Below are 72,089 nucleotides of genomic sequence, written 5' to 3'. Positions count from 1 at the left end.
CACGAGCCCCAGCTGTGGACAGAGGGGCAGTAGATGGGCTTACTGGCATCAGAGCAAATGGGTGTGGTGAGGCTGTGAGTGTGGAAGGGATCCACCTTATCACATCTATTGATGGAACCCTGGAGTTGGAGCAAGGTGCACCCACACCTTATGGTTCCTTCTTGATGATGGAGGAAGGATATTATTCCAAAGCCTTAATTTCTGCGTATCTGAGCTCTGTGTTTTAAGATAAGTTTCTAACTGTATTGGACCAGTTTCATGATCCATAATTATAATCCACAATTATAGCCTGGTGATGACGATGATTCTATAATTTTGGACAATGTCCAGAAAGTCTCTAGAAGAGACAGTCCAATCATTCAGTGCTTACCACGCTGAGGCCTGCTCATCACCCTGAGGCCTGCTCATCACCCTGAGCCTGCAGCACATGCCTCGGTTTATGTACATCTGAGTTCAGCTTTTGACTCTCTACCTGTTACTGTCCGACCTGGAGCTAATTAGATAACTTCTCTGTCAGTTTCCTTGTAAGTCAGACTTGGAAAGTACCACACATACATGGGACTCTTACAAGGGATGTGTGGAAAGGTGACCTAATTTAGTTGCTAAGTTTTTCTTTCTTCTCCTTGTGGGAAGAGACTCCACAGTATAAAAAGTTCGTTTTCTCTTCTCTTCCTCTAGCCATTTCCAAAACAAGCCAGCAAGCTCTGCTGCCTCCAGGAAAATGAGGAGCTGCTTTGTAGTCTTTTAGGGATGTTACTCAGGTCTGGGTTTGGGGAGGCTAGAGTTCATTGGGTGGTAAAGTGAGATCCAGCTGAACTGGAAGGCAACACATACTAGAATCTGGAGTTGATGTTGGGTGTTGTGTGCCAACCCTCGGGTAGGGGGAAGGGGGGTTTGGATTCTACAAGGAGATGGCAGAGACTTGAAAAGCATCCTTTGGCAGAGCAGAGGACAAGCAGGACCACTCCTGGTAGAGCACACTTGGTCTTCATTTCCCTTCCAGCCCCAACACGCTGATGGCTGTTTCCGCAGCCTGGCAGTCAAGGGCACCACGTCACATGCAGAGCAAGCACACTGCATTTTTTCCATATCTCGTTCTTGGCTCAGAGTGCGGCAGGCCACCTGCTCGAGACGCAGTCAGATAGCTACTGAGTCAAGGCTGCCCTCCACACAGGTACCCCTGGAGGTCACCTCACCCTTTCAGCATGGGGTGGTGGTGGCAGCTGTTCACTGTGCAACTGCCTTGCCAGACTCGGTGAATTGCTACGATGAAGTTATTTCACATACGTGCTGCCTTCTGCCTCAGCCCAGGCTCCGGATTTTCAAGTTCTTGCTCTCCACTCACTTCCTTGGTGACCAACAGCCAATCAGACAAAATTTGCCCAGGGTTTTTTTTTTTTTACTTGTTCAATGGCACAGGCTTAGTGTAACTCCTGTGGATAACATGAACTGTGGAAGCAGCCATACCCATCAGTGGGTGTTAAAGGAATGGCAGAGGTTATGGCAATGGAACTAGCAGTACCAGCAGTCAGAGTGATATGACCAATACAACAGATAAAGTGCCCAGTGTTGGCACTGCTCTAATCAATTCTGAAATAGGCAATAAGGACAGCAAAGAGAACGTTGGTCCAACAGCCTGGAAAGCAGCTCTGCTCATGGCTTTATGGCTGGCTGCCCTGATAACCCCGGCTCAATGCCTAACATCCAGCCTTGGTTTCCGTATCTGTCAAATGGCAATTGTTCCATTCATTCTGGAAAAGCACCATGCAGGAAAATGGCTTTTCAATCATACCTGGTCCAGCACCCTCATGTATAGAGGGGCACTATTAAACGCTGTGGTTACGTTGGTGGAAATGAAGTTAAGCTCTTCTACAAATTCCCAAGAATAATGTGTGGATGGCAGCACAAGGTTAACGAAAGCAGAGATGACTTCCACGGACTAGCTCTCTGCCTGCAAAGTGGGAGTAGCAAGCACAGGGAGGGCAGCACAGACCTTCTGTTCTGGCCACCACCTGGATGCCACCTTCCAACACAGAGGATGGCAGATGGCGGCTCTGAAGGACTGGAAGTCCTGTCTTTCTTAAGATCTGAGGAAGATGGAGTTGGCCAGTTGCAAGGCATGAGATGCATAAGCAATAGGAAGATTGAATGGGTAGGAAGTGAAAGCACAAAGATGCTTTCGATGGCTCTGCCTAGCACCTCAACATTGTTCTCAGGGTTCAGATCTAGGAAGAATGTGGCAAGCCATTACAATTCAGCAAACACATACGTGTTTCTTCTGCCTTGAAGGTAAGAACTAGAGATTGGATCCACAGAGGGTTGAAGTCTGTCCAGACCCTCTCCCAAACTTTGCTAAAATTCTTACTCCAAGGGTGTGTGGAAAGAGGGCTTTTTAGCAGCAGATCAAGTGAAGAGGAAATCCTCAGGGCGGGTCTTAATTCAGTATGACCATGTACAAAACAGACGACACGGACGCCTAGAAGATACACAATGGGAGAATGCCTTGTGAACCTGAGGGTGGAGATCAGCAAGGTATGTAATTGCCACCCTACAAGAACAAAGACTGCCACAAAACTACTGGAAGGTACAGAAGAGGCCTGGAACCCATCCGGCCTTCACTGTCCTCTCAGGGAACTAACCAGGTTCACCCACTGGCCTTGACACAGATCCAGTGCTCTGTCTAGCTTCTCCCATGCGTGAAACGAAGGTGGCAGGCAGACTCAGGTCTCACCTGCATCATAACCCACTCAAGCTGCTGGCCAAATCCAGTTCTTTGCAGCCGTAAGTGTAGGGCTCCTTGCCTTTCCTGGCACCCCTGTTTCTCAAGGCTGCATTCTGATCCTTCCAGAAGGCCTCTGCCATCTTGCAGTAGAGACTCACTCCAGTGTCAACCCCTTCTTGCATTCAATCTTCCTGATGTCTGCTGCTATCCTATGCTCTGAAAGAATTCATGGGATTCAGTTATGTCCACCTGGGCATATGTATGCCATGTAGTGAAGGTAAAGCTATCAAAATATTCATGAAGTACAATCAGGAGTGGAAATTACTATTAACAGGTAACATCTGTGGTGAGGAGTGATTGTGGCTAAACTGACCTAACAAGATTCTTGTTTTAGTCAGACCAAAGGAATTCGGCATGACCTGGGGAATGGTGGAAGATAAGGCATTTTGGTTAGACATCAAGGGTGAGAGATTGTGGCTAAACTGACTTAGCAGGATTCTTGCTAAAACTGACCTCTTAAGGTCCAAGGATGTGGCCTATGGAGGCTCAGGTGACCCTAAGGAGGGTTTGATCGAAAAGACAATCTTTTATCACAAGGAGCACAGCATCCCAGAAGGGGCAACAGGAGGTTGAGCATCAGAGCCCTCCTTGAAATTCCACCTTTTACACTGGGCTCTTTCTGACTCTACCATCAAGTGAACAAGGTTCTTTTATCTGGGCTACACATCTCCCTGTCATTCTTAATATTTCGCCAACACTTCTGCTCACATTCTCTGACCTACCATAGGATGTGTAAGCTTCTTGAGAATCACAAAGCCACTGGAGAGAAATCTTTGATCTCATAGAAATTTTGCAACCTAACTAAAACACTGTCCAGTCTCCGCTGCAAATTAGGTCACCTGGGAGCTGTCAAAGTGAGTGCCCTGTCCTCTAAGATTCTGGTAGTGGGAACTCTAGGAAAAGAGGTCCTGAGCAAAAAATAACTGCCACCTGTATACAAGAGGGATCAGAATGACCTGAGCTCATTTTGTCATCATCAATACTCACTAAAGAACACCATTCACGGACCAATCAAAGGAGACCTATGAACAATGCAGACTGACCAAGCCTTACAGCCCTAACTTGGAGGTAATGGAAACTTCACTCCTGCTCCCTCGGGGAGCCCAGGAATGAAGGCTGCTCTTTGTTTGGCACTACATGCATCCCAACACAATTCAAGTGTCCGAGATTGGGTTTCTGCAAAGGGTAAGCAGACTCAGTTTGCGGAGTTCTACAGCTTTTCCTCTCTCCAGGTCTGGGAGTTATGCTACATCATTCATACTCATCTTGGCTGCAGCCTCTGCCCTGGTAGCATCAGAGGAGATTGGGTTTAGGGTACCAGTTTAGTCCCCTTTGGCCTAAACCTGCCACCATCTCCATTCTCTGGCCAATGGCCCCACACTTAGAGTTCCTCGGAGACAATTGTAGACTATTCCCAAACATATCCCCAGGAGTTGGAGAGGCAAATTTCCTCTATTCAGAGCTCCTCAGTTTCCTGAAGGTTTGTGTTCCCTTTAATCCACCTGCTGGGAGGTTTCAAGCTAGAAAGATAGAAGACTAGCCTCCTCACAAAGGTAAGCTTTGCACACCCTCCCTTCCTTCTCAAACCATCCCTATTGCATCCCAGGAACAAGAGTTCTTTTAAAAGTTCATGGAGAGTGGAGTTAAACAATGTTTATTTTGGTGCCAAAAATAACCCATGAAAATAATACTCATCATATACATTTCCAGGAACATTCTGAGGATCCTTGTGTACAAGTGGCACATCAGAAGAACCAGCAGTTTTCAGAGAGGGAGTCAATTCTAGCTTATACCTTCAGCCCAAAAGTGTACATTTCCATTTTATTTCTTAAAAATGGATCGATTGTTTTGAAGGGCAGAATTAGAAACAGGAAGGTATCTTCCCTCACCCAGTGCTTTAGACTGCTCGACCACACGACCTGATACAGAATGATCTTCCATCCACCCATTCACCCCCAAAATGACCCTAAGGGGTAGAGGGACCTTAGCCAGAAACTCCATCTGGGGCTCCCACATGGGTACCAGGGACCCAAGCCCTGCTTTCCCAGGCACACTAGCAGGGAACTGGTTTGGAAGTGAGCCAATACTCAAATCAGAGCTCACATGGGATGCTTGAGTTGCAGGTAGCATCTTAGTCCACCACACCACAATGCTGGCAAAAACCCACTACATTTTTAGAGAAATGATAAAACACAGGGACACAGTTGAGCCTCTAGGAATTGGGGTGGAATGGGGGGGAATGTCAGACAAAAGCTAATCAGCACAGCTTCTTTATGCACATTTCTCCCCTTCCCTCCCCCTGGACACCCACCCAGGGACATGACAGAATTCTCCAGCGGCTCTGAGTCGTTTACCTTTGTTCTGCCTGGTAGGGAGCCAGAAAGATTTACCGTCATCTTCATAAATCTATGTCCTTGCTTTAGGCAAGCAGAGGACACCAGAGAGCTCTCCTGTACCTGCTTCTTCTAAATTGTCCGTAGCTCAACAATCCATCACATTTGGAGATAGAGTTTGCTTTGCGACATCATCATTTTCTGTCTGGCGGAAGACCGAGTCTAAATCATGATGCATTTCCTCCTGGCACAGTTATTTACCGAGTCCTCTAGCCCTGACTTCCATCCCTCTTATTTCTATAAGGAAAAGCGGAGACAAGAGTAGACACGAGGGTGAGCATTTAGCTCAGCAGTTAAGGCACCTGCAGCCCGTACTACAGCGCCTCAGTCTCCGCTCTCGGCCCTCCCCCCGATTCCAACTTTTGATAATGTGCGTCTGGAGGCAATGGTGACCAAGGAAGCAGCTGGACCCCTGCCACCCACATCAGACCTGGGATGTGGTTCCAGCTCCATTCCAGGGTTTGGGGGGAATGAACCGGCATGTGGAAGCTCTCTGACTCTGCCTCCCAGATAAAACACGAATGTATATTTAAGAGTAGGGATAGGCGCTTACAGTACACTAGGATAAGCTGCAGCCTGAGCTACCCCTCAAGACCCTCCTACTCTGCTCCCAGTGTAGCTCAGTGCTTTACATCCTGAGAGGTAGCAGGTGATGGTTCCACTTCATGGGTCCTTGCCACCAACACGAATGGAGTTCCGAGGGTCCGGTTTTGGCCTGTCCCAGCCCTGGTGGCTGCACATCTTTGGGGAGGGAAACAGTCAATGGAGAATCAACCTCTCTCTTTTCTCCCTCTTTTCTCTCTCTCACTATGTCTCTGTCTCTCTGCGGCTCTGCCTTTCGAAGCAAACAGGAATGATACATGAAACGACAAAGAGTAGAAAGAACAGGAAAATGAGGATCTGGGTCACCTCCACCAAGATCCAGTGCCCATGAACCACTTGCTCTGTTAGACACATGTACACAAGTTCTCTCTCCAGACACACACACTCATTTTCAAAAACAGACAAACCATTTTACCTTTACAGAAGAATCTAGAACATACAGAGGATACAAATAGACAAGTCAAGGGAAAGTATGTCCAAGCAGCCAAGAAAACACATGAGAAATGCTTAAAATGGAAAAAAAAAAGTAGCAATATCACTTTATAATTACTGGAATGACAAAATGAAAAAGAAGTTAACATCATTGCTGGCAGCAATGCCGGGGGAGAGCATTTTTTTTAAAAAACAAATATTTATTTAATGTTATTGGAAAGTCAGATAGACAGAGAAGTGGAGAGACAGAGAGGAAGATCCTCTAATTCACCAATTCACTCCCCAAGTGGCTCCAATAGGCCTTCCTTGACTGCTTTCCCAGGCCACAAGCAGGGAGCTGGATGGGAAGCGGGGCTTCTGGGGTCAGAACTGGCACCCATATGGGATCCCAGCGTGTGCAAGGCTAGGACTCCAGCTGCTAGGCTACCATGCTGGGCCTGGAAAGCACTCTTTTAACAGCAAAGATAACAACAATAGGCCTTGTTACTGCATACTTGGAAAGTAACAGAAGATCTTCCACTAACAATTAAACATGTATTTTTTGAAACCAACAATGGAGCAGTAGATAAAGAGCAAATGAAATGTTTATTGCAACATTCATTTACTCAATGGATTTTACTCAACAGCTACATGATGCCTTCTGTTGCTTTAGGAGCTGGAGAACACCAACAGGAACGCGCTTGCTTGTGAGGGACATAGATGATGAATCATCTTGGGCAAATCAATTCTGTGGCAGGTTAGGAACAAGTAGACGTTCTTAAAAACAACCCAGACCAGTGGAGGGTCGGAGGCATCAGCGGTGCTGAGATGGGAGGGCAGAACCTTCAGCTCCTGTTGCCACAGCAGATGCCCACAGACTGGACGGCTCGGATGAGAAACAGGAATATCTCAGGTTCTGGAGCCTGAGGAGTCCAAGGCCAAGGAGACACCAGAGGAGAAGACCCACTTCCTGCCTTGCAGAGGCTGTCTCAGGGTAACTGCACGTGGCAAAGTGAGAAGCAGCAGGCTCTTCCATTGCCTAGATGGACATTAATACAATCGAGGGGGCTCTCCCTTCATGACCTACTTACTTTGCAATGGGCCCCATTTCCAAATACTTGGGGCATGACACTGGAAATGACCAGTTTCAATAGGAGAGTTTTAAAAGGACCCAGACGTTGAGGGCATTGCAGTGGACTTGCTGCTACCTGAAGGACATGAAGGATAACTAGCTGAAGAGCTTTCCAGAAAGCAACAACTCATGCCAGTGTCCAAGACAAAATCCCTCCAAGGAGCATCCAGGACACTAGTCTATCGTGGATGGAAAGAGTAAACAGGTGGGCAGCAGGAGGAGGGCAGAGAGCGGGTGGGATTTTGGAATCCTGGAGGCAAAGCTGGGAGTCGCTGCCGAGGAAGGACATGATCTGATTTTTGTTGAAAGGAAAACTGTGCACTTCACAGGAGAGGGATATTTCTAAGAGAAAAAGAAAGAAGCAGAGAGGTATGAGGGAGAGAGATCATGAGGCAAAAAGCCACAGAGAGCAGCAGAACAAAGAGACAGCAAACGCCACTCTGAGGGAAATAACTAAATTACACCATTTGGCTGGGAAGGATTTTAGCAAGATGATGAATGAAAAATGCAAGATGGAAGAAAATGCATTAAAATCAAGTTTGATAAGGTAATCAGAGACAGAAGAGGAAAGAAAGTAGACAAGTCTAAAAAAAGATACAATCACAATTACATCTTAGATCAAATTCTGTGTTTAGGTTTTTGTATGTCACCACACACAGTGTTAGGTTTTAAAATGCACTTTAAGTTCTTATGTTGTTACGCACAGCTAATTCCTGCAGCCAAGTACTCTTTTCATGATTAGTGTACTATGAGCCAAAACATCAGCCGCGATGAGATATTAGGCAGTCCTTTATTTCAACGGGGTAGGGATGGGAAGGGGGGGGGTGGAAAGGAAAGAAAACACCTCCTGCCATAGTGGCAAGATGAGGGCTTCCACAGCAGAGGAAGGAGCAAGATGGAGAAGGACAGGGCAGAGCTAGAAGGGGTTGGGGGCACCTGTGTTATTTACATAACACTGGTGAGCCTGCAAGGTTTGGGAGGGGCATGGGAAATTGGCTGGGAGGAGCTGTAGGTGGGCCCCCTGGAACTGGTTACTGAGATTATGAGTCACAGGTAGGTGGGTGGGGACTAGGGAGAGGAGCAGTGAGAAATTGGGGAATGGGATTTTCAGGTAAGACATAGATTTCCCAAGCAGTGGGAAGAGTAGGCAGGAAGTAGGCAGGAAGCTGGCCTGGTCCAGGATGGATTGCTCGAATCATTCCTTGTACAAAGCTTCTTAGGGCTGGGTCCCCAAGCCCCCCACTGAATTATACGAAGAAACAGGAAAAGAGCTGATGATAACTCATGGTATACAAATACAAAGGCAGTCATATCCGTATGTATTAAAAAAATGCCTATATGTACCCTGGTTTTATAATCATTTGATTTCCTAATATGATTCACATAATATTCACACGTAATCAGTTACTTTTGTGGAAAAAGATACACTTCTTGAGAGGCAGAGAGAGAAAGAAAGACTTCTTCCATCAACCCGTTCACTCTCCAAAGGCCTACAATACCCCAGGTTGATCCACGGTAGAAGAATCAGGAACTCCATGCATGTCTCCCCCAAAGGGTGGAGGGAACTCAAGCAGTTGTTTTAGTCTGGAAGGGATAAGCATGGGATAACAGGGATTGGCATGGAGAAGCCAGAGTTAGAATGAGGCACTAGGAATAGGGCATATAGGTGACTCAATCAGTCTCTGTTCAACTACATAAAAAGTTTTAAATCCTTTGAAAAAAGCACCTATGATTACCAAAAGCGTTCGTTTCAAGCTGAGTAGCAATTCTAGGCCCAATTCTGGCTTCCTTCCCTTCCTTGAGACTTGATGAGTCACCAAAAGATTCTAAACAAATCCTCTAGACATCCACTGATAAGGGGTGGCAATTAATTTTATCAGCTGTAAATTACCAATATTAAATTAACCACCGGAGTAGAAGCCAATATTTTAAAACTCCTCACCTCCTTTTCCTCTCCTCCGCGGCAAGAAATGGAGACAAAGATTTGTTTGCAGCCACAGCAAAGTAATTAACTGCAATGCTTATCAGTGGATACTTTCATTTAGGCTTGTCTAAAAATAAGAAACAATTCCACTGGTCCGAGAACTCCTTTGCTAGCACAGGTGTCAATCAGTGATCACCTGCAGATCAGTGAGCACACTATTGATCAGTTCTTCCTTCTGTGGTGACGTTGAATCAGTACAGGAAAACATCTGATCATGAGAGGCCGACATGCCACAAGCCTGCTTCCGTTTTACACCCCACCTTTCTCACGGGCCTTTCCAGTGTTGTCCACAGCAGCTCACACTTGAGTGTCATGCTCCGTTCACAAGTGATGACACTCTCATGTGTGTTGGTCCATTTCACGCTGAACTTCACTCCAGCCATAAAGAGGGGAGGCATTACTGCTTTTTAGATATCAGACAGGAAGGCCAGAGGGTTAGAATGACCGCCCCAGGTTGCACAGTCAGCCAGCAGCCAGAGTGAGGCTAACATCCAAGAAGATGGACTCTCTCATGAATGCTGCAGCCTTACTGATCCCTGAGGCACCAACTCAGAGACTGGATCCAGTGGAATCGGCTATCTTTTTCCTTGAGGATGGCAACAAGGAGGAATTGCGGATTGCCCAATTCAAAGAAAATGTCCCCAGTGAGGCCAGTGCAATAGTTCCACTGGCTAATATAGCACCTTGAAGCATGGCATCCCACATGGGCACAGGTTCATGTCCCAGCTGCTCCATTTCATATCCAGCTCCCTCCTTATGGCCTGGGAACACAGCAAGGGATGGCCCAATTCCTTGGGACCCGGCACCCATGTGCAAGACCCAGAAGAGACTCCTGGCTCCTGGCTTTGGATCGGCTCAGCTCCAATCTGGCCACTGTGGCCTTTTTGAGGAGTGAACCAGCAGATGAAAGATGTTTATCTCATCTTCTCTCTGTAACAATCTGTCTTTCCAATAAAAATAAATATACTTGAAGAAAAGATTCTCAGTATAGAGCTAAGGCAAAGCCATCAGAACGCCAGATCCCAGGGACGTAGCTATAGTCTAAGACATAGGAAGGAACCTGAATCTTTCAAGGAAAACATCTGCCAGAAAGGAAGCAGTCACGTGAAATGCTAAGGAAGGCTTCCCCTAAAATGGAAATACACAGGTTTAAACAGCTTGTTAGAGAAGCGTATTTGAGTGGAGACAAAGAAGAAAGCAACAGAAATTCTACTCGCGCAAGTGTGAGTCACATGACGAAGCCTACAGTAAACATTATTTAAGAGAGGCATCAATCTGAGGACAGACTAGAAAACAACCCCAGTTTCCTTTGAATTGTCAGGTCTCTAGACCCATAAGAGACTGTCCGTCTGTTGCAGGGAAAACAGGGGTTCACAAAATAAAATAAAAGCAATAAACATGAAAGAAAAATAACAAGGGTGAGACAAAAATCCTAAAAACCAATTATTTCTGATTTCTCCCACCAAACAGTTGCAAAATAAACTGAAAAGAGCCAGAAAATTAGACACAGGCAATGTTCAAGTTTCCGGGGTTGGAAGAACAGATCCCACAAACAGCAGACCATGGCGATATGACTGAAATCCTGGGGTTTTCCATTTAGAATGAAATTCTAAGAGCAAGCTAGAACAAAGGAACTCATTTTCTCCTGACACAGTCACCGGGCTGGCGGAGCAGGTTGGAAAGGACTTGCTATTAGCAGAATGCATGACATCCTCTCCTGACACTGAGCAAAGTAGAAGTGCAGGTTGGATGCTAGTCTTGAGGAAATCTCAGTCAAAAATTTTACTAACAAGACCTGGCGTGATGACTCAATGGCTCAATTCTCACCTCCCAAGCACTGAGATCCCATATGGGTGCTAGTTCTTGTCCCGGCTGCTCCACTTTCCATCCTGCCTGTGTTCTGGGAAAGCAGTGGAGGACAGCCCAATGCCTTAGGATGCTGTAACTACCTGGGAGACACTGAAGCTGTTCCTGGGTCCCATTTCAGAACAGCTGGGGCCGTTTGTGGAGTCAATCAGCGGATGGAAGATCTTGCTCTCTGTCGCTCCCTTCTGTAAATCTGACCTGCCTTTCCAATAAAAATAAATAAATCTTCAAAACAATTTTTAAAAATTTTGTAAAACTAACAGTGTTTGTGACTTGCCATATTATTGTCCCTCTGTTTCTCCCAGCCTCATTGGAATCCTCAACCCTCGGGGACACCTGACGGTAGAGTGTAAACCTCCAAAACTATCCAATTCCACTGCACGCACCAAAAACTCAAATTGGGGGCCTCCGGGGAGTTCTGCTCACTTGCAGAAGGTATGGAAATTCTTCAGCAAGTGTGGAGTGGAGAGGACCTGCTGCACAGCACACAGGGCCACATGCTCCCACTCTGTCTCACAACGTGAAGAGCAGAGTCACTGAGCCTCTCTGGGTTGCAGAGCAGCAGACCTGGGCATGGGGAAAGCTCAGATGCATAAAACCACATGGTTGAGGCTAAAGGCTTTACAGAGGCCTTCAACAGGTGCTTCTTACTGCTATGAAGACACAAAATGAAAACTTCACATAAGAGGACTGATCTAGCCTTTAGGTCCTACCCAGAAAAGTGACATACCTCCACCACCAAAGCTAGAGAAAGTGAAATCGTTGGGCTCTCACAGGATTCTTTAAGGATCCTCTGTGGATGACAGTTCAGCTCCAGCTATAAGTAAAGGAATTCAACAAGAAATGCAAGGGGCCAGTGCTTTGGCATAAACGGCCAACCTTCCACTCCACGTCACTGGCCCCCAATATGGGCACTGATTCAGGTCATAGATGCTGCACATCTGATCCAGCTGCTTATAGCCTGCAAAAGCAAAGGATAATGGTCCAAGTCCTTGGAACCCTACATCCATGTGGGAGACACAGAAGAGGCTCCTAGCTCCAAGCTTTGGATCAGCTCATCTTTGCCCATTGCTCCTGGAGGCCACAAGAGTGTGGAAATTGCCAGAGGTCCTGGTTGGAGAGTAGCAACAGTGCCAGGATGCAAGGACCAACAGAAGGAGCAGGGAGTGGCCATGGAGAAGAGCACCCCCACTCCCAAGCGCTTTTCTGCTGCCCCATCCCAATGCAGACGCTTCTTCAAGAGCACCTGCTGATGACTTGGCCTGCATTAGACCACACCAATGCCCAGTACTCAGAAATGATGACCCTCAAGCTGGAGTGATGGAGTGCCCCAGTAACCAGCAGAGAGAGGGGTTTGCTTTGAGCCCGGTCCCAGGACACAACCCGGAAGGACTGAATTCTGGCAGGCACCTAAGGCAGTGGGATCACTGCTCCACCATGGAGAAGCTGAAGTCACCACCCCCCAGGAGTTTAAAAGCCCTTGCACGTCTCTTCCTGGCTCTTCCTCCTCTGTAGCCCTCTCCTTTCAGTCTGGCTTCCTGCTACACAGAGCGGAGAAACCTGTGACCGTGGTTCCCTGGAACAAAGCCATCTAAATTCTTTTTATAAATTCACCTGAGTTATTCTTTCCCTGGTGGTCAGCTAATCTAACATGGAGGAGCCAGAAACTTTGCCTGACACTGCTGAGAAGTTCATTGCCTCATCAGAGGCCATTTGGTACAAGTGACTTGCCTACAAGAGCAGGATATATAGAGAGGTCATGACAATTCTAAGCACCTCTGGAGGTCCTTGAGGAAGAGTCTAAGAAGTGTGACTTGGCACAGATGTGACCTCCCCCTCCTGCTCCCAAGAGCACCTCCACCTCGAGCTACGTTCACCACAGCAAGCATGGCGCAAGCTGTCAAGGCTTATGGCTGCTTTCCCATCCCTGTTTACAAAGGCTGGGCCTCTTCTGGAAAATGTTAACAAGCATATTCATGTTCTTTTTATGCATAGCTCTTTGCCCATGTCAGCCTCATAGTGAATTAGATTATCTCCCAAGTGAAGTGACTGCATTATGAAAAAACTTGCATTAATAACTTGAGCAAAGACACAGAAGGAGTGGCGTGTTAGAGATGCTTTGTAACAGCTGCTGGCTGCATTTTCAGAAAGTTCCCTAGCAGTCTGAAATCAGTTTGTTAGCTTATATTGGTCATGATGGGAGTATTTAGATTACAAAAACGAACACGCACTGCAATTCATTTCTTTGCTCTCTCAGCAAGGTGTGACTGACAACCATGTACTAGCACAGCACTGCACAGAGCACGTTTGTTAGGACCTGTTGGACTAAAGCTAAGATTGGCTTCAGCAAGTAAGCAAGCAAACAAACGTTGCCCACAACTTGTTTTAAGTTTTTAAAAATAAACTTCAGAAGTTATGGTTTGAATGCATCTCTAGAACATTCACAGCCACAAAACCCAAACCTAAAATAGTCCTGATATTCCTGAAATGCCAGATTGAACCACAAACAAAATTCAAGATTTCCCAGATCAACACTGCATTACAATTTCTATTCAACCAGGTACTAACAAAAAAGTTTCTGCAGTACAGCAGCTCCAAAAGGGACGTTTCAAATAGCCACTCACAGTAGGAAATGGAGTACTCCATCATCCAAGCTTTTCTTTCTTTTTTAGGTTGTCCTGGACATGCTTAAAAATGACTTTACAAATAGATGATCAGGATCCTGCTAAAAATGTGTTACATCCTATCAGATACACTTCTAAGAGTAGAATAAACAGAGCTAGACAGACAGTTTTTGAGATCATACCTGGAAGGTTTTTCCTTTAAGAAAAATTTGGCTATTATCTGGCCTCACAAAAAGTGGGTTGGGAGGGGGAGAAGGTGACTCTTCTATGGATTATCATTTCCATTTAGAAGCAGCACTCTGGTCTTAGTGGCTGAGGTGATGAAATGGCCTTGTCAGCCCATTTTGTTAATGGATTGCACACAAAGATAAGTGACTTACTGAAGAAACATAAAGTAGAATGGGAAGTGACTGTCCCTTGATGGTATTAGAACATTTAGCAGGCAGAACATTTCGAGAGAACAGGAAAAGAAGCCACTTGTCATGTAAATCGATGACCTCGGAATTACAAAACAAAAAAACAAAAAAACTATAGGATCCTTATCCCCACGTTAAAACATCTTTTCTCTGTAATTTGATAAGGACATTTGTTATTTAGCCAAACAAATGACATTGGAAAAAGAAACATAAAAGTGGATCCCCTTTCAAAACAACAGTCTGGGCCTTAACCTCATACCATCTGTGATGCTTACCAGTGTTGATGGAAATCAAAGCAAGCCCCTTGGTGAACCTTGTCCAATGATTCCTTTCCATTGACAAGGAGAAACTAACCTGAAACGCACCCAGGTTTGTATTGGGCTAGGAGATGCTGGAGACACTTGCTCAACTCTAAACCCATATGACACATCAACAATATCTTCCTGTCGGAGTGGGGACCTGGACCTGCAAGTCCAATTCAGAGTTCCTTTGTTGGAATCCCTAACTGACAAACCTGGTCTCAGCATGGGAAAGTGATGTTTGGTTTTGTTTATGTTCTGTGCTGCTCTTGTTAACGACCCAGGCAGAGACTTGCTTTCTAAACAGAGAGGGCACATAAAATGTTCCTTGGGAGGAATAACGAAAAATTCCAGATTCATCAGATACTGAACTGCCACGTCTTCTCCAGATTCAAACTGAGTGTCCCAAGATGATGGTGAGATTCCAAAAAAACAAAAAAGAGTGGCTATTATAAATCTCTGAAATTCCTAACGCTCTAGCAGCCTTTTCTTCTATAACTAGAGGAAAAAATGAGTGATGCCGCTAAAATTCACATCGATTTTTTTGAAAACCTCTTCCTAAGCTGACTCAGTACTTCTGTAACTCTCAAGAGCTGAACAAGTGCTCATTGCCACCACTGAAAGCCCAGTGAATGACGAGCACATTGTTCCTTGTTCTAATCTTGTAATACTCCTATTACACATCCTTGGAGATGTGGCCCAAGCTTTTCCAGGGTTCCTTACGCCAGCACTGTGGAGAATGCGCTAAATGGTCTGCAGTAAATGAACTCCTGTTCTTCTGTTTAGCATCATCCACATAGAGAAAAACAAAACAAAACAAAACCAGCCAATGTTTGTCGTGATTTACTCAGGAAAAAGAAAATCAGCAATATACTTGTACAGAAATGCCTCAGAGATTTACTGAGGCTGCTTCAAACTTTCACAAGTTTTACATCAGCACTTAAAACCCAACAGCTTCCCAGAAATTCTGCGCTGATTCAATATGTAGTTGTTTTGCGTCTTTGCTTCCCATCTGAAGACGACCGAGAAATTGATTCAATATATCACTGCAACAATTGGCTTGTGGGAGCCATAAAGCCCGTCGAGCTAAACTTCAAGTCTTGCAAGACTCAACGCACTACTGAGGTCATGCTTGATCTACCAAAGGGATCTTTCTAAGAAAGACTAAATCCTACCCCAAATTATCCTAAATCAGTGGAGAAAAGGCAGCTTGGAGGGTTGCTGGCAGTTCCAGGAAATTGCAGGTCATGGATGCCCAATCTGTCTTTGCTGGCTTTTTTTTTTTTTTAATTAATATTATTATTTACTGAAAACAGCACTTAGGAAACTCTTTCTTGGAAAATGGAGTCTTTACCAAAATGAGCTTTTGCAAAAGCCTCCAACGTAAGAACTTCCTGGCTACTACAAATCCCTCAAATGGTTTGTTCATGAAGGAAACAATCAAGCCCTAGGCATCCTCAATGAAGACGACGAAGGTGGAAAGAATAGGGTACTAGCTTTTTATGCCCTGTAGTAGTCAGGGCAAGTTTAAGTCGTCTAGAGACAGTCACTGCAGACATTAAAAAGGTAGACTCCATTTTTGGGAATTCATTCAAGAAAATAACTTGTGTCTATAGGTTTCGCATGTTGTAGGAAGCGGACTAAATCCTGAAAGTACCCAATAAATTTTTTAGCTAGCAGACAAAAAAAATCTTACATTAGTCTGCACCTCTCCCTCTCAACCCTGTATATTCTCCACCAACTTTCTGAACGCTGTTATTCTCTCATCTTTGTCTACCCAAAAGGAAACTGACAACTGCTTTGCCAAAATTTGACTCAGAGTTAACAAAACACCACGGGACTCATGAGAATTGAGACTGAATGCTGAGGGTTGCTCTCCTAGGAGTTCTAAAGGAAAATGGCACCCAGGGTATGCTTCTCCAACCCAGCATGAAGTGGTAGGAAGAGGAGTACTTCCTCAGTTTAATTTAACACTATCCATAGTCCTGTTTGTCCTCCCTTGGGCCTGTAAATTAGCCATAGATAAGATTAAAAATGTTTTACCTTTTGAAGTCATCCATGAATCTGTTATGTAGAGAGATATTTTAATAATACATTTGCACATCTACAAATAGGAAAGTTCAGCTGGCTAATTTTAATTTTTGCATTAATGCCGTCTTCACAAACAGCTATCATCAAAATTTGAGCTCATATCCATGAATCAGAACATCAAGGATATGCAACAGCTGATGTTCATCCTTCTGTGCAACTAAACAAACATCTAACAGACCCACATTCCGTAACTCCAATGAACTCGGTAAGGTCGAGCTAAACCAGTGACCTAATATGATTTGATGTAATAAACATGAGCATGCCCTGGGAACAAAATAACAAGATTTGCATAGTAAAAGATGCAAATTTAATACAGAAGAAATCATGGAGGACCCAGACAACTGCTTGGTGCTTCCTGTCTTTACATTTTTAAAGAACTTCATTCAGGAATTCCTCAGCTTGTTGACCAGATGAAAGGTTAATGCTATAACTGTGCTCCAAAAGTCTACCAGAAAGTATTTTCCCATTTTGGAGAACCACAAACAACACAGTAACAGAGGAACTCACCTGTAGTAATTAGCTGTACAACAACTAAGCAAGGTTATTCCAACATGATGGTACTACCACTGTCCTTCCCACCTACAACCTTCAGAAGAGATGATTGTACCTAAACATACTAAAATTAAAATTGGAAAATAACACCTGGCCTGAGTTGTTCCTTATCAGATTATTACTGGAGGACCCATGCTTTTTATGATAGAATGTTACATTCATCCAGTTCTTATAAACTCTCCAGCAGACCTTTCACAGACTTTCTGCTTGGTGAAAATGTCACACTTCACACCTTGGAGCCTGATGACTGTTATGGAAAAGACATCAATGAACACATTGCTCTTGAACCTGGCTGGAAAGGACTCTAGCAGGTCCCATCAATGTCTTTTCCATCACTCAGGTGACAGGACAGCAAAGCTTGAGTGCATACCTCTGAACGAACAGAAGTCCCTCGGACTCCTGCACTTGTCAACTGACAGTTAACTTAAAGTTGAAGTTTACTTAAAACTGAAGACACGCGAGACAATTTTTTTCCCCCACAAAAAGATGGAGTAGACAGCTTGTTTGCCCAAGCACACAGGAGAGGGCGTCATGGATTCTCAGATATCTGTCCAGAACTTTTTTTTTTCCCCTTACTTCCATAGCAAGCATTGTGACCCTACTATTATTCAAATTAACACAAAACCTCTGACTTTGTGTTCTATTAGGGATTTTCCCTATACACGCTGATTACTCAGTAAAGACTACTATCAAACACACAGCCAGCCTCTCTCACTGGCCAAAATAATTGCTTCCGAGCGCAACCATCTAAATACTCAGTTAATCACAGTTAATACTCAAAGCAGCTCCTGTACACATTTGTGTAATAAATTCAGGGAAATGGCTATATAAAAATGTCTGGTATAATCCCCTGGACAAAATAAGTCATTCAACTAATGCTCAAGGCCAGCTGGTTTGGCAGTGGGAAGAAGCCCTGGAAGTGAACAGGATGACTTCTAATTACTGTAAATTCTGTTATTGATGACAGAAAAGCTTAATGGTATTGGTCTAACCTAAATGACTTAAATAAGGTACCAGACTCTTTCCATAATCCAATCCTTTGGTTCAATTCAGACGCTGGAGACTGAACTCCTTTATGTAATAATATGAACAGAAAATGACCCACTGTTCAGAAACTCAATGGAAATGAAACAGTGGTCCCTAAGAACTTTGTAGGTAAATGGACTGCCTCTACAGTACAAGGACTCACCTTAATAGGTTAGTTGTGAAACGACTTAAATAAGGCAGATGAGTGTGCACCGCAGAGATCCACAATCAAGGTACATCTGGAAACAGAATCAATCATATTTAGTTGGCAATAGAAAGCATGCGTAACTATCGAATTCATAAAAATCATGTTTCCTCCCATTGGATAAATGGATAAATGCTAACGTGATAAAAAAAAAAATCATGATATTCCTCTCATTCCAGAGTAATGGGGAAGGGGGTCTGTCTTAACATTCTTTCTTAATAATACCGGTCTGTTCTGCCTGTCTTGTAATTATATCAAGGCTTTCTAGGCAGTCTAGACCGTCGGTGTTATCTCGCACTCCACAGCAACCAAGTAGGACTTTCTAGATGCTAGATAAATCATCAACTTGAGATCATCGCTTCAAAAACATCACACCCCAGAACTAATTCTACAAAGAAGTTCTAGGTATCATTCCTTTGCAAGAGAATTCTTCTTGCCCCTTAAAGCGAATTAGAAAGTTCACTTCTTAGTATCTACAGTTCTTGAAAGAGGGCCCAGAATCTCCAAGGCCTAGGAGATAAAATCTAAGTAGCTAATTAGCAAAGCCCAGTCAGTTGATGAAGTGGCTAAACCTTAGCTCTTGGGGACCAGGACTCTGGAGTATTTTTCACTCTCATTATCCGACTCTTTGAGTCATAACGCTAATGTCCCCATGTATTGTATCTCTCAAGAGGCTCCTGAGAAGTCACTAACTCATATGCTAATTTCAATGAGATTCAAATGAAAGAAACTATAAAAATCTCAGCCATCAGAAAAGAGCCTTTAAGGAAGCCTTCTAGTCAACCCTTATTAGAATGACCAAAAGGGGGCGGGGAAGTTAAACACTGTACATCCTATGGTTTGTACAAACACCCACAGCAATATAACCCAAGTTATCAAACTGTACTGATGTTCCCAAAATACCCGCTCCAATAGTAAACAAATTTCAAACTTTCCCAAGTCAACATGATCTTCAGATAACTGGCAAATCAGCTCCAAACCACTTAAGTTTCACTGCTGTCATAAGAGGAGGTAAGTTGCAAATCACCAATCACAACAGGGAACCAGGTACTCAGAGTTTCTTATCACTTAGTGAAGTGTCGCAGGTTGCAACCTGTGTACTCTTTAACTGTATGACAATCAACTTTAAAAGTCTGTAACTTGATCTTGGATTTGACCAACTGAAAAGCCTAGTTCAATCTGCCTTCCAACATAGTTGGTACCTGGATCCATGTTATAATGGCTTAGCACAGAATAATAAATGATGCTGTGACAACTTTATTGAGTTTTCACTAGAGCGTTAGCAGCATTCCAACACCAGAGGGAAACAAAAGTGCTTCTCTCCCAATCAGCTAACCTAAAGATTTTTCTTTTTTCTTAAGGTTTAATCCCTTTTATTGGAAGGGCAGATTTACAGAAAGAAGGAGATACAAAGAGAAAGATCTTCCATGTACTGGTTCACTCCCCAAACAGCCAAAATGGCTGGAACTGTGCCTATCTGAAGCCAGGAGCCCAGATCTTCTTCTGGATCTCCCACACGATGTAGGGTCCCAAGGTTTGGGGCTGTTCTTGACTGCTTTTCCCAGACCACAAGCAGGGAGCTGAATGGAAAGCGGTGCAGCTAGGACCCCAACCAGTGCCAGTATGGGATCCTGGTGCAAGCAAGGCCAGGATTTAGCTACTGTACCAGCCCCAGAATGCTTAGATTGTTCAGCCCTGGGTACTGTTTTCATCCCTGAATATACAGACTGAGTAGCCAAAGAAAAGTCATGATTTCATTACCAAGAGAAAGGGTTAAAGTTATTGTACATCCAAAGACAGGCATGTTGTCCACCAAATACACTTGACTAATCTATGAAAAAGACGGGGAGAATTAAAAAATTCAGGTCAAGATGCATAATTTGGGGATGACTGACTCAACAGAATATCACATTAACAATGATAGCTATGCTGTAATTGTTCAACGATCCCTGGAGTCTTGTATTCCATTCCCAGCACTGTGTTCTACAAGGCCCATTAACTGTTCAAGGCTGAAAAGGATGTCCTAAAATCATGTATTTAAGAATAATTTTAAGGACTGAAGAAAACTAGAATATTCATTTTGAAGAAAAGAAGAAATAAAGCAGACAGAATCTGGGCCTCCCAATGCTCCTTCGTGCAAAAAGAAAAGCATCTTCCATGTGTTTCTAGAGGCTTACATCACAGGCTGTGGGGAACAGATGAAGGCCCATGAGAAACTGCCCTTTAACCTTCAGGGCTGCTCAAACTTTGGAGCATGGTGCGTCTAATATCAGGGAGTCTCACATTGCCAGGGATGTTCAGTCAGGCTGGACGAACACCTTCTGGAAGGTTTACCTTGTGGGATATCAGTTTATACAGAAGTCAGGCTTCAGGACTAAAGACCACACACAGCCACGATCACCTGGGAAATTGCCTTTCTGGGCGAATACAAACATACGTTACAGCATGTTACCTGAAGTATGTTTTGGAGTCTGAGATCTGTACATAATAAACGATGCGATCTTTTCGAAGCAAGCAGCACCACGCTCTGCGAGCCCTTTCTGCAGGGGAACTAGAGAAAGTGACCACTCTGCTCTCACATTCACTTTGGAGCATGGCAGGTGCCACTCCCCAACCACCACATTTGGTGGAATCATTCCGATGTTCTTTTTTGTCTCGTAAAGAATTCGATTACCTTCTGTCCCTGAGAACACTCTCCCTCTTTGGAATTTTCCGAATGTGCCAGAGACTAATGCACACTGACTTTGAGAAAGACAGTGGTGCATTTGGGATCCTCCCAGGCCCTCACTTGTAGGTCACTTGATCTGACCGGATAGCACTTCGCTGAGTTTTGCGAGGCGTTCTAGCAGATTATATGCAACCTAAAGGTGTAAGGGTCAGCTCTGAATTTGCAGCCTGACATGCTACTGGCATCTGAAGTCAGAGCAGTCTTGACAATCATGTCTTAAACCTGGGGTCTGGTGATGAGTATCACAATTGCTTGGTGACACATTAACTGGGACCAGAGAAAACTCTACCTTATAGAAATCACAAGATGTGATTTACAGAACCTCCACAGAGCCTTGTTAATTCCAAAATTCTCTTCTGTTAGAGCAGAGAACCAAACATAATTTACCTTGGCCCATAGAATAGCCGTTTAAGCAACTGTGACTTCTCCTATCTTACTTTCTCAAAGTTCAGAAAATGCAAGAGAACTGGAACACAGGAGCCACCAGCTCACGTAGCTTCGTGTTACCACGGATCCATATTATCACAAAGCCATTAAGGTCTAGTGATACAACGGCTTATCCTCGGTGAGCTAGTCCAGTTAGGACAAGGCGGCAGAGAGCCTTTCTGAATCAGAAAACAACCTGGGAGACACGCATCTCAAAATAACATGACGGGCATGCCTACAGTCTAGTGCCATCACAGTGACCAAGATTTGACTTTTCCTTTGTTTTCTTTCAGAGAAACTGAAGTCAAATATATGCCCTGGCAATCTCACACCCGTGCAGAGGCAGGGGAAGAGTACTTGCCCATGGACAGTGTATTCTTTTCCAGCCCCTCCTTCCGCCAGAAGCACAACAGCAACGGTATTTTCCCCAAGCGCATCTATTCAGATCCTTGAGGCTCTCTCTGGAGGTGTCCCTTGGCAAACAAAGGCACAGAATTCAATCTCAGGAAGCAGAACTGTGGACAAGGGGAAGGTTGCAGGACCTCCTTGTGAAGGTGTAGCTGCTTCCTGAGTGGACAGGATTTTTCAGCAGATAACAGACTCAACATCCTTCTTAAGGGCAGGTCTGCAATGAGGGCCGCTGCCACATCCTGGGGGCAGCTGGACGCAGCCCGAGTAGGTGGGAGTGAGGACAGTCAAGAGTCTGCGGCTTTGTGGTTCCTGTCAGACTTCACTCAGAGAAAAGTCGGCCAGCAACGACTGCCACGGAGGGAGCCTTTTCAGCCGAGTTCCTGCCACTGGTATTTCTCAACGATAAATCCCACTGGAGCACCTCCTGCATGATGTTATTTAGGGCAGTTAAGGGAGATTTTGGAATTACTGCAATGTCGTTTAAATTCATTATCGGATGCTAATTAAAATGATCTGTTGCGCTGTCACCAAGGAAAATCTTGTTAGAGAAACTGATGAGCTGCAGCGAGCTCTCTGCTACTGATTCGGGAGCAATGTCATGCTCTACAGCCACTGACAAGGGTGTGACAGAACGAGCCTGGCAGGGTCCCCAGCCTCGGGCAGCTCCAGGGGCCGGCCAGGCATTAACTGCACCTGCTTCTTACTCTACCAGTCACCTGACACGTCTGGACTGTTCAGACCAGACGTTTCTGCTGTGGCTATGCATATGAATCCACAGCAGAATTTCTAACAATCCAGAGGCCCAGGCTGTCACCCAGATCCAAAAAACACAGGAGGATCTTCCAAAAAATCTCATGGGAAAGATGGGCATTTGGCACAGTGATTGAAGTCAACAAATTCTGGAGAGCGCAGTGCTTAGATTTAAGTACTGACCCTGATGTCCATACTAGCTGCCTGTTGATGTCACCGAAGGAGTAGCAGATGAAGGCTCAAGGACTTGGGTCCCCGATACCTACAAAGGATAACTGGATTGAATGAACAGCTCCCGGCTTCTGCCCGGCCCAGCCCTGGAGGTTACGGGTCTCTGGGAAGTGAATCAGTGCATAAACGGTCTCACTTGAACAAGACCGACATATGCATTGTAAAAATTAAGTAACAATTTAATAAGGTTTTGAAAATGAAAGCAACGAAATTGATATGCCAATAATTTATAAAACTGTGTATAATTTTATAATTCTTAAAGATACGGCACAGCACTGAGAATTTTTTAACATTTTTTTTTCAAATGGGAAAGGCAGATTTACAGAGAAGAGAAAAAGATCTTCCATCTGCTCTTTCATCCCCCAAGTGGCCACAATGGCCGGAGCTGAAAAGATCCGAAGCCAGGAACTTATTCCGGGTCTCCCACGTGGGTGCAGGGTCCCAACACCTTGGGCTGTCCTTGACTGCTTTCCCAGGCCACAAGCAGGGAGCTGGATGGGAAGTGGAGCTGCCAGGATTAGAACCAGCACCCATATAGGATCCCAGTGCATGCAAGGCAAGGACTTAAGCCATTAGGCTACTGCCCTGGGCCCAAGGCATGAGTGTTTTAGCTTTTTTGTTTTTGAAAGTTAGAGACAGATGAGCTGCCTCCCACTCACCAGGTTCACAAAGTCTGAAACTGAGCCAGGGCCAAAGCTGGGGGCCAAGAACTCAATCCACGTCTCACACTTGGGTTCAGAAAACCAACTATGACCTGTTGCTTCCAAGGGTCTTCACTGCCAGGAAGCTAACACAAGGACCGGGACACAGGAGTCAAACCTCAAACACATTCCCTACATGGCATGTGGGCATCTTAACCATCAGGCTAAACACCTGCCCTGGGCATAAGTAAATACCTTCAAGGGATCCCATGCCTAGCTGGGACTGATAACTACAGCATTCGGTGGTGCTACAGAACCCCACAATCCATGTACTTATTTACCTGGGAAGGCACAGAAGCCAAGTACTGGGGCCTCTGTCAACCACTTGGATGTGTCACAGGAGAGTGGTCTCTAGCCCTAACGCCTCCTTGCCCAGCACTGCTTGCCGCTAGGTCACTGCAATCAGGCACTGGCCGACTGTTCCACCCATCTAAGACTGCAGATGACACGTATCAGAGCTTTTCTAACTTGCATTTTAGAGCAGAACCCTGCAACAAAAGGAAATTCCACCTCCCCCCAAATCTGAATACATTACATGCACATAACGAGGGAGCTCTGATCGGAGCTTGGCTGGTCCAGAACCCCACCTGCTCTGCCCCACTGATGCTCCTGAAGTAGTTTCAGACATACAGGGCTTTGAGGAATCTATCCAAAACCATCCGCTTACGCCAAGCCCTTCGGCTCAGGGAACACAAAACAAATACCCACAAATATTAAAGACAGGTGGGTATCTGCTAGAGGAGGGTAAGAAGGTGCTTGGAAGTGTGCACCCCAAACTGCAGTACCTGATTCTAGAGCTAGCTGCCTTTCCCCTAATTCCAGCTTCCTGCTAATCAATTTCCTGGGAGGGAACAAGGTGAGATGGCTCAAGTGGATGGGTTCTTGCCGATCACACGTTTCAGACCTGAACTGTGTTGCGGGCTTCAGCTTGGCCCAGTCCCAGCTGACGCAGGCGCTGCGGGAGTGACCAAGCACACGGGAGTACTCCTTCTGCCTAACACATTTTGAAAGGAATTTTTTTTTTTTTTAAATGAAGTAGCTCAGCATGTCGCCAGTTACCACTTATCCATCTGCCATAACCATCCTTTAATTCCTAGGTTAGTCTTCAAAAATGTCTTCCTAACATCTCCCACTTTATCCCAAATGTAGTCTGTGACAGTGCAATCAAATCAAGCCACAAGGCATTGACCTGCTCCCACGGGCAGGTCAGAAAACCTCTCCGCCCCCGCTCTGGTACATGAGAGATGTTCTTCCTCCGCATTGTTTCACCCTGAACTACCAGCCAAGTCTCTAGCAAGCCCGGGGTAGGTGAGAAGCAGAGAATGAAGCAGCAGACAGCCTCCGCCGCGCTGGAGGGGACAAGCCTAGGAATCCCTGGGCTGCCAGGGAACGTGGAGTGATGTACAAGTGGAGTGTGAGACAGATGCGCCTTTATGCATTGAGAAAGCAGATTTAAAGAAATAGCACATTTGCATAGGTATTTTCTAGCTCTCATTCTAACTGCTGAACGAATTAAGCCTGGGCTGTGAATTTCTGGTCCCCCTCTTGTTGAAATTTCCTGCCTTTTTTCTGACGGTGCCGATGTTCTTGGCAGAATTCTGCCTTAGAAACTCGTCCAGAGATGTCACGTGCTGTTCATCTTCCCAGCAGTATCACCTCATGCCCACCTAAGTCTTGCAATAAACTTTCCCACAAGTGCCGTCTGCTTTTCCTTTCACGGATTCTCTCGGTTCCAACAACTCTCAAGTATGGTGCATCTGGGCAAAATTACCTGACTTTAGTTTTCTAGTTAGCAAAAGGGAAATTCTTCCTTCGGCTCCATGCTTTCCTCGGTTATAAAATTTCCCTTAAAAGTTTCAAGCTGGTGAGAAGTCATGAAGTTACTCAGTAACTAAAGTCATAAATTCTTGAAGCGCTCGTTTAAAATGTAATCAGAACGTAACAAAACAGACTAGCACAGAACAGTCGCATCTTGTTGGAGCTAGAAGCAGATTTCCACTGCTATTTGGGAAGCGGGCATCTGCTCCTGGCTGTTATCTATTCGTAGGGAATAGAATCTTAGGTTTCTGTTGTACTAATAGGTTGCACAGTGATAGGTAATTAAATTATATAGGAACAACAGCTACTTTATGGTATTAAAAATAACTTTCCTTGTGTTTCTCAACAACTTGAGAAAAGCCAGGCAAACGTCACAGTGTATTTAGTTAGGAGACCACCATCACATATACGCAATTGGTCACAGACCCTAACAGTCTGCACTCCACTCCCTGTTAGCTCTTAAATGAGAAAACAAGCAGGATAAAGCAAGTTTAGAGGAAGACAGAGTCTGATATAGATCAAAGAAAGAGACTAACTGGTATATGAAGTTCATTGAGTAGATTTTGTTTTTCAATGCTAAACCCTGATTTTTGCAACATATCTCCTCTATGGACCAAAAATCAACTTATTCTTATTCCGTATTTTCTGGTCCTTAATTAATAGAAAAGCTGGTCAAACAAAGCTACATCCGTGCAACACAAGCAGCTCTGTGCATTTTCAGACTGTGTTCTAGTAAGTCTCTTAAGGAGGCAAATCTTCATGTTGATGTCTAGGTTTTAGATAACTTTACCCATCAGATTTCTTTTTCCTTTCTTTTCTTCCTTCCTCTTCTTTCTTTCTGACTTTCCCTTCCTGCCTTCCTGTATTGGCCTTCCAAGTCCTGGTCTATGCCCCGAGTAGCTGCAACAGTAGCAGCTGGGCCAGGCTGCCCTGGGAACTGCACTGGGGTTTCACACACAAGTGGCAGGGACTCAGGCACGGGGGCCATCGTGAGCTGTTGCCTCCCAAGGAGTCCATCAACTGGAAGGAAGGACGACGAGAAGTGGAAGAGCCAGAACTTGAGCCCGGGACTCCGGCATGAGATCTGTGGACACCTCAAGCAGTGACTTCAACCACTGCACCATACATCTGCTTCTTATCTGTTTGTAAATGCCAACTGTGACCTGGTAGCCCAACAAGGCAAGGGACGTCTGACTTGCCCGAGGAAACAGTCACAAAGCCTTATGAGGCATCCAAGTGCATGATCTTACTGGAGCTGGACCCCAATGCCCTGAGATGTCCAGGTGCTTTCCCTACTTAAACAAGTAAGACAAAACAGGTTCCTAAACATTCTAAACATCCTAAAATTCTTTTGTGTACGCTTTCTATAGCCATTCTCCAAGACCAACCTTGGGGCTGGCTTTGGGCACAATGAGTTAAGCCACCACCACCTGCTGCACTGGCAGTTCATGTGGGAATGTCAAGGCCCAGTTGCCCAGCTGTTCTGCTTCCAATCTAGTCCTCTGCTGAGGTGACTGCCACCCCAGCCACCCACATGGGAGAGCAGGACGGAACTCCTGCTGTGGCTCGGCCTTGCCCTGGCTGTTGGATCTGTTTAGAGTGAATCAAAAGATGGAACATCTCTCAAGCTGATCGCTGTCACTGTCCCTTCTTTCTTCTGCTCTGCCTCTCATATACATATATAACGTGAATAAACCTTTAAGAATAGTAAAACTAACCGTATCTCCTCAGCTCATGGGCAATTTTAGAAAACAAAGCCAATTAAGATTTTTAAACAAGAACCCTTTGGAAACTGAGGTTACACAGGCTATTTTCTTTAATAGATGAGAAAACCTAGGCTCAGGATCATCTGCCTAGGCAGAACCCAAGAGTACCCAAAGTCCCCGCTCTCCAAAGAATCCCTACTTAGCCCACTTCACACTCTACCTCTGGACACCAAGACCACTCCTTAACTTGATGTCCCCCCCACCTTCTGTGTAACTTGAGCCTACCTGGCCAGGGAGGAGACTCGTCTCTCCTTTCTCGTCTCTAAGAGAAATCTACCTAGCTGTCCGTCATCTTCCACGCAGGTTTTAAGGCTTCCTAGCCGGGTGTTACAGAGAGGCAGCCGCTAGAGACAATATTCCTTCCAGGAATGTTTGCACTTTCAAAGGAGCCCACTGAACTCCAGCATTTCATCTTCTACTTCCCCTTACTAACTTTTTAGCTAAAGGGATTTGATTTCAAGAAGCTTGGACATTGCATTTTCTTAACACCAAGCAGGCACTGGCTGCCAACGGAATGATGGCTGAATAGTTTCCAAATGTACACAGTCACTGTGTGTATATATACATAGCAGGTCTTTGGTCTGATCCCAAGCTGGCTCCTGCCTCCAGCTTCCCAACAGTGCAGATGCTGGGCCTATGACCCAGTTCAGGCCAAGCATAAACTAAACTTGTGAACATCTCTTTAAAACTGGTAATGAATTCATGGGTGTTTCTGTGCGCTTGCTTAGCCAACGGATATTTAAAAAGCACATCTGTGACTGCAGCCAAGGGCAGGGCCTGATGTTTGTTTTTGAAATGTACACAGTTCATGCTTAAAACTTAACAAAAAAACAAAACAAACAAACAAACACCCTAACCTCAAAGTGATAATGAATGCGTGGACATTTCTATGGGTGTACAGATGTTTAAAAATGCAACAGTCCTTCTGCTTCTAAGGGCAGGGACCACTGAAAAGTAGGTGTGAAAAATGTCAAAGGTAAGAATGTGCATTAGAAGTTCAGAGCTACCCCAGGGAGCTTTGTGGGAATCTCCGAATCCCTAGCAATTCCCTTTTTGTTTTGTTTGTTTAAATTTTTTATTTACAGATTTGTAAGCATAGGGGTTTTCCCACCCAGCTATTATTTCCTGAATTACCTCAGTGGTATAGTCCCTTAGCAATAGTTACAAGATTAACTTATTGCTATGTATCAAGGTAGGTAGAGGCAGAAAATCCAGTATCATACTGTTCAGGTATATTGTCATGTTTCCCCATGGGAATCCAGCTTGAGCCCCATACCATAACATTACTTCCTGGTATGCTGGTCTCCATTATATCATTCATCTGGGACAGTATGTACTTGACTACCAAATCTATTGCAATTCTATCAGTCCCCATGGGAAAAACGTGCCTCAGAATGGGCAGCTCCTGTGCAGCCATGTCTATACTGAAGTAGTTTGCAGAAATGCACTGTATCCTACAAAGAGAAGTTATTGCAATTGCCCGACACCACTCAGCTACAAGAGCCAGCCTTTAAATCAACGTGTGGTTCTAAGCCACCGCTCCCAGGCACTAGCCTAGACTGTCTCTTACTTTCACGTTCCAAAGCGTATGACACCTCAGCCTAAACCTGCTTACTTCTAGGAAGGTCCAGAATTAAGAAAATGTGTGAAGGGGAGCAAAACGCTACTACAGAAAAAACCCCAACCTGAGGTGGGCATTCGGCCAAGTGATTAAGGACTTGGTACGATGAGTACACGCCACACTAAAGTACCAGGTGCATCCCGGCTCCGGTTCCCGACTCGCGTTCTTGCCAGTGACACTGAAGACCTGCATTGAGTGCCTCCTTCCCACTTCTGGCTGTGGCCTAGCACCCTGGCACTGGGGGAGTGATTCAGCACATTTGCTTCTCAAACAAATCATGACTAAAAAAAAAAAAAAAAAATGCAAACCAGGTTTATGTAGACCAGGAAATAAAAATGGAAAAGACCAAACACTGTTCAATCACCAGAAAACATGACTTGATTGTAAGACCTATTACTTTACACATCACTAAAAAAGCTCCCACTCCAACAATGGCCTTGCTACGATGCAACTGACTCTAACATACACCTTGAAGGGTGCGTTGAGGCACGGAACAACACTGCCAGCCAGAGGTCCTTGTGCAAGGAGCTTGTAGGCCCAGGGCAAGGCAGAAAATCTAACCAATTCTCACAGAAGCCCCAGAGCTTCAAATTGCTGTGTTTTCTATACCATGCCACATTCTGAATTTGCTGTTGCATACTGACCAGCAATACTCCGTTGATCAGCTAACCACTGTGGTCCATGGAAGAGTACTGTGATCCAGTAGAAAAGCACCATATGCCCCTAAAATAACAGGGCAGTGAAATATGGGTAGGGGTGGGGAACCTCTCAAGGGGAGGCAATCAGACTTCTGTCCACCAACGTACCATTGCCAGCACAGCGGATTCCAGCACATCTATACTTATAACTAGACTTCAATGTGGAGCCACACAGATGGGGGCAGATTAGTTGTTCTGGCAAGAAAAGCACTCTCCCGCTATTACACAGGTCTTTGGGATCCACATCTCTTAGGAACACCACCTACCTGCTAAAGGCAGGAACTTGAAGCCATTTATGTCCCTACAGAGAGATGTATCAAAAGAATGAGTTTTAAATGTAATCTATGGGCCCAGCAGGATGGCCAAATTGGTTATGCCTCTCTTTGTAAGCACTGGGGTTCCATGTACATGCTAGTTCATGTCCTGGCTGCTCTACTTCCCATCCAGCTCCCTGCTTGTGGTCTGGGAAAGGTGTGGAGGACGGCCCAAAGCCTTGGGACCCTGGATCCACGAGGGAGACCCAGAAGCTTCAGATTGGCTCAGCTCTGGCCACTGTGGGCATCTGGGGAGTGAACCAGTGGACAAATCCATCTCTTGTCTCTCTTCTCTGTAAATCTGCATTTCCAATAGAAATAAAGAAATCTAACTGTAATCCTAACACAGTGTCTGTTTTCCAGCATCTGGAAATCATTTAAATATGTAAATTATTCATTCTGCTTAATTATAATAATCAAGAGCACAAAGTCATATGAGCGCCATGACCTTTCTAGCCCTTCATTCACGTAGTCATCACAAATGAGGCGCAGCTAAGAGCTAATCATTTCTGCCCAAGAAATAATCAACTCCCCCAGAACAAGAAAGCAGGGACCAAACATTCCTTTTTTAAACTACTTCATCAAGAGATAAGTCCATGTCTGAAATCTGATTAGAACTTTAAAAAAAGCATATCCAATAGGGAAGGAGGGAGGGAGGGAGGGAGGGATGAGGAAAGCAGAGACAGAGAGAAGACTAATCCCGCTCTCCCAGTAACAGCCACTGCTGGACTGCTGGGCCTGGGACTGCAAGCTGAGGCTGAGAGTCAGCGACTTAACAGGGGTTCCCACGTGGGCAGCAGGCGGAATCAGGAGCTGAAATTAATGATGGAGACCAGGCAGTTCGACCCAGGGCACGTGGATGCTAACACATTTATTAACTACTAGGACAAAGGCCTACACCATGTAAAACATTTTGATGAAGATTTCAAACTGAATTCCTTCATGGAAATGGAAGGTTACCTTCTAAGGCACTGTGTCTTGGGTACACACGTTCCCAACATGGACACAACCAGAGTCTGACCGCATTCTCTGGAGTGCTAAGCAGCCTTTTAGTTGCTATTCACAGAGAGGCAACTCAGAATACATAGTCCTCCTGGTTAAAGGTATTCATCTGAAAATCTCAAGAATTCATCTGGAGGGCCCAGCGCATTAGCCTAGTGGCTAAAGTCCTCGCCTTGAATGCGCCAGGATCCCATATGGGCACAGGTTCTAATTCTAGCAGCCCCACTTTCCATCCAGCTCCCTGCTTGTGGCCTGGGAAAGCAGTCGAGGACGGCCCAAAGTCTTGGGACCCTGCATTCGCGTGGGAGACCCGGAAGAAGCTCCTAGTTCCCAGTTTCGAATCAGCTCAGCTCCGGCCAATGTGGCCGCTTGGGGAGTGAATCAACATATGGAAGATCTTCCTCTCTGTCTTTCCTCCTCTCTGCATATCTGAGTTTCCAATAAAAATAAACCTGAAAAAAAAAAAAACTCACTGGAAAAAAATTGGGAGGACACTTCAGTAATGGTTGTACATTTACGGAAGAAGTGGTGGACATGACTCGTTTCTGTGGGGTAACCAATATCAGAGGTGAGAAGAACTCACAGGGCAGAATTCTGTACTATCAACTTTAAAACACTTTATGACAAGTCCTACAGGAACCGCTGCTGTGTTGAAGCTCTGTGTTCCTACACACTGTTTCAAATACCCATGTCCTAAGCTTTGGAAGCCTTACTCTTGAGAGTAATTCATCCAAAATAACTAAGATGTAAACCTCTTCCGAATTTCAGTAGAAACTAAAGACTAAGTCCCTTCAGGCTAGTCATCCAGGGACCCATTCCCTCCATTGGCCACATGGTATAAATGCTTATCACACAGGAGTTACAGAACTGGGCTTCTCTCCTTGCATAAAAGAAAGGATGCCCAGCAATAGCATGGAGTTGATGCAAACTGGAAACCATAACGTGAATGTTCAAATTAAGGACATTCTCCAAGCCAGCAGACTCTTGCATGGGAAATAAGCCCTCCATTACTCCAGGGAAGTTTTCACTTTGTTCAAAAACCATTCAAAGATTTGTCTCGAAGCAGTCCATTGCTGAGTTGATCTCTGTTCCTTCCAGGAAGAGCAGACTAAGAAAATAAAAAATACTACAACCTCACAAGGAGAAAGTACACAGAAGAGTAGAGCAGTGTGAGCAACTGCAAATACTTGGACAGGAAGCAGTGGAGAAGGAACTGAGAAGGCTGGATACCCACGCTGCGTGCCAAGGAACAGATCAATACTCATGCGACAGGTCAGAAAACCCCAACCAGGGGAGCCAGCCCCTGGGGAAGGCTGGTGTGAGCCCAGGAGGGACAGCGGGAGCCTGGAGACTGGCCTAGCCTGCAAAAGGCTGACGTGTGTTCCGTAGTCTTACACTGGCTGTTTCTCAAGACTACAGTTCCCAGGCGTAAGAGAACATCAGGGGAAGCACTGTACCAGCAGCAGGTAAAGTCACTCCAAAGCAACCCTGGGTCACCTAGAGGTGGACTTCACTGAGAGGCCCAGATGAAAAGCCCACTATGCTGACACCTGGAGGACCAGGGCGAAACAGCAGGATCTACTCCTGATCATCCACACAGGGAAGAGCCTACTGCACAGAAAAACAAAAGCTTACCCTTCCTTAACACTTGGCAACATTTACAGACAGACCATTTGTCACCCAGAATGGCAGGGTCTGGCTTTTCTATCTTTTCATTTATGATTTATTAAATTTACAGAGACACATAAACAGAGAAAGATCTTCCATCTACTGGTTCGCTTCCCAGATGGACCCAACAGCCAAGCCAAAACTAGGAGCTTCAGCTGAGTTTCCATGTGGACGGCAGGGGCCCAAGCACTTTTGCCATCCTCCAGTGCTTTCTCCAGGCATCCTAGCAGGGAGTTAGGTAAGAAATGCAGCAGTCTAAACACTGACCAGTGGTTTTATCTGCTATTCCACAATGGCAGAAAAATGGAGCCAGGGTTGGCTTTTTCCAATTAAAATGATTAATGTGCCCAGCACAAAGAATAAACAAATATTTACAATATACAGCAATGCACATGATCCTGAAACATGAGAAAACTAGAGAACTGTTTTTAGTGCTTTAAATGTGCAGACAAGTGCCCTCTCCACACCCCCAAACACCACATGCAAAGGACATCAAGGATGGTACTGGATTCTCACCTCAACTTCTCAAGCTGAAGACTGACCAATGCCTTTCAATGTGAGGCAAAGTTAATTTTAAGCCCAATAAATCCCACTCTTTATCCTGCAAAAGAGTAGGATAAACACACTCAGATTTTTAAGGCGTTTACAATGGCAACTCACATGCAATCTTTCTCTGGAAGCTACTCACAAGCTGTGCCCACACTCACAAAAGGATGCTAATTCTCTAAAAGAAATGTGAAAGTCCTCAAAGTTCATGGAACTTATGCTTTGACAGTCCTTTTGACGATAAAAAAAAAAAAATAAATTCCCCCAATACACATTTCACACAATTTGAAGACCACTTGTATGTGTAGATATCAAAGTTTGAATTGCACTAAAATAAGCATACTTCTCAGCTCATTTCCCAAGAACTTTCTGTGCATGGCTCTGAGAAACGGGATTACCACAGGGGAGGATGTGTTGAAGGCGCCAAATGATGAAGACGTGGCTCTTTGGGGCAGGCAGAGAGCTAGCCAGGGCATATGCAGCAGCCAATGGAAACAGCAGCTGATGCGAGGCACTGGGCAGTGTGGGAACCACTGCTCACAAGCAGCTCAGCATGTTTTTAGCTACAACTTACTAAGATCCTCTTGAAAACGACATAAATGAAAAAAAAAAAAAGGGTCTATCCTCTCATAAAAACCAGATGTCCCGGGCAAGTGTAACTCTAGCAGTTGACTCATTTAGCAGGCCAGCACTATTAGAAGTTCCAGATTCATTCCAGCTTCCACTCGGCCACCTTCTGCATGCTTGTTGCCTTCTCTCCTGGCCATGAGACAGCCCAACAGCTCTGGGCATCCTATGCACATAGCAAAGCTGGCAGGCAATAAAGAACCTTTACTTGAAACAGTTTGTAAGAAAACTTAGGAATACTGCCTTGTCTCCAAGCTTCAATGGCCAGGCTCCTTCTAAATTCCATTAAATGACTTAATGAATGGGCTCCAAGGACGAGTGCTTCTCCACATTAGCCAGGCAAGTCAAATGTGTGTGACGTGTGTCTGTTACCACTCAACAACACCAGTTAGCAAACACTGAGTTGTATCCGTCAGGCTACGCTAGCCACGTGCAAAGGAGTGGACGCCACACAGCAGGGCAACCTTGCCAAGCTGCAGAAACATGCCAGGCTGCAGGGTCGTCACTAGTGGTGCCCAGGAGAGGAATTCAAGCAATTTTGAGAAAAGGTTCGGGAAACACTAAGAATGAGAATAAAGAGAACTATGTAAATGAAGCAATCATTAATTAAAAAATAATAACAAAGTGGTAGAGGAAATGAGTTCACTACTTGAGTCAATATTGAACAGTTTATGCAGCTCCAATAATGTAAACCCTGGACAATGATTCACCAAAAATGATGCCGTTCTACCAGAAAGGGAAAGAGTGAACAGCAGCGGCCCAGGTTCTCAGTCCACTTTCTTCATAATAGGAAATCAAAAGCAACGGATCAATAAACATCCGTCAGTCATTCTAGACTGGAGAGGATGAGGCAGGGGAGAAAGGGCAGAGAAAGGGCTGTTGCAGCTCTTACAAGCTTATCCAAGTACTTTTCATATGATGTACATGTTATTTTCATAGCTTCCAAGAAGTAGAAAGTGTGTTTCTTCTCCCTTTGCGTGGATCCCTTCTTGGAGAACACCACTCACAATACATGATGACACCGAAGCCTTCCGCCCATCCTTCTCCTTGGTCCACTCTGAGGCCCCGGTGCTCCGGCCCACCTCCTGGGGCCTGGCTCGGCGAGGGACAGCTCTGCGCACTTTCATTCTTCGGGAAGGGTTATGGAACACCCTTCCTGGTAGGAAGCAAGGTGGCCAGCGGGGCCATGGTCGCTGCAGCGTGGAAATAATCCTGAAAACACAGACTCCAGACAAGAGAGGCGCAGCACTCCTCCAATAGCAATATCAGCAGTCAAGGCCTGGAGTGGCTGTTCTGTCACAGCATGTTACGCAAACAAAGGCCAACACTCTACCGAAAACAGCTATGCAGAGGCATGGCCGCTGCGGCCCGAAGGATCGACCCATCATTCTAAGCTCTGCTCTAGAACCAACCAGTTTTCAACTTCAAATCTACATACTGGAGGCCCGAATCCAGAGACAGGCAGACTTCCTCAGTCAGCCTGCCCTTCGCACTGTTTCTCTTGGTGCATTTCCCCCTGTGAGCGTAAGTGACTAGAGTGGTTTTGAAGACAGATCTGACACAGCACCTAACCCATCAGATGGCTACGCATGCAGCTGCCTTGGCTACAGAGGATCAAGGTTTCCTGAAGTTCAGTTCAAAGCCGCTTATTTCTTCTGTTCTGCTCCCACAAAGTGGCTCTTCTTTTCCACATTTTGCCCATATTTGGCGCAACGGTTTCTCCAATGCAACCTCCTCCAGGGAAAGCTGTGAACCCCGATTCATTCAGGCCCCCTATACACACGTGGCCTGCTTCACTCTGTAACACCACTCAACCTGCCTTGTTATCGCTTCCACTTTATACAAGACAGTAGGGATTTTGTTAAAAAGACCATTTATGGAAATGATTTTATAAACAAGTTCTCACACAAACAACTCATATACACAGTGCCCAATTACCAACATGCTGGGTCCTGTCACTTCGGTGCTTGGAAAACAGAGAATAGGAAAAAAGGGTCCCATTTTGTTCTTGACCCTTCCCACTTAGGCAGTCAATCTCTCAAGCAGAATTTCTGCTCCTTTGCTGGCGCTTTTGTTCTTCTGCAGCGTGGGGATCAGGCTTTTCAATCCAGCTCGCACTCTGCCGGCAACTTCGTGGTCGGTGCTCTGGAGAAGACTGGAGGGGAGGGTGGGGCAGGGGACGAAACAGAAATGAAATTTAATAAAAACCTCTAGATTGTCTGCAAACACCATGCAGACCCAAGACAAAAAACCAATTTCCTAACTGTGTAAGACAAGCCTTGTCAATGTTTTCTTGTTTAACAGATATATGATAAGGGTCCGTATCCTCTTTTTTTTTTAAAGATTTGTTTACTTATTTATTTATTTTTTATTGGAAAGGCAGGTATATAGAGAGGAGGAGAGACAGAGAGGAAGATCTTCCATCCGATGTTTCACTCCCTAAGTGAGCACAACAGCCGGTGCTGCGCTGATCCGAAAGCCGGGAACCAGGAGCTTCTTCCGGGTCTCCCACGCGAATGCAGGGTCTCAAATCTTTGGGCCGTCCTCGACTGCCTTCCCAGGCCACAAGCAGGGAGCTGGATGGGAAGTGGAGCTGCCGGGATTAGAACTGGCGCCCATATGGGATCCTGGTGCATTCAAGGCGAGGACTTAAGCCGCTAGGCCACGGCGCCAGGCCCAAGGGTCCATATTCTAAAAATCACATTACAAAATGCTTTATCGGGGCTGGTGCTGATGGTAGATTTAGCCCATCATCCGAAATGCCAGCATCTTATGTGGGCCAAGGTTCAGTTTAGTGCTTCTCCAGTCCAGTTCCACTTCCTTGTTAATAAACATGCCTGGGAAAACAGCGCAAGATGGCCAAGCCTACTCAAGCCCCTGCCAAGCACACGGGAGACCCGGGTGGAGCTCCTGGCTTCAGCCGCTGTCCCTGCCAAGCACACGGGAGACCTGGGTGAAGCTCCCGGCTTCAGCCACTGCAGCCACTTGGGAAGTGAGCTAACAGTGTGTTTCTTTTCTAAGCGGGGAAACAGTACACACTTCCATTGTTTGTCTTTTGCAGACGGCTCATAAAAAAATAATCTAATGAAAGTGATTCTATTAGACTATATGCATAGCTTCCCTTCCCCATTTGGATTTTAAGCATCCAACCAGTGTCTAACATCCAATAAATGTTAGCCACTGAACAAAATAACTTTAGCCTCTGCTTTCTGAGCGCCTGCCAGAGGGCTGTATGCTGAGCAATCCCAGGCCCACTTATCTTTCAACCAAGTTAGGCCATGGGCATCTTGGCCACAGAACACCGGGTCTGAATTTCCTGCTCTTTACCCAGCACCCCCAAGCCCTGCTTCTTCAGGACCACGCACGAATGTTCACCCCGAAACAGATTTTAAGAAGAAATCACTTGGCCGTTTTAGAAGTCTCTGTTGTGAAAAATGTCTGTCATGCCAATAAAAAGGAGAGTAAGCTAGCAGCAGCAGGCAGCCATTTTACAGGAACAAGGAATATAAGGCATCTGCAAAGTTGAACACTAAAGGGTTCTTTGGATGGATATGGGACTCCCTGGGAGCTGGGCTAAATATTCCTCACATAATGACAAACAGTAATACAAGTTAGCATGGTGAGCGTGTGTCATGTGCTGGGCATGCTACCTGCACAAACTCACTTGGTTTCTCTCTTACATTTTTTAGGATTGTTGTTAACCTTGTATTTATAATAGGAAAGTTAAGGCTCGGAAGAGTAGAATGATTTCTTCCAGGGCTATCCAGCAGGCTGGCACTGAACGCTGGGCCACTGTCCAGGGTCAGTGTACTTCAGTACTAGAGAATCCAGCTCGCCCAAGTCACTTCAGCCAGCATACAAGGCGTGTTTTCACTTTCTATCCCAAATACATACCCTCCCATTTACTTTGAAAAAGTTCAACACAAAATCCAAACAAAGTTAAAAAAAAAAAAACCACAGAACCCACCAAACATGAGTTTTAAGTAAAATAGAAACAAGCAGGAAATTTTACCAAAGGAGTGTCTTCAATTATCCTCCAAATAAAGATATTACTAGAACAACTGTACAGCTCCAATTCCATCCAGAACCTCAGATGTAAGACATACTGCTCTCCCAATTCTACGTAATACTGACAGGGACCCTACAGCACCCTTGTTCTGCTGAGCACCCACCCAAATGGAGCTCTGACTGATCAGCAGTCTTGTTCAGTTTATTTTATGGCAAGGCTGATACTTCTAGCTAATTGAGCGTAATGAAGGGATGTTTTAGTAGGTGTCAACACTCTGGATGCTTGGTAAGGAAACTGGGAAAAGGCCATGCTTCAGCTAACGGACTCTGCTGTCCAATACTGACTAGAAAATGAACTGATATTAACAAGAAATGCACCATATTATCTACAACACTCGGTTACTCAAAGATGCTGATATGCCTGAAGAAACGACTGCTCATTTGTGAGCTTGCATGGAAGAACACTGAACGTAACACAGTACACAGTAGATTAAATTGCCTGGCATACTGCAAGTAAAACACTGGGAAAAAAAAAAAATCAAACTAGGACTGGCAACTGACTTTCCTAACCTTGGTGACAAAACGGGTAAAATCAATCATGATTACTTCAAATTAACACAATTTTTTTTTTCTCCTTAAATGAATGTTCTTAACAAAAAAGGCTTCGGCCAGGCACAGATAGCATGGAATTTCAATGAACTGAAATTATAAATTCAATGCTGTTAAGTCCAGAGAACATCAGGGAAGGTGGGCCTTAATTCACACCACCAGTTTTCTCTCATTTTAACGGAAGAATAATCAAGTGGCACATAAAACTTCAGCAGCAAATGCTTTTCCTACCACCTTAGACTTGCTGAAAGCCACGAATGAAAACTACATGTAAAGTCAGGTATGATCTGAATAGCATGGTTACTATAGTGCTCATGTAGACAGAGCTTACTAATTATCAAGGATACAGCAGTGCGTTGGGCAAAACCATGTATGCAGTAAAAGCAGCATTTCAATGTCTCCTTAATCTTGTGATCCTTGGTAACTAAATCACAACCTGAACAAATGTAATTGGAAGGACTGACTGGGTTACATTGATTTTGTGGTCGGCCTGTTCAGAACACAAGTGGCTGAGATAATACCGCACTGTTGGCGACAGACAGGGGAGGTGAGGAAGGAGCCCAAACAAAGCGTGTCTTCTGAATGAATGACGAAGCCCCCTATAGAGAAAGCCACACGTCCCACATACCTAGAAAGAATTATGGCTCCTCGGTTCACACTGGCCCAGCACTTGAGGTTCTTAACACCAACACGTTCTACAAGTGTTTTTGCAAAGCAACCTACAAAATACACAGAAAAGTAATGAACATCACATCCCAAAATTAAGACTCAGTACCCATCCTGACTGCCTAAAATCTGTAAAAATGCTTTGATTAAAACTAGTGCAAGAATTTCCACCCAAACTCCCTTAAAGGTAAAAATGCCAGAGCAGGTTTATACAATGTGTTTTTTGAATATGGCCACTTGTTTGACCTTTGATCTAAATCCAAACCTATGTTTACCAGTAATCACTGGGGGAAAACAATGAATTCTTATAAAACGCTCATCTGGTCATGTTTGCATTTCCCTCGAACACCTCAGGCTTTAACATGAAAGCTGTTCCGGAAGTCAGCATTGGACGGCAGCACCTCCCGTTTGCTGGAATCAAAGCTAGTGTTGGAGAATGACGGCTTCACCTCACACAGGGTCATTTCCCTTCCTATTGCCTAAGCCTCAAAATCACCACTGAGCTTCTCACTCTGGTATTTCCTGTTCCCAAGGTCACGGCATGATCCGACTCATGACGCCAACACAATGCAGTCACCGTTGGACAGAGGAGAGATTCTGATGACTGGGATTTAGTGTCGATGGAAGCATGGATGATCTTCCATCCCTTGAAATGTCAAAAAGCCCATGGCAATTCAGGCACTCCAAAGGGAAAGAGAGAAATCAGCAACTGAGACAGACTACGCCTTCCACAGTGGCTGTGTTCTCTTTCACTTATCTGATCTTCTGGTATGTCACCACATCCAATCCAGAAGCGGAACCAAGTCTCTGTATGAATCGGAGTGGGCTGTTGACTGACCTGACCCGCAGAATTTGGTGAAAGTGACATTCAACAATTTCCGAAGCCAAATCGTGAACATATTATGGATTCGCTTTGTTTCCTTGAGGTGTTCACTCTTTGTCCTACATGGGTAATAGGGCCACATGGGTACTTGGGGCATCCTCTCCTGCTTTCCCAGACTCATTAGCAGGGAGCTGGATGGGAAGGGAAGCAGCAGGGACTCCAATCAACACTCAGATGGGATCTCACTCCTGCACAACAGCAGCCCTGCCATGCTTATTCTCAAAAACACTACACTCTGAGGATGCTCAAGCAGTTCAAAGAAGAACTGAGGATACTGGCTAGACCAATACCAACTCATCCACCACACACGTGCAGGGCTGTAAGAGCAATGCTCCAAAGCCAAAGTGGGTGACCCAATTGGGTCCCACAGGAGCAGACTCAAGTCCTTCCCTGATCACATGACTATTCTTTCGAAAACTACAAAGTTTTGAAATGGCTTGTTACATTGGAAGAGATAATCAAAACAAAAGCTGATCAGACAAAAGCTGATCTGGTGCCACACAAAAATGACAAACATACCAGGCTCCAACATGCATTTTGGCACTGTCAGAATATTCAATTAGTTAAAAGAAACCCACTAGAACATTTCTTACACTTTAAAAGTGAGTCTGGCAATCTTCAGGCCCCAACTCTAACAAATGTGACCACTTTCCCCCCAGACAACGAAAAAGGCAGTTGATACCCTTTCTGTAACACTTACAGCTCCTCTTACTGACGTGAAAAAGCAGCCCAAGTACCCTCTCCCAAGGGTGGCTTGAGGGCAAAGGCTCCGCTGCCATCCTGCTGGCCTCGACAGCCAGGAGAACCGCAGCGTGCCTCAAGCTGCACTCAACAGCTGGTGCTTTCAGTGGTAAAAGAGAAAAGTCCCAAAGTGTCTGAATTCGGGGGAGGAAGATCTCTTCAGGCTTGAAATACAGGGTTAGAACTTCGTGAGAGAATGTCTGGTTAAAGCTGAGATGGAGACAACATGGAATGCAGCTTGTCACCGAGATAAAAGATGCTGTCCTCCTCGTGAGAAAGAGCTTCTACAGAGCAGCTGTGGGGCTGACAAAACCCAGACAAGCCCAAGCACCGGCTGGCTGGCTGGCTGACATGCATTCTGATGCCAAATAACCAAGCTCCCGCTGCCCTCAAAGTCAGAAATACCATGCCATCCAAGTTGGGTAATGCTATTCGCCACCTCACCCTTCATGGCATTTTAGGGCAATGACCAAGCCCATCAGAAGTCTGGCATAGCAGAGAAAGGAAGAGAAAGTGGAGAGGACAAGTGGGAAAGAGAAAAGTAAAGATTCTTGGACATAAACTCCTAGGGGTGAATCGCTGCATTGTTCCTTACACAGTTTGCAGTTCTAAACACTCGACAAACTTTCCCGTTAACTTTAATGGCCAGTGTAAAGTTCAGGAATGCTAGAAGTTACTGGAGTTGTATTAAAAACAAAAGGGTAGGTTCACAGCGTACCTTGTCTTCCGCTTTCTTTCATCTTTTTATCTTGTTCTATTAACCACTTCAGAACCAGATGTCCTGCAGGATGTTCTGCAACGTGAAGCTATGAGTAATCAAGAACATATTCATTTCAAAAGTGTTTTCACCCATGCCTTGACCCCATAATTCTTTCTATATCACTACAAACAGGTGAGGGCTCAGCTAAGCTTCAAGCTTCACAAAGCGTAAGAGGTCTTTACCTAGAAAGCCCATCATACCTGCAGGGACCTGAGGATGGTTACAGGGGGCAAGGCACCGACTGCACGGCAGGTCAGGCCACACTACACAAGGCCTAGTTCGAACTGTACCCCCAGAATGATCGCATGACAACATGGCAGCTACTTCTCCGATTACAACTGCAGTTCTAAGACGCAACTCAACAAAGGAGATAGAATTCCACAGCAGATGTGTGAAAACTGAAGGCTGAATTGTGTTCAAATGTATGTGACTACATAAGGGGCACTGTCCAAGCAGCAGGCCTGGCCTCTCCTCAACTCCAGCTTCCTCCTTTAGAAAGGCCATGCCAGCTGTCCCCACAGGGCAGAGTCCCTCCATGCTGAACACAGGAGAGAGTGTGCAATAGAAATTCCTCTTTCAGGAGTGGATGAACTATGGGACATCTGCTCCGCAACACTACTCATCCATTAAAAACAATGAAATTCTACCACTTGCAACCAAATGGTCTCAACTAGAGACCACTGTGCTCAGTGAAATAAGCCAATCCCAAAAAGATAAATATCATATGTTCTCTATGATATAAGGCAACCTCCAAGCAAAATGCAACATTAGTAGATATAGAGGCAAACATACACACACATACAGTCACCTAGAGAAACTATTTAACAGAGACTGTCACATCGAGATAAGAACGATGCAGAAGGCAACTCTACTTCCAAATCAAAGAAACTTACATATATCTTGACAATAGGATGCTGGACTCTCTGTCATTATCCATATCTATTGTGTCAGGATACACTTAAACAGCAGAATGATGGTCTTACAACTGTTTATGAAGGACTACACTAGTATAATAATAGAGGGGAAATCAGTGGGGAAGGGGACTTGGTGGGGAGGGGGAATCCCAGAGTCTATGGAACTGTATTATCAGACAAATAATTATTTTGTTAAAAAAGATTCTTCCTCCCCCTGAGTCTCTACAGGTAGGGGCCAGGGCTGGAACCAGAAAACACCGTTCTTTCCTAATTCCATGAATCAGAGGCACTCCAGGCTCTCAACACTCGGCATCCATTTCCCCAGAACTGCCAAGGGCTGGACTTGGACCCAGACGCTCAGTGAGCATCACAGAGGAACACTGCAGGATAATCTCCGCTGTGGGAAAGACTCCGAGCCTGTCCGCTTCACAAACTTCTCCTTCCCGAGCTCTCTGCCCACCAAGAGCCCACCCCTCTGTGGTCTCGGGGACCACTGTGACAGGTCTCAGCCAGGCTTGGCCATGGCAGAGGCTGGTGTGTGACTCAGCTCCGACAGGCCTAAGGGATGCCTGTCTGCAGATTCTCTTCCCAGGCCAAGCAAGGATAGGCAGCTGCTCCTGTTTCTCCCTGTTGCTGACAGGCCTGCGGCAGTGGGGCAGGCTGCTGCGGAGATGGACAGCTCATGATAGGGATGCAGCCACAGCGCCAAAAGCAGCAGACCAGGAATAACAGAGCCAAGGAGGCAGCCTCGGAGGGCGACTGCCGCACATGCAGAGCCGAGAGCCGCTGCTTTTCTCACTGTGCTAACGGACATCTGATGAGGCCATGAGGCACACTATCGTTTGTAGCCACTGCACGCCTCTGTGAAACATCCAGTCACAGATGTCCTTAGATTGGGATAAAAATTCAGATTCCCCTCACATCCTAACCAGGCTCCCATCAGTTCCCATCGCAGCCTGAACAAAACCACTGCAACAATCCCCTTGTTGTATAGCTAACGTCTCGCCTGTATGCCACTCCTCGACACATCCCAAGCTCTTCCAGGGCAGGGACCTCATTATTTCCTCTCTGAACACTGAGTATAGTTATTTTACTTCTTAAAGGCTTTATTTATGAATCTGAAAGGCAGAGAGAAGGTGAAACACAGATCTTTCATCGCTGGCTATCCTCTCCAAAAGGTCACAAGAGATAGACCAGGACCGGGCCAAAGCCAGGAGCCAGGACCTCAATCTGGCTCTCTTACTTGGGAGGGTAGCAGGAAGTACCATCCACTGCATGCTGGGGAGGGGGACAGCAACAGCAAGCAGGAAGTGAACGTCATAAGACCTGATCCATGCAGTGTGATGTGAGAAAGGACATTAGAAACAATGGGGAACGCCTGTCCCAGTGCCCACCCCTACATCTAGGATGAATACACAAAAGGAACACAACTGGAACACACCATTTCCTATTCTCACACTGCAATGTGAGGGGTAATAATCCAATGGTAATTCAAGAATCAAGTGACATAAAGGCTCTTGTGAGTCACGGAAAACAGAGGCCACGGCCTTGGCAAATGGGTTTCCCACAAGCTCATCTGCCAGCAATTATAACCTTGCTCAAGACAAAGACCCTATGGGGTCTTGCCTCTGCCTCTCTCTCCCCGAGCCTTCTGTTTTCAAACATGCCTAGCGTGCTGCTTTCCGAGAGCTATACAGCACGTGCTATCCTGAGTCCAGAATCTTCTAGTGATCTTCACTGAGCTACTGACAGCGCAGGTTCAGCTTAGCTTCCGCTGCCTTACAGGGAACTTCCTGGGGATTAGGCTGGCTTTTACATGTTCTCACATAACCCCACGGAACCTGTGCTTTTCCTTCACAGCTATTACCTCAAGACTAACTGAGACAACTGTTTGGATAAAAAAAAATGGGGGGAGGCGAGAAAGTATTGGCCCTACCTAGCATTTACAGGGGGCACATCAGTTGAATTTACGAAGACAATGTCAACCACAGCCCAAAGCTGGCACTGTGGCACAGCATGTAAAACTGCCACCGGTAACACCAGCATCCCATGAGAGCCCAGGTGCTCTTTCTGATCCAACTCTACTAAGACAGCTCAGAAAGCAACAACAGACCATACTGGGCCCCTGCACTCAATGGTAGACAGGAAAAGAAACCCCTGGCTCCCGGCTGTGATCACAGCCCTGGTCACCTGAGGCCCTCTGAGAGTGAACCAGCAAAGGAATGATCCCTCTCTGAAACCGTTACATTCAAATACAACAGGCAGACGCATTTGGAATGAGTCTTCAGAATTGTGGGAAATCAGGGAAGAAGACTTCAAGGAAGATTCCAGAGACTGTATAAATGAAACAGGAGAAGGTAAAAAAGGGGAAGAGGTAGCACAGAAAATTCACAATGAAATTAAGAGTACAGAATACACCAGAAAGGCAATCTAGAGCCAATCAGACATGTCCACCGTAACAGGATGCTGTCACTACTTCCTAAGCCACACACAGTTAATGCAAGTGTAAGTGTTTCGAGGGTTCTCTGTGACTTCCCCATTTTCCAGTGAACTGCTGCTCTGAGGAGCTGAACGCTCTCTTTGTGGCCAGGTTCCCCCTGATGAGGGCCTCTGCAGCCTGGCTGCCTGTCTCCGAACGGCATGTTACCTCTCCATCCTTGCCCCCAGGATGCAGCGGGTCTGCTGCCAAGGTGGCAATGGCCTCCATGGCAGGCTGGACGTCTCCAGTGGCGGCTCCAAGAATGCCGGGCACTAACACACAGGCCGACTTGTCCAGCACCAGCTCCTGAGCGTGTCCCTGCAGGTAGCTCAGCAAAGCTGGAGAAATGGACTCCAAGAGCTCGCGCCGGCGGATCTCTGCATCTTTCTTACTGTCGGAAGAAGTAAAAGAAGTGCTTGGGGTAAAATGAATGGCAAAGAAAATGGGGCAATCAATCTTCTTACTGCACAAACTTCTCTAACACCATGTCACTCTCCGCGGGGCTGGCCTGTCTGTGTTTAAAGCATGCAGATGCTCAGTGATATGAAGGCCTATTTGTCATCTCTGTGTCCCTAGCAGTTGAACACTGACTGGTACAGGACGCCCACCCCTCAGTGAAGCTTGGCTCAAGTAATAGCAATAACAGTAAAATGATCAACCTCAAATGAAACAACAAAATACCCCACGGGACAACATGTCCTGAACCCAACTATGTGCTCAAATCCTTGGCGTACTCAAGAGAAGCAGACCAAAATGCGCTGTACACCTGGGTGCCTGCGATGCCCACACACTCTTTCACTTCTATTTCCCTCACTTTTGGCGAGGTTTTGGAGAGTGTATCTGTGAATGGACTCAGAGGCCTGAGTTACTCAACACTCACTGATGGAGAACAGAGAGGGAGGCCGCTCTGGCCACTCCTACCTGTGCGCATTCCCATCTCCTTTCTGCAGAACTTCGATGATTTCTCGCACAGTGTGGGCAGGATCTCGGGGGCTCAGCAAGTACAACAGGACTTTCCTTCCATACTTGTCATTCACGATATTAGGCAGGGAGCTGATAATCTCCTATAAAGTTGTAAATTACAACAGGAAGAATGAATATTTAGTCTTGGGAATGGTAAAGAAGTAGGTAACGTTCTTCGCTTGTAATAATCCCATGCTTCCCCTGATGTATACGCAAAAGTGTACGTGCTTTTGTTGATAGTAAACAGTAACTAATACATGCCACTTTCTCCAGGCTACTTACTGGAGAGTCTGGAACTAGCTCTGCACGTCTTTGAAAAACACAGACGTACACCTGGCCTGCAGAATCCATCACGGTAACTGACCAAGCTCCGTGATGTAAGAAATGTTTAAAGGAGTTAAGAGTCCTTCACTATGACTGCTATTCCTTAGGTCACTAGATTCATCAGCATAAAGAATGTTCCTGTTAGAACCGCCCTGCCATGAAGCATGTAACAGGAGACAGTCAAAGAGAACTGGCCGGGGGTGGGGATGTTAGGTTTACAATGTTAGCTGCATTATTCATGAGAGAAGGAGGCTGTTGGAACCACAGCACTGAGAAACAAACACTTGGGGTGCGGGGGCAGGGGAGGAAGAGAAGCAGAGGGCCTCCATTAGGCAGATACAAGAGGCGCTCATGGCACTCTCAGCCAACATGCCCCAGAACAGCAACCTCTTTACTTGCGATCAGATTTGTTGTGACAAAACACAACGCTGCACCACCTCACTATGGTCCTGCGGAAGCTTCCTGATGGTTTTAGACACAAAAGTCACCTTGGAAAATTCCTTTATTCCTAATAGAGAAGATACAGCAAAAACAACCACCACCACAAAACATCAGCTGGCCTCTCTGCCTCCAACATCCCTATTTAGCCGAAGAAAACTTACAAATACTTCCAAGGACCTGTAGTTCCAGCAGCTGGGGCCTTAACCTCCCAGGTTTGTGGACCCTGCCCCTTGTGGGAGGGAGGTGACATGCAGGAGGCTGGTGGGGCTCTGCCTTCTCCTAACCCCTAACGACTAACCTACATCTTTCCGAGAAATCACAAGACATCCTCTTACAAAAAGGATTCTAAGCAGGATGATATATTCAGTTCTGCCCTTCCCAAAAGCTTAAGGGAAAAGAAGCAGCGCTAGTAGGAGGAATCAAGTCAATATTTAAGTCAGTAAAACCCCTGATTCTAGAGTCGATGGCCTAAGTCTACATTCTATACACTCTGTTTAACTCGCTGCACTTGCAACTTGCTTCAGTTACGTACCCAGAAGCTTTTGGGGATTGAGTGGCTAGCACATGCTAGGTGTTTCATGGGAGCCCAGCGTGGCTGTGTGCTGCTCATTGAGCCTGCTGAGCCATCCTCATCCACGCTGAATTCTCCTAACTGCTTCTGAGAAGTTTAAAGTGTCACACACAAAACACTCACGTTTTCAGAAAATAGATGTAACCACATCTGAAAATGGGAATATAATTTCAACCACTTGGAGAAAATGAGCTTAAAATACAACAAAAAAGTACTGAATTATTTACAGGGCAGGGAGGTTGTTGTTGTTGTTGTTTATTCGCTAATTTCAAAGTAAAAGATCCTGAAGTGGACTAAAAAGATGCAAGTTTTTGATCACGAAGCACTTAGTGCCCCAAAGAGGGTAGCACTTAGTGTCTTCAGGGTCCCTTCCTTTAGCTGCCTGCTGTTCACTTCAAAATTCACAAGTCAGGACAAACGCTTTATTCTGTTTCCTATCCTGTTAATGAGACACAGGGTGTGATTTTAACAACCAACACAAACACCTATGGTCTTTAAAAACACAGCTTTGAGGACGATGCCAAGAACAACTAAAATGACTGCCCTGAATTGTGAAACTAAACTTTTCTTGGTTAAAGAGAGAGAGAGAAGGAGGAAAGGGAGCCAGCAATGTATTCTTGTACTCTTCAAAGCCCTGAACTGTCTGTGAAGCCTACAATGAAGGACTAATTCATCGCACAGTACTTGGCAGAAACAGCTCCGTAACACACTAAGCTGCTATGTTCAAGACAGAACCTACTGGTAAATACTCAGGTGCTGGTTCCTTCAAACCTTGAACTTTACTGCCTTTTGGTGTATAATCTAAGGATTAGAATCTACACTTATATTGAATCAAAGGTCTTGTAGGAGACCAATATTTGTAAGCAATTTCATAAAACTCAAAAATGCTTACTTCAAAACTTGAAATGTATTTCCCACTCCTCCCACCCTTCTTTCCGGTATGCCCTCCCTATCACAGAAAACACATGTCTTCCAATGAACCAAAGCAAAAGTTCATTAAATGTGGTTAGATTCTGGACTACAAAGCCATTTAAATTACCACCTAGACAGCACTATGGATTTCAGTAACAATTCTTTTTTTCTTTTCTTAAGATTAATGTATTTTTTATTACAAAGTCAGATATACAGAGAGGAAGAGAGACAGAGAGGAAGATTTTCTGTCCCATGATTCACTCCCCGAGTGACTGCAACGACTGGCACTGTGCAGATCCGATGCCGGGAACCAGGAACCTCTTCCGGGTCTCCCACGCAGGTGCAGGGTCCCAAAGCTTTGGGCCGTCCTCGACTGCTTTCCCAGGCCACAAGCAGGGAGCTGGATGGGAAGTGGAGCTGCTGGGATTAGAACCGGCGCCCATATGGGATCCGGTCGTGTTGAAGGCAAAGATTTTAGCTACTAGGCCACCGCCCCGGGCCCTCAGGAATGATTCTAAGAAAGGAACAGCAAGGACACAGCTCCTAGCTGGTGAGTCAGAGTGTGCCTATGTGTAGATAAGAGAACTGAAACACCAAAGCAACACGTGAGTGGGAGCTGCAGCACAACGGTCAAGGTCAACAAAAAGCTAAACCTAAACACAAGTTTCAAGTAGCGAATACTAGTGCGAGCACCTAGACGGTTAGAATACTAGACAGACTGTCCTCCTGTTGGAATAACAGGTTAATTTTACCCAGAGTCCACCTTCTCGGATATACTCAAAAGCATAACGAGCTAGTTTTAGATGGTATTTCAATGTTGAAAAGCAAAAAGGCCATAGAGATAGTGTGCAGAGCAATGGGTATTCATTCCAATACACACACACACACACACACACACACACACACACGGGCAGGTGTATCAGCAGGGAGCTCACGCTAACAGAGACTGTGGGTGTGCAGTGGCCCTGGCCTTGGTCAGCCCTCTACTTCCCCTCGGTTCACTGACATATGGCAAAGACCAAGATGATGGCAGCTGAGAAGCTGGGGAGAACACCTCTGGCTTGAGGATCACAGAACACTCCTGTGAACTGACCAAACCTTGGTCATACACAGGAAACAGAAGTGATTATCAGGCTACGGTCCACTTACTCTGAACAAAATGCTTAGAAACACTTTGCTTCCTGTTTTTTTTTAAGTGATGTATAATGTGGCAGTTTTTGTAATAGGTAGGAAATACATGGTCACACGCGCCTATATTAACATCTTGTATGATTAGTGTATTTGGCAATCCAGCAGGTCTAACTAAAAGCATTGAAGGAACGGAACATGTGCGGAAGGAGACAGAAACAAGAATGATTATTACTTACAGTAGCAAATGTTAGCAATAATTTAGAAAGGTGGTAAAACTGCACACAACCAATGTGTCTCCAGAAAAACAGAAAATTTAACTGTAACACATTCATATAGAATTCTGTTTGGCCCATGGGTAAAATCCAGCCTGCAGATTAATACTGAAGTCTGAGTCAGGAACTGTGTTCACAGGTCAAAGTCTTGTGAAAAGGGAAAAACCAAGACCAACAGTATGTGACGGAGATCCAAGTAACGCAAAAGACCTATAATTACTATCTAGCCTTCGGCAAAACAAGCCTGCCAAACCAAAGATGAACACACAGGCTGACCCCAAGAACATATACAAGCCAGGTTTTATATATAATTTATCAACATCCAAAATAATATTATACATACTAATGCAACGAACAGATAAAGACATGTGTATGAACAACAAATGCCCAACTCACTATAGTGGATAGTCAGGGTAAGATGCAGGATTAAGGGCAGGTAAACAAAGGGCCCCAACTATCAAGCGAGAGGCTAAGTGTTCACTGCACAAGTTTAAGTGTATTCTTAAGGCAAGAGATCTTTAAATATGCATATATACTTTTTCATCCTGAAACAACTGACTAGTAGACTTTTTTTTCCTCCTCAAGGATCACTGTTGCATCCTGTTAACGATTTTAGGATGAAATGGATACATTTTTCTAAATATGCTTATATTATAAAGTAAGATGGGCCAAGCGCCATGGCCTAGTAGCTAAAGTCCTCGCCTTGAACATGCCAGGATCCCATATGGGCGCCAGTTCTAATCCCGGCAGCCCCACTTCCCATCCAGCTCCCTGCTTGTGGCCTGGGAAAGGAGTCGAGGATGACCCAAGGCCTTGGGACCCTGCACCTGCATGGGAACCTGGAGAAGGCTCCTGGCTTCAAATTGGTACAGTTCCAGCTGTTGCAGTCACTTGGGGAGTGAATCATCGGGCGGAAGATCTTCCTCTCTGTCTCTCCTCCTCTCTGTATATTTGACTTTGCAATAAAAATAATCTTAAAAAAAAAAAAAAGAAATAAAGATAATTTCTATTCACTTTTGAAAGTGAGGGGATCAGATGGCCAGGCTGTGATTTCAACTTGACACTCTGGGAGGCACATCCTGTGTGCCTGGCTATTTTATTTAATGTTAAAAAGCTTTTTTTACTTATTTCAAAGGTGGTATGCCACAGAGAAAGCAAGAGAGGTATTTTCCAACTGCTGGCTTCTTACCCCAAAGCCCCCGAACAGCCAAGGCTTGGCCAGGCCCAAAGCAAGCTGAGCTCACAGCACCACAATATCTGCTCTCGGCGACTTCCGGAAGCACCGCCTTGAGCAGCTTTTGTGGTGATGGTGGGAAACATTCAAGGCCTGGCAGGCCAGAGACTTGGCACTAAGATTTCCATGTTGAACAATACATCGAACCTGGTGGGCTTGTGGCTTGGAGAGACGAGATCAGCAGGTGAAGTTTGGGAAAGTTGCCCCAAGTATGAGAAACTAATTAGGAAGATGCGGTAAGTCGTTCTGGGAATTGAGCTGCTAAGCAAAAGGAAAGAAAAGTTTCCACAGTGACTTTATGTGGGATAAATCTTCCATAAAATATTAACCTACTAGACAACACTAGCAAATCATAAAGGAAGTTTGCCTTCTCTTGAAATCCATTTGGAACAGTTATGCAAATTTTGGCTGTCAGGAAAATATTAAACAAAAGCAAACATTCAATAGCCCAGTCTGTTTCCTTTTTTGTGAAACAACTTATTCTTTGGCCGATTCTATGGCTTCGCATGTCTGTCACACGAATGAAAAACAATCATTATTGATTGGAGTCAAAGGGTAATAAAGTCACAAGGAATATGTGAGAACACTCCGTTTGTGACAAGAAGAAAGTCTTGCCAGCTTGTTTCTTCCCACAATCCTACTCCAAAGCAAATCAGCACACCCTTGAAAGCCAAGTACTAAGTTGGAAAAGGACAGCGAGGGCATGAGAAATTCATACACGCTGAACTCGAGCACAGCTGGCCCCCAAGGACCAAGCTCCCCTCCCGAAGCTGTAACACTGCTTCTACGCACCCAACCCCAGGGGTGCAGACAGGTCACAGGACCAGCACCTCACAGCCCCAGTGGACCAGACAGGTCACAGGACCAGCACCTCACAGCCTCAGTGGACCAGACAGGTCACAGGACCAGCACCTCACAGCCTCAGTGGTCCAAACAAGTCACAGGACCAGCACCTCACAGCCTCAGTGGTCCAAACAAGTCACAGGACCAGCACCTCACAGCCCCAGTGGACCAGAGAGGTCACAGGACCAGCACCTCACAGCCTCAGTGGTCCAAACAAGTCACAGGACCAGCACCTCACAGCCCCAGTGGACCAGAGAGGTCACAGGACCAGCACCTCACAGCCCCAGTGGACCAGACAGGTCACAGGACCAGCACCTCACAGCCTCAGTGGACCAGACAGGTCACAGGACCAGCACCTCACAGCAAGCACTTCTCCTAAACCACGCGTGCGCTTCCCTTTCTGTGATGTCAAAGCATGCCTGCCCGCCAAGACACCCCAAGGACCCCACGCCCGTCTGTCCAGCAGAGAGGTCTGCAATTTCCATGTGAGTAATCACCAGTCATGCAGATCACGTGCTTTTTAAAAACGAACGTTCAGCTTCTGCTATCCATGTCTCCATGTCATATCCTACGACTGAAACCTCAGTACCACACGCACAGGAAAAGTGAACAGAAGTAAAGAAAAGAGCAGGTGGGGCGGGGCACCCACTGCAGATGAAGGATGCAAATGTGGTTCGGAACGCAGCGTACGCTGGGCAGGAGCTTACCCAGAGGACCCTGCAGCCCTTCCCTGCACAAGCAACAGCTCTTCATAGTCTATATACAGGCTGGAAAGAGTGGCTGAAATGCCAAAAGCAAGCTAGGATTTTGATTTGAGCAATAACTTCCAATCTGCCTCCACAAAAACGTGCATGAAAACTCTACTCAGCATGACCACCGAGGACCGAGAGTTTTCCAGTAACATTTCAAGCCTCAAAGATGTATTGATAAACCGAGGTGACAGTGGGGAGGTCACGGGTGGCCGTGGCCCGTGAGTTCCCACGTGACTGAAGATTCATTATGGAAACTGACTTCTCATCACATCTCAACAAGGCATATCATTTTTCTTACACAACAGCCGTGCTATGTGTTATAAGACTTCTAAATACTTAGGATAGTGTTAATATCAAGTTATGAGTACACAATTCATATAGGAAAAATGCAAACCTTAAAGATTTAGCTGAGACAACTAAATAATATATAAAAAAAATCAGTATCTAGCAGCTGGAAACTTGCACACATGTATCTGTGAGGTGAAAAGGACATGCCTGCCAGGAACTGACAGACCGAGGGAACTCCCACTGAGGCCAGGGAGAAGTACTTACTGATATGATGATCTGCCTCACAAGCTTGGTATCATCGATGCAGTCAAACGCGGCCAGGAGAACCAAGTGGGAGTACTGGCCCTGGAAGCAGCAGAACGCAGCAACAGTTAAAGTAACACACACAGACTTCTCTCATTTTATGTCAAGTTCACCATCCCAGTCTACTTGCACATTATAGTGGAAACAAGGTGGACAAATGACTTTCCTTCCTTGTCATCATCTAAATATCATATTCTAAAGTACACCTGAGAAAATGGAAAAGGACACTTTCCATGCTACCATGTTCACACTTCAGTATCAAAGAGCCAGACACTAACCAGGACACAGTGACTGCTCAAACAGGTACCCTGTCAAGGAATAGCTTCTTGAAAATTAATTTAAGAAAATTAAAGAAATGAGATTAAGTAGGGAAAGAAACAATACATGTATGTGACGATTCAAACCATAAAACAATAATGCATGCAAACCCAGACATGCCCGTGCACACATTTCGCACATAATATACAAATACAGAACACCCTCCAAGGCTAAATGTACTGCAACAGTCATGTCTGGGGTAAAGGACCACACAGGAGCTCCAACTGTCCTTTGGATATGTGGTCCAATTTCTTGAAACTGTTCCTACATAATTAGAACACAAATACTGAGAAAATAAATCAGAAAGACACACATTTCCTGAGTAAGATAGTAATCTTTGCTCCCAGAAGTACAGCAGTGTGAGAATATTCCCTGTGGCATTCGCAGCAAGGAAACATGACCTCATTCCAAGCATTTTACGCATCCACTCTGTCGCTAAATAAATACATAAATAATAGAAACTATCTCCAGAGCTTCACAGCACAGGCTTTTTGGCATCGTGGTTGATGACATTCTATTTTTCTCTCTTTGGCTTTTAGGGGGACTTATTTTTAAATAAAATCAACAACTCTCTCAAAGCCAAGTTCAACGAACATGAACTGACAGCCATGGTAAGATCCCAAGCGGAAGCAACGTTGACACTGCTAATCATAAGGTCAAAAAGACCAAGTGCAGAGATCTAACGAGGATGGGAATCTGCAACAAGGAAAAACACTCAACCACCACGGAGAGTCAGCTCACAGGAGAGGAGAACGTTTGGAAATATATGTAAGAAGGCTGCAAGAAATCTTTAAGCACAATGATCAGAACAATGAAGTACTGATTTCCACCTACCTACAAGAAACAGTAAAAACATTTGAAGATCATTCTGTATCTCCTTTTCTATGTAAAATCTGCTTTTCCAGTAAAAATAAATATATCTTTGAAAAAAAAAAAAGAAGGAAGCCACCCTGTGCATCCAACGGTAAAGGTTGGTTTAGTTAAGGTATAGCCATACAATAAGACATAATGAATCACTAAGATGAATTGAAGGGCAGGAAACACAAAACAAAATGCATCGTGTCCCTCGGGTTTGGGATTTTTTTTAAAGATTTATTTTGATTTGAAAGGCAGATTTTGCAGAGAAGTCTTCCATTCCAGATTTACTCCCCAGGTGGCTGCAATGGGCTGTGCTGAGCTGATCTAAAGCCGGGAGCCTCTTCCGGGTCTCCCACATGGGCTCAGGGTCCCAAGGGTCCCAAGGGTTCCATCTCCCACTGCTTTCTCAGGCCACAAGTGGGGAACTGGATAGGAGGTGGAGCAGCTGGAACATGAACCAGTACCCATTTGGGATGCTAAGGTAGCAGGGCGGAGAATCAGCACTTTATGCCACCTGGTTGATCTCAAGTCTCAATATTCTGAAGTCACACATAGAAACCCTGATCTAGAAGACAATACTGCAAGGTGAACAGAACAGAAGCTGGTATGGGACAGAACCTAAAGAAGAGTCAACCCCACAATATTACTTTACCAGAACTTCCTTCCACAATTGCCAGAACTAGAGAATATGGAAATCAATAAAAACCCTGCTGGCCCGAGCAACATTATTGCTCTGACATTTCTAGGAAGCCACACCAACACACCCTAGTACATTCCATTTAAGGCTAACCAATATGGCAAGCATCAACGAAGTAAATCAAACAATTACCCTCAGGTTACGCTAGTTCATCTCCCTTCCGTCAAAGTGACTCATCAAGATGAAAGTTTATACTGTCAGTTGTGTTTCAGTGGGTTAAGCCACTGCTTGCTACGTCAGCATCTTGTATTACAGTCCCAGCTGCTCCGCTTCTAATCCAGTTCCCCACCAATGAGCCTAAGAAAGCAACCGAAGATGGTCCAACAGCTGGCTTCCTGACACATACATGCTAGACCAAAATGACCCCACCCTCACTGCTGTGGGCCTTAGAGAAGTGAACCAGTGGACTCAGATCTCTGACTCTCCCTGTCGGTCCACCTTAAAGAAATTTTAAAAAATTAAAGTTAAAAATGCAAAAAATTTTTGTTGGCATCACAATATCATGTTGAGATCAGATTACCACAAAACTTTCTTGTCGGACTATCTATCTGATACAACTAAACTGCAAAAAGAAAAAGCAAAAACCCAATACACTGCATTACTTTAAAATGACATTCTACTTCTACTCATTTATAATTTAACATTATCAAATGAAATTGTCTGTGTGTGTGTACAGGAGAATTAATAAATTATAAGTCACAAAATATTCTCAAGCTCCAGAAACAACACATTAAAAAAAAACTCCTTATTTCACTTTTTGTTAAAGACAACTTGTCTGTCTTTTAATGGTTTCATACTAACTCTCCGATCTTTTAATCCTATGAAAGATAACAGGTGGGGCTACAATCAAAACACATAAAAAGGAATGCAATTTAATATCCAAATATATACAAACGCTATTTTATATGAGAGATGGAAAAAAAGTAAGAAAAAAATGGGGAAGAGTGGCGGGCTGAAGGAACAACAGACACCATGTCTCTCCTTGGCTGGGCCACTCTCTAAACACAGGACTGTGTGTGTGACCCAAGCCCAGCACCAGAAACGCAAATCCAGACTCCCCACAGGAGTGGCAGGCGGCGAGTGCTTAGGCTATAAGTTCCGTCCGAGCCTGCAGTGCTACGAACCCGACCTCACGGATCAGAGCCAGGCCGGGAGTCCAGGCACCGTGACACGGGGCGCAGGCTTCGTCACAGCAAGGCTAAATGCCTATCCATAAACGTTATTTCTGAGGCAACTAATCCCTGATGAAAAAAACTTTTTTTGGCATTCAATAATTTCGTAAGGAGAGTGGTTACCGCATCTCACAGTGATTCAAGGGATTTACCAGTTCAAGATTTCCACATCCATATTAAATTTAATGCAGGTAAAAAAAAAAAAAGGCAAATTACTTTTAACTTCTGATATTTTTTAATGAAAACTATTAACAAGTTTCTAAAATGCAATCCAATATTATTTACCAATAGCCCAAAGTCTGTATACACCTTATCTATACAATAACTACTCTAACCAGAAACATTAATTACAGAAGCTAATCAATTGCAGGGTTTTAAAGAACAGTGTGTAAAAAGAGAGAAATGTCATAAGATAATGTTAAACTTTTTGAAAGAATACACAAAATGAATCCCATTTTGTACGAACAACATATGAAATTACCCACATGTACTACCAAAAAAACTGCCATAAAACAATGGATAATTTTCTGACATGGAATGCTTCTGAAATTTTCTAAAACACCATGATTCATCATGTAACTACTACCAATAATTAAAATCAGTAGTAATAGCATACTTACATTAGCCACCTTCTCAACGTAAGTCTTCATTGTTTTCACAATTACTTTCCTGTCCTTAAGAAAGGAAAATCTGGTTACACATTAAGGATATTTCAGAGCTGACATGGTAAATTTTCACATCAGTGAAAACAATTTTCCATTAAGGAAAACAACAGTCTACTCAATGAAAAGCTGGCAGTCTACTACACCAAGTCCTCTCAGAACCGTTACCATTTTGGATTTGCACCTGACAGCTCATTCAGTTACTCATTTGCAGGCATAAAATTCCAAGTTCAAAGGCAAACCTTGTGAAGATTCGTATACTCTTATAGTATGACCCACAAAATCCCTCTTCCACTGCCTGAACTGTTTTCAAATACAGAAGGGTCCAGCACACAGTGATGTAAGAAGTTTACACACATTAAAAAACGTGGCAGTGTAGAGCTATCTGCCCCAGGCCTGCCCTCCACTGCGCTCACTACACAAGGGCAGAATGAGACTCCCAAGCACCAACAACCACTCCCTAAAGCGGATCATCAACACCGTGCCTATGGACTGCACAGAGCCGTTCTCACCCTGCAGGGACGAGAAGCCCCAGAGTCCAGCAGGTAGCCAAGACACAGTCCTCAGGACGCTGGTCCTGTCCCATCAAGCCCCGGCCTACTCACCTTGGGCGTTCCATGCCACAGGCAATGCATGGCCACCCTGGCGCCGTCGTGTGTGTGTGCCAGGTAGATGACTGCTTCTCGGATAGCTTCAATCATTTCCTAGGGAACAACTTTTGTTAGGGCTTTGGGTTACCTGTTCCTCTTTGTTTCCTCTGTCTACGAGGGGGCAGCGACACAGACAATGACGGAAAGAAGGCGTAAGTAGAAAACAGCTAACCTGTCCTTTTGCAGACAAATACCTACACATAACCTCTTTCTACAAATACTCCCTTTAACAGCAAACACTATCACTATATAGCAATGTCATCAAATTGCCATATTTGATACCAATTATTTGAAAATCTGATTGCTTCAAAATGTATCAATCTGATTAACGTATCAAATCCTTTAATATATTTCAAGATGACATTATAGATGTTATATTATTACAGGTCAGATTAATATAATGACATATTAAAATATCTAATTGCTAACTATTTGGTTAATATGCAAGTTAATTTTTCGATTGCTACATCAAACATAGTAATAGGGGATTCCCATTAAGGTACCAGAGTTTTTTAACCACTGTCTATTTTTCAAAAGCCTATAGTCTCTACTATGGTATAATATATTAAAGAAAGAATTCTAACAAGTAGGAGTGCTATGACAGATGTTTATCAGGACAAATGATGTAAATTAAACGTAGTTCTATAAAATGGACAAGCATTATAACAGAGAACCAAAACACTTTGAGCGTAAATTTTTTTCAGATTATCACTGATGACTCCTAAGTATTTACCATAAGTTCACTTACATAACATGTCTCCCAGAAAGCATTATTGTGTGTTAATATTTAGCCCAGGTCCAGACCCATATATGACTATTAAAAAAAAAAAAAACCTCTTTAAAAACTAATATTCAAACAAAATTTAATAAAAACAGCAAGTCTCTAACAGCCGAGACAGCTGGTTTATTTCATTAATAAGCAAGTTCACCCTCAGGTTTCTTACAAATCCTTCCTAGGATAATGCTTAAGAACATGACTGCCTGAACTTGACAATTTTTTTCAAAGCTACCCAGTTGGAGAGTCATGCATAGGTGCCAAATGCACTTCCATTATCTGCAAATGCCTTCTTTAAGCCTCTCTTTTGAAAACATCCACAGGGCCAGAAAACTCAATTTGTCTCATGACTTCATATCCACACTAAGTTCTGAATGAGTTTGGCTGCTCTGGGGAAATTAAGTTTGCACGCCAAATCTGAGAGCATTAGAATTCCTATGAATGTATAATCCGGCATGTGTGGCAGAAGGAGGGAGTCCCACTGTTTCGGTTGGCCCTTGTGAGAAAAGGGAAACGGACGGACAATGAGCTCACTGTATGGTGAGGCGGGCCAAGTTCAGACACTTCGAGGATGAGTTCTCATTTCTACTCTCGCCATCGACTAGAAGGGCAGCACAACCTCCCTTCACTTCCGTCCCTAATTCGAGCTCGAGGTCCTCACGGGCCATTTAGCGTTACATTAAGTGTGCTCGCCTTACCTTTTAACGTCAGCCTTGTTTCTTTTCTGGGAGTGTGGGAGTGTGGGGGTAGCACTTGAACAGCTGACTTGAACACTACCTGAATGCTGAACACTCTCTCGATTATAATGAAAATCTAAGCATTCAATGAAATTAATAAAACCAGGGTTAATTCTGCTGCTTTCTGTTAGGTGGACTTATTCAAAGGAAAATTTAATAAGGTCTCTCTTCTAAGCAAGGAAGCAACAATGAAAATTCAAAACACATCGCACAGCAGAGCAGGGATTCTGTTTCCCAAAGGGCTCTTCCCGTGCTGGGGCTTAAGAGTAAACACTAAGGACTTACTGATCTGAGTTTTTGGGGAGCATGAGTGAAAAAGTCCAGGAATACTTTATGTACCAACGAGTGCTTAATCACAGCTTCCCTGAAAAGAGGAAGAAGAGAAGTCAGTCAGTTCTGGCTCGATGACCGTAATGAGGCGGGTGACCTTAGCTCTTCTGAAGTTAACAAGCGAAACCTTTTTGGTGAATTTGTCCTAAAAGTCCCCATCTTTCAGCAATATAGAAGATTTATACAAGTTTACGCTGCAAAACTGATTCAGTGTCACCAGCAAGCAAGACCATAGAACAAATGTTTAGTATCTATTCGTGAATAAAATCATTAAAAAATACACCCTAGTTTTTCTCTAAGACAACTATTTATTTATTTGAGCCCAGGAATGAATACATGGTGAAAAACCAGCATGGAAACATTCCTTTTTTTTTAAGAAAAATGCCTTTAAAGTCATTTTTGAAAGGCAGAAAGGCCTGCAGCAGCCAGGGCTGGGTCGGGCTGAAGCCGCAGGGCAGGAACGCCATCCAGGTCTCCTCCCCCTCGGTGGCATCACGTGCCACCTCCCAGGGCCCACAGTGTCAGGAAGAGTGTGAGAGGGCAGGGCGTCGGTGTCAGATACTGACATAGGACGCAGCCACCCCAGAGGCCCCTTACACTGGGACAACTCTCACACTCATCTTTCTTACAGCTGCTTTCTGTCAAGTAACTTCTAGGTCCAATGTCACAAAGATGTTTTCACATTCGGCCTGAAAGGCAAGTCAACACTTTAGACATCCACACCCTGAGTTCAAGACCCAGTCCCAAGGGAGCATTGATGCTTCCCGAGTTGGGTTTCCGCCACCCACAGCGGAAATCCAGACTGAGCTCTTTGCTCTTAACTTCAGCTCTTGCAAGCATCTGAGAAGCCAATCAGGATCTCTTTAAAAAAAATACATATAAAAGTAAACAAAAGGACCGATCTATACCCTAGGAAACCAAAGAGTGCTAGCAATTGCCATGGCACCTACTTGATGCATGCACTCTATCCTGACACTTGGAGAATTTAGCACAGAAGCTTGTATGGCCAGGAACAGGAAATCAAAAAATACAGTAAAAACTAATGCTGCCTTTGTGAGCAAAGCACTCTCTCCGTATCATTTACTTTCACAGAATCCGATAAGGTATGAATTACTATTACCCCAACGTTACAGAAATAAAAACTGAGGCTCAGGGAAAGGACCCAAGCTTCCCACTAGTTAACAGGGGCGTGGGGTTTTGTACCAGGCAAAGCACCCACGCCACAGTTCTGGAGGCCATTCTCCCAGCCACTCTGCCATGCTAGACACCATGGAGGCTATCTGCACAGGCGAGGAAATCCCACAACCCAGCCCAAACAACAAGCTGTATCTGCAGAACCATTTAAATATACAGACTCAACATTAGTATTTCATTGAGAAGATGTCTCATCATTTAAAAAGTTCATAAGTCAAAATATATTACATGCTACAATTTTACAGGACACAGTATCAGAAAGAAAAACCATGTGCCTTGGTACTAAGGGTTTAAATCAAAATTTTTACACACTTATTCAAGCCATATTGATGAGAAGACATTTGCTTTTTCTGGGCAAGGGTTACATAAAGCTTCCCTTCTGAAACTGCCTCCTCTAAATTTGTTAAAGAAAAAAAAATTTCTTTTCCTTACTTCTGCGCCATCGGGGTTAGAATCTGCTTCATCTCGTCCATAATAAGCTCTAATTTTTCTGGCTGCATCTCCAACACTTTGTCCAGAGTTGGATGATCTGCCGACTGCAACAGAACAAACATGAAATCCCTCTTCACTTCGGAACAAAGCAAATGAGTCACTCATAGAAAGCTTAAAATAAATTACAGCTTCCCCTTATTTACACAGTGAAAGCCCTGCTGTCTATGCACTCAAGGAGCAATTGCCGGCCAGGACTCCCAGTCTGTACTTTGATCAGCTCCGTCTGGACATTTCAGCTCAACAACCAAGTATACCAGGCACCAGGTAGGTACTTGCCAAATCCCTGGAGCAGGCCTAATCCTAAGTCATTGGTTCATACAATCGGGATAACATTGCCTTACCATTATTTGGATTATTCCTATATGACAATCATACAGAAGAAATGCAGTAGCAAGTTCAATGTCGGAATTAAACCAAACACAGACCACTTACAAATCACTCCACCTCCCTTCACATGAACACACGTGTTTACAGTAGACAGTGTGCAAGTGATCTCTTCCGAGTCCTGGTCCCATCACTGGCCACTCTCAGGGTCAATCCCTGCGTGCAATCCATGATAAATGAGGTCCATCTATTCCTCTGCCTCTCTGGACACTCCCCAGAGAAGGGCAGTGCACACACCTGCCAGGTCACAGGAGAAGACCACAAAGCAGAGTCCTGCCTTTCAGTCAGACCTGCCCAGTGGGTGGTCACAAGGCGTCACCATCACTCAGAATCTTATCTCAGCGTGATGGATTAGAAACAGAACTGAAGCACTGTATACAGAGCAAAAGTAGCTGGATTCCATGGAGATTGGAAGATAATATGTGAAAACCCTAAATCAGATCATTTTCTCCATACACCACGACAAAGCTAACATGCACAGAGAAGAAAAACATTACAGGAAAGCTTCTGATGCGGTCACCTTATAAAGCTGAAAGGTGTTCCCGTAGAGTTCCTCCGTCAGCATGTTTCTCTGCTCCAGAATAGCTTTGTCATTGTAAGCATACTCCACGATGGCTGACGCCTCTGCATGACGCAGCATCTTACGCACGTGGCCTTTGAAACTTTTGATTATCTCTGCAATCTGTGGTTTACTTCTAAACACCACACAATCATGGGGAAAAAAAAAAGAACAGAAATGCAAATCTCACTGCTCTGGAGACACACTCACTAACCCATGTCTGCAGAACTTGCCCACAGCGAAACCCTTCCGAGGAGGTACCAAACCATCCTACACCTCTGCTACGTTAAGCTAGAAGCTACTCGGGAGGCAGCCCACCCAGCTCAGAAGTCAAGCTCTGCTTCTCAGCTCCAAGAGGCCGAGCAAGCCATTTCATCACTCAGGCTGCTGTAAAGACGAAATGACCTAAGACATAATGAGAAGTGAGACCAACAGCATATATAGTAGGGCACCAATAAAGCTTAGCTCATACTAAACTCGTCAGCTTGAAAAAAAAAAAAAAAAATAGGGCAGCAGAGAAAATGGAAAAGCCAAAGAATCAAGGAGATGAGCATAAAACATATAACGCAACTCTCCTTTAAAACTAGACTTAATTCTAAGTATTTATATCATATCTTAAAATAATCAAGAGTATAATTATACCCAGAAGTAACTTAGCAAAAATAGTGCCAGCTGCGTATGTTATACTTTTCTTGTTAGTGGTTATTATATTTTGGATGTACTTAAACTCAAACGGGCAGGTCAAGAACCAATTCCACAGGGCTGGTGTACTGGCTAACAGGGTAATCCTCTGCCCGTGGCAGCAGCATCCCACATGGGTGCCACTTCCAGTTCCAGCTGCTCCATACTTAGGAAATGGGAAGGTATCAGAGAACGACCCAAGCCCATGGCACCCCGCACCCACTTGGGAAACCTGGGAAGAAGTACCCAGCTCATGGCTTTGGGTCAGTTCAGCTCTAGCCACTGTGGCCAGAATAAACCAGCAGGTGGAAGGTATTTCTCTCTCTTTAAAATAAGTCTTTCAGTGACAATAAACCTTAACCAGAAGAAAAAAAACATTTTTTTCTACCTACTTCAGAAAAGCCTCCCATTTGACCCTTCCCAGCCCACTAACCACAGCCCTGCGCCTGAGCTGCCCTCCACCTGCCAAACAGTGGTAACTAATGACAATCACTCCACTTCTTGTCTTCCAGACTCAGGATGTAAAAAACGTGTCCTTCAGAATGAAGACAGCCACTATCATTTTCTATTAATTTCAGTGTTATGAAGATTCTATCGGCTAGAAATACCAACAGTATGTATGGGAGCCATTATTACAGTCATTCTTACTGTAAGTCATACTCGAGCACACTCAGAACCCACTGCTTCAGAAAGCCAAGGAAAACCACCCTTTCCAAGCAAAACAACTTACCCGTACATCAGAAATTTCTTAACGATATTTCTGGAATATTTGGCTTTACTTAATTCAATCAAATCACCTGAAAAACAAAACATATTCAAGCGACTTGATACTGGCTCTTCAGTTTCTCTGGAAACACTGGAGAGAATGAAATAAAGGCTGATGGGGCAAATAGTTTTCTACTTGTGCCAGGCAGAGAACAAATGAAAATAAAAAGGGTCCTATCTCACCAGAACCATTTTCTAAGACACTCTTGGATAATTCAAAAGAAAACTAGTCACTTACTATAAAAATCATAAAACTCTTCAGTTCATGACAAATACCTTGCAATTCTTCAAAAGCCTGTTTCCTCTGCTCTTCACTGCCATACTGAATGTAACACTGGATCACGCGAGTCGAATCATGTGCAAACGCAATCTGTAGAAAGAGCAGGTTGAGCCTCTGAAGTTATATTTCTTTCTCACTCTTTGCTTTATTGCTACTCCTTCTACAATTCCTTGTCAAAAAAAAGAAAAAAAAAGGTATCTTTGTGGATGAGTCAAACCTACACTTCTTAGAATGGATATACTTGGTAGAACTGTACTTTTCTGCTCATTTTGCTTTTGCTGCCTACCACACTGGGTAGGTAGAATTGCAACCAAACAGAGGGAGGGTTAGTGGACCGTTTAACAGGATCCCAGCAACTAAAATCAAAACCAAACCAAAATAAAAACCAAAGGATCATATGGATGATAATTCTCATTTCTCTGAAAGTTAATTTCTTTAAAAGAGTGCCATTCTAGCTTAAAAACCCATCTGGACAATAAGTAGCTGGACTCTATGTTTGGTATATGTTTGCAAGGAAAGAATCTTGATTGAATTTGAACTGTAATACTGCATCAAGGTGGAGGAATCCACCAGGGGGGAGGGGCGTGGGGAGGGGTGGGGGGATTCCCAGAGCCTATGAAACTGTCACATAATGCATAATAATTAATAAAAAAAAAAGTAAAAAAAAAAAAAACTTATCATTCTACAATTCTGATATAACCTTCATAAAATTGTTTGGCAAACCAAGCATACATAAGGTAGATCAATCTAAAAGTCTTATTCCACAAATAGAAGTACATAACACGTGTAAATCAATCACCCCGTTTCTCGGGTTGCTGTACATACATTCAGTCATATTCTTAGACTGAGCTGCAAATACGACTCTCCAGACCCTCCCCACTCACAAAGAGGCAGTAACTCAGAGAGACCCTGAGTGAACCACCTGCTCTTGGAAGTTGTTAGCAACATCCAGAAAATCAGGGGCCAGGCAAAATTATGTTTGTTGTATTAAGCACCTGTCTGCTTCAAAAGTACTTACATATTATTCACTTTGTCTATCTTTTCAATGCTAACAAACCCTAAGCACGTGTTCTACGGGACATTTCACCTATACTGGATTCTCCCAGTGCTGTGAGTAAACTGCCAAACTGCAGTGACAAGTTCATCTGTTCAAAGTAACAGCCAACTGTAGCTACTCACAGTTTTAATTTTCCCTTGAATCAACTTCTGCAAGTCACCCATTAACTTCACTCGTTTGTCTTTGTCACAATCTTTCCTACAAATGAGGAGAGAGAAACCACAAGTAATTTCAAATACACACAACTGAAGAAAGGAAATAAAGCAGCAGTATATGTTCACCAGTTCATCTCGATTTTTTTTCTGAAAGCAGTAAACCTCTGCCATCAACATTACTAGTTCAGAACAGCCAGACAAAAGCAATTTTCTCAGAGGCAGACACTCATTTCAAAAAGGTGCAATTTCTGCCTAACAGAACTCCAGGAGTAAAAGAAAATAATAAAACGCGCCTAAGATATTGAATACCTAAGTATCTCAAACCCTAGCTGATGAGAAATCGCCTTTCATTTTCTCGGAAATGTCTCGGGGAGAACATCAAACCCGTCTGAACTGATGGACAGCTGACGCAGTCCTGAGGCTGGCGCTCGTCTCTGCAAGGGACAGGCGTGTGAACACCGACGCTTCCCCGGTGTGCCGCATGCTCTCTGACGAACCCAAGGGCGCTGAGCCTCGTTCACGGGGCACACTGCCACCTCCCCACCACCCCAGAGGCGCCCTCGGGGCCACTACCTCCTCAGGCTCTCCCAGATGTGCTTGGCGCGGACAACGATGTCATAGTTGGTTTTGTCGTTGAGCTGCCTGCTCTGCTTCAGCTCCTTCTTCTTCTTCTTGAAGTCATCCCACTTGGGTTTCTTGGCTGCTGACTCTGCTTTTCATACAAATTATTTTCAATTACATTTAGGATTCTGAGTAACACAACTACAAATTAAGTACACAGGGTAATTATTAATCAGGGTCAATACTCATTATAGAAGCCACAAGGGGGAAATAACATTCTCTCCAAATTTATACTTTCTTGCATTTCCTGAACATTTTTTTTTAACATTTCAAATGTGGCTAAAACAAATCATTCACTCAATGGCTCTTTATTGACTCTTAAATGGGTGCTACTATACAATAAAAAAGGAAAATAAAAGCATTGCAAAGGCAAATAAAATATTAAGCATCGTTCTTCTATAATGACAATGATAATAAAGATCACCAAACTTAAAGGATAATTAGTTTTCAATGGAAACAAAAATGAGTTCAAATTTAAACAGGAATTTGTTTTTTTCATTAGCTTGAGTGCATAATATTTATTATGTTTGGCTACTATTATCACCCTCCCCTGAATGCTGGTGAAACCAAAGGCCCCAAGCAGTCAGGTCTCTAGTCCCAGGGCACCGCACACTACAGCAGAGCCAGGATCCAAACCCAGAGACAAATCTCTGTTGCCTGCTACTCATGAACAACACACAATCAAGATGTCGAAGTTCCCTACCAAGCCAGTTAATCTATTGCCATTACACTTCTCCTCTGAACCAAAAGGCCCAATGAGTCTCACACAGATGAACAACTTAACCTTTCAACTGTCACTTAATATTATTTACAGCGTAGTACAATGCACTATACAGCAAAGGATAATTACTTGAAACTAATTTAATTCTACAAATATTTGTATACATATTACATACACAATTCTGGGTATAGCATATAGATTTTTTTGAGGGGATCGGGATGACCAATATCTAACTTCTCTCACTTACTGGTATAAGTGCAGAAGAAAACAAAATTATGATTTTCATTCTGAGACACCCAAAACCAACCTCCCGTAACAAAAGGAAGAAGCGTTGCTGCATGGAAGACTTAATAAATGCATAAAATACAAGCCTCATGGAAAGGAAAGGCTAGCAAAGAGACAGGAAAGCCAGGAAGAAAAACCAGTGAGGCAGGCAGAGACAAAAACGGGGTAAGCAGAAGGGTTAAAAGGTGAAAGGACCCCTCAGGTCTAAGGAGCAACAGCCGAGTCCCCCCAGGTCCCCATCTGCAGCAGCTGAGCCTGTCCCTCCAGGGAGCAGCCCTCTGGCGGACAACAGGGTGAGGGGGAGCAATGAGAGGGCCTCCAGGGAGCGGGGAGTGTTAGGTGGTCAGGGTGATGAAGAGCTCAGCAGTTCTGTTCAATGACAAATGCGAGCTGTGCCAACACTTCCAACCAGTCAGCGTGGGCCTCCGCACATGGCAGCTTCTATGGGCCTGGGACTGGATGAGTCAGCTGATGGCTAAGCCGAGGCTGACACTGATCTGCGAGACGCTGGTGCTGCAGGCCTAGCTTCCGTGATGGCTTGTCAGGGGCAGGGAGGGACTGTATCCTTAATAATTATTTTTTTCTCCTCCCATACCCAACACAATGCAGAGAAAACACAAAGCAACTGTTGAATGAACACATGAATGACTAGATTTTTAACCTACAGAAGGGAATGTCATATTGAGGATCCACTAAAAAGCCACTGTTATCTGGTTCAACTTGATGGCTAAGCAAACTTAGGGTGCAAAAAATCGAGGGACTCTCAACACCAGAGGGGAGTTTCTGGCCAGGAGAGATGCTTTCCTATCAAGGAGCAAGCGGAGGAGGCCCCCAACACGCGCACAGAGCCGTGTGCTCCAGGGTCTGGGAAACGGCTCAGGGACAGCCAGGTCTCTGCAGGGACCGGTACTCACCATCGCTCTGACCGTCCGCCTGGAACTTTCTCTTCCTGTGGAAGTTCTCTGCTGGCTGGGATTTGTTCTTAGGTCCTCTGTGCCCTTGCTGTTTGTTCTTGAAGTGTTTCACACCCTTCTTCCCAGGTTTCACAGCACTCTTTCCAAGGCTCTTCGATGTGATTTTAGGCCCATCTTCCTTAAGGACTTTTCTTGGGAAGGTTCGCGAAGAACCAGAATCTGGTAACAATAATAAAAACAAAAATGATGTGTTCACACTTAGCTTATGAATAGAGGATTTTAGCAACAAAAAAACTCCCCTACTCTAATAGATTCAACACGCAAAGCTTGAACATAAAGGAACATACAATAAAACGACATGTAGCTCTACCACCCAGAAGTAAACAATGTTGCTCTGGCAAGTCAGTTCTCTTAATTTTAAACGTAGAGATGAGATACATTAACACGCCTGTTTATACTGCTTTGCAGTAGTCAATTACATTTCAAATTTATCTTACTGTTTATTTGACATAGAGATCTGTTTCCTCCCCAGACGCACCTGTGGTGCGGGCTGGAGTGACCAGAGCCAGGAGCCGGCACCATCCTCCAGCCTCCCTCATGTGTGGCAGGGACCAGGGACCTGAGCCATCGCCTGCTGCCTGCCAAGATTCACGGTCACATTAAGCTCAACCACAGGTACTCAAGGCGTGGGCACACCACATGGGATGCTAGAATCAGAAGCAGTGACTGACCATCTACTCCCACATCATTTCCCTTTAAACATAACTTTCGCTGGCTCAGTAACACAGGAAGAGCCCAAGAATAAAAGGAACAGTCTTGAACTTTAGAAAATACACCTTAACAGTATAGCTGCACAATTTCAGGATTCCTATGTTTAGAGGGGAAAACAGTTAAAGTTTTCTAAATCACTTGGTAAGAAACCATTTGCTCATGCCCTCCTTGGACAACAAGGCTTACAAATGAAGTATTTAGCAAATGAGATGCAAACAACAGCCGCCTTGCTGTAAGTCTACTGTAAAGGAAACAACACAGGCTGTTTAGGAAACACAGTCACGCCTACATGCCTGATTCTCCACTTGAAAACACCGACACCCAATGGAAATGTGAAGGCCTCTCCAGCGGAAACCCTAAAGCTTCAAGCTCAGCAACACTAGGTCTCGATCAGCCCCATCTCAAAAATGAAAATCAAACACAGCGTGAACTAGAATGACTCAAAGGAGGCAAGAGAGCTAACAGCTGAGATCAGGGAGGGGTTTGCTAATTCAGTGTCCAATCTGACCAGCTTCTTCCCACTATTTCCATCCTGAAATCATCCCACTAATATAAACTGGACTCTGCTACAATGCCCCACCCTCACATGACAAGAAGAAAAAACAACCAACCAACCCAAGAAGCCTATTTGGATAGAGCTGTCTTACCACTGCTCTTTCGGAATCTGCTTTCTTCACGAGACGGCTTTGTATTCTTTTTTGTGAATTTTTTTTTCCCTTTAACTTCCATTGTAGCAACCCTGGAAAATCAAAAGCAACCATCAGATGGCTCATCATCAGTCATCGCTCCACGGTGTCACAGGTGCAGTTCAAATCACACCGGGAAAGCATGGGGGTCCATCCGGAAGTCCCACAATGATGTAATCCCTGCCTCCAAGACTTTGCAACCGAAAACCAACAATGTAAACAATGAAGAAGATACACACATCCCAGGCAGTGCTGTGGATACATGTCCAGAAAACAATTCACTCCTGGCTGGAAACAGATCATGGGTTCTGGGTGTCTCAAGTGGCATCCTAAGTGTTAGGTCAAACACCTGCCCCTTCAAGAACTTCTGGCGATCGGCTTCTGTGTTAAACCGGCACAGCAACAAATGAAATTGTTGAACAACATTCCGAGACCATGCGCAGATATCCTGTCTTCTTAAACGTCTGCCCTCGGACCCCCAGATCCCCTGGCAGATGTGGCCTGTAGCATCTGAAATGGGGACTTTCCTTTTTTCCTTTGTCAACCTCGGGGTTACACCTGCAGGGATCTTTTAGCTTTTCCCACCTTTTCATTTAGGTGTATCTGCATTATTTCCAGTACTTCTGTATTGTTATAAATGGTCTACCCACATGTTTTCCAGGCTATTTCACAACCCTTTCTCTGGGACTGGCTTCCAGCTCATCCTGCATTTTTCTTGCACGAACCCTGCAAGCACTCCCTGCGCAGGCAACACTGGTGCCAATTTACTGAGCACTGGTTAATGTTGGTTTGGCTTCAGAGAAGCGTATTTGTCGTCACCTGGATGCTGTAGCTTCGGGGCAATATATAAACATTCTTGCTCTTCGTAACTTTAACCAAGGACCAGGCATGCTGGTATATGTAATCCACTCATCTGTTCAACCTAAAACTTACATGTGTCAGAATTGTTGAGGTACGCATTCACGACAAACAAACTCACCAATTACGGGACACATTTCGTATCTTTAGCCTTACCCTGTCCACTCAAAATACTGTTCTCAATTTGGTCCTACCCGCAACCTACTCTCCCGTGAGTGAGCCCATGTCCATAACTCCTTCCTCGTTACACACTCATCTCCCGCAGGTGGTCCGGGCCCCACGCCTCCTCCACACGAGACGTCACCACGGGCCGCCCTCTCAGCGACACTTCTTCCCTCCGAGGCACCCTCCCGGCCTCGCCCCACAGAGAGGGGACCGCCACCCCGAAAGCGCCACCTCAGAGTCCGCGGCTCTCACCTCACACGTGCGGCGACAGGCGCGGACCTGCCCCGACCGCGCCGCCGCTTCCGCTTCCGCCTCGCACAAGGCCTGCCTCCCGGTGATCCTTATTGGCCCGCTGCTGTGACGCCACAGGGCTGCGCCGCGCGCCGGCGTGGGCTCCTAAAAGTGATGTATGAACGCCGGGGCCCCGCTGCTCGATTGTCTCATCAAATACAGGTCATGAAGTCACGTGCCAAGCTGGCTGCGCCAGGAAGGAGCTTTAAACAGCCCGCCGAGACGCGCTTCATGTCTGTTGTCTGTTTGTGTGTAGTGCACTGATCCCATTTCCCACTTGGAGAAAAATACAGCTCGGACACTAGTCCTGTTTGCAAACGACGAACGCTGACACCGTAAACTTGGTCGTGTCCAACAGACTTGAGGGACTTTTAAAGGCTTTTGGGCAGAATTCTTGGCTTTTCCCCAGGTTGTTTCTGCCTCTGATTTTTTTTTTTTTTTATGATTATTGTTTTCCGCATGATTCAGTTTTGTAGGCATAGGGATTCCCTCCTCCCTTTCCTCTTCCTCACGATATTTTTCCTTCCCTCCCACCCCCATATTCTCACCGTAGTGTAGTCTTTTAGTAACAGTTACACTTTCACATTTTGCTGTTGAAGTGCGTCTTGCCATTGCAGGTCTAGGCTGATTGCCTGTGGTCTTCCTGGTGTCTTACCTGTCGTTAAGAAACACACTTGCTATTGGGCTTTGGGTCCCCTGTGAATGCTTTCGTCTGGAGCTGTGATTACATCTCCTAACACCCTCTTTTGAAATAAGGGCAAGGATCTCCACTCCCAGATAAAATGAGGACTCCAGTGAGACAGTTAAAGACTGCTTGGCAGTATGATACTGGATTCTGTACCTTGGCCTATACCCCAACGTCATGATCACACGAATAGCAGAGTGTTGACTTGAAACTGACATTAAAGGATCATAGGATTGTGATAATATGGGGTTGGGAGAAGGGAGACTGCTGGGAATGGAAAATGGGGAGGGTGGGATCCCTACACCTACACAACTGTATCATGGAAAGCAATAATAGTAAAAGAAATAAATAAGGGCATGGGCAGATCGACTGGAAATTGTTCAGGCTCCTACCTCTGAGAAGTTGAAGAATCGGGGCTTGATTCCAGGGGCGCCAAATTTCAAATTTTATCAGCCTCCTGCTTCTTCTGTCTCCTGTCTGGGATGAGAGGGGGCAGAGGCTGAAGACTGGTCGTTCACTCCATCCTATACCTCGTGAAGAATGTGACTATGCTTGCTTCCCAGAGAATAACCTCATTACTCAGCACACAGAGGTGTTCCGTAAAGACTTGCGTGCCAGGACTGTTAACCTATTGCCTAACAAGTAAATGCTGGTGAGACACACACACACACACACACACACACACACACACACACACACAGCAGAACTCTGCCACACAAAGTCCTGGGAAAGGAAACATTTGGCTTTTCAACTCCTCAGACAGCAACATCCCATAGCCTCCCTGACACATTTACTTCTAAGACGCTGTGTGACATAGAAGGGAATTTTCTGTAAAGTTCTTAACCATTGAATGCTTCATCTCTTAGCAGAAAAAGCAGGTGTCACCATTAGGCATACTTTTTGGTGCAAGGAATGGAAAGTTTAGCTGCTTGTGACTGAAACAATAATTTTCTTTATGCACCAAAAAACTAGGACAGCAATTGCTTGCCTGCTTGCTTTCATTCGCTGACTCAACAGGGTCTTCAAAGTCCCATAGTCCTTCACTCTCTTTGTTCCACAATCATCCTTCCCATGTTTACTTCTCATTCTCACCCTCACTGCTTTGGGGCTATAAAGCAGAATCCTTCCATTCATCCCTCAATGAGTACAAGGAAAATGAGGACAAGGATGGGATCCAATTTTTCCACCCTATAGGATCTCCTCTCTCTGTGAGTGCCTGGAGCTAGTTTACACAATCACATCCCACATTGAAAGATCACCAGATTTAATGTTAACCAGGCATCTGGGTTTCACTCTCTTTCCAGTATCCAGGAAACACTAAAGGTCACTTGGTAACTAGGATTCCATCCAGAAGTAGAGATTTAATATAATCTAGCCAGAAATAACTATTGTAGTCAAGGTGATAGCTCTCAAATCTTCGCAGCATTTGTTTCAATCACCTGTGCAGATTTAATTTTTAAAAAAGTAATTCTGATTTAATTGGTCTGGGGCAGGACCCTGGGTGTCAAGCATTTGGAAAATTCTCTACATCATGCTAACGT

The 72,089-nt window shown here is 44.8% G+C and overlaps 1 protein-coding gene across 2 annotated transcripts; it reads right to left on the bottom strand.

Annotated features, from left to right (window-relative positions):
• Positions 1 to 35,455: 35,455 nt before the first annotated feature.
• PUM3 (pumilio RNA binding family member 3) lies at positions 35,456 to 69,970 on the bottom strand. 2 transcript variants are annotated; one of them, XM_058657371.1, is made up of 18 exons: positions 69,825 to 69,970; positions 68,511 to 68,602; positions 67,093 to 67,311; positions 65,125 to 65,263; positions 64,519 to 64,594; positions 63,336 to 63,429; positions 63,025 to 63,091; positions 61,575 to 61,749; positions 60,611 to 60,714; positions 58,940 to 59,018; positions 57,098 to 57,196; positions 56,451 to 56,504; positions 52,747 to 52,827; positions 45,673 to 45,815; positions 44,920 to 45,142; positions 41,317 to 41,404; positions 38,937 to 39,027; positions 35,456 to 35,846 (listed from the first exon to the last, which is right to left on the bottom strand). In XM_058657371.1, exons 2-18 carry the CDS (start codon positions 68,590 to 68,592, stop codon positions 35,714 to 35,716), a joined length of 1,947 nt encoding a protein of 648 aa, XP_058513354.1. In that variant the 5' UTR covers positions 68,593 to 68,602; positions 69,825 to 69,970; the 3' UTR covers positions 35,456 to 35,713. The 2 variants fall into 2 exon arrangements, with proteins under 2 accessions (XP_058513354.1, XP_058513355.1); XM_058657372.1 differs by having other exon boundaries at positions 35,457 to 35,846; positions 65,125 to 65,260; positions 69,825 to 69,969.
• Positions 69,971 to 72,089: the final 2,119 nt, after the last annotated feature.

The sequence above is a fragment of the Ochotona princeps genome, chromosome 31, assembly GCF_030435755.1.
Source record: "Ochotona princeps isolate mOchPri1 chromosome 31, mOchPri1.hap1, whole genome shotgun sequence".
NCBI lineage: Eukaryota > Metazoa > Chordata > Mammalia > Lagomorpha > Ochotonidae > Ochotona > Ochotona princeps.
The sequence above is the reverse complement of the archived record's forward strand: the minus strand, read 5'-3'. Positions and strand labels throughout refer to the sequence as shown.

What these genes read in the sequence shown, in the direction of transcription:
- PUM3 (XM_058657371.1), bottom strand. Translation starts at nt 68,592, where the DNA reads ATGGAAGTTAAAGGGAAAAAAAAATTCACAAAAAAGAATACAAAGCCG. An exon ending in ACGTTGAGAAGGTGGCTAAT is followed by an intron (nt 52,828 to 56,450) that starts GTAAGTATGCTA and finishes TGCTGCTTCCAG; the next exon opens with GGCCAGTACTCCCACTTGGT. An exon ending in TGAGGCAGATCATCATATCA is followed by an intron (nt 45,816 to 52,746) that starts GTAAGTACTTCT and finishes ACAACTTTATAG; the next exon opens with GAGATTATCAGCTCCCTGCC.